This window comes from Haemaphysalis longicornis, unplaced genomic scaffold (genome assembly GCF_048455015.1).
Source record: "Haemaphysalis longicornis isolate Haplotype H1 unplaced genomic scaffold, Haemaphysalis longicornis Haplotype H1 scaffold_3, whole genome shotgun sequence".
NCBI classification, from domain to species: Eukaryota; Metazoa; Arthropoda; class Arachnida; order Ixodida; family Ixodidae; genus Haemaphysalis; species Haemaphysalis longicornis.
The window spans coordinates 211,988,623-212,060,711 of record NW_027526335.1 but is presented as its reverse complement, the minus strand read 5'-3'; the positions used below and the strand labels follow the sequence as shown (position 1 = coordinate 212,060,711).

The window sequence follows — 72,089 nt, the reverse complement described above, 5'->3', positions numbered from 1 at the left end:
TGATGCATGTACCACAAACAAAAAAAAATAATCAGTATACTGCGGACTCGTCTGGACACATTTAGTTCAGTCCTGTCAAGAGTTATATTATGACATAGCACAACCATTGCACGGTGACTTTGTTTGGCAATCTCTGACAGATCATTTTACTTAAGAGAACACAATATGCCAGTATGCATCTCCACTGTTGATACAAAAAGTAAAGATGCTTAAAATGTTGGAGGCTGTCTCTTAACACAGAGTTCACTGTCATGGTTTACTCTGACATTCTCATGATAATTGGAAAAATGGTCACAAAAGTTTCATTTACCCCACCATTGCCTGTATTCTAGCACTCAGTGCTTTGATGACTGCTTGCTTAAATTTGTAAAATGATATTGCGATTTTTTCTATCATGAAGGACACCTGCTTGTAAAAAATAATTATGATATGCCAACAGCAGCATCTTGAAAGGTGTATTGAATTTTTCCTCAATAAATCAGGGTGTCACAAGTTATGTTGAACTGTTTTCTTTTCCCCTGCATGCAGCAGCACCGTGCAAGAGTAACCAACACAGGGAAAAAATAATCGTGACAAAATCAACTATAGCATTTCTGTAGTAATGGTACACAGCCTTATTTAAAGTGCACAGAAACCAACGCAACTTCATTGCAAAAATAAAGAAGGGCACATTGATGTTTGTGATGCAATGCCAAAACTGCTTTCTCTACTCCAGCTTGTTAAAGTGCTCATAGTTGGCATCTATTCTTGTTGAGGCCCACAGTACTGGTTGTTCGTTCACGGCCTTCCACAACCAGCAGCTCTCCAGCTCCAGTGTGCCTGAAAATGTGTTCATTATGAGCTTAACGGCCAAAAAACAATAAGGGGTTGAAAATTCGGTCTCTATATTAGTTAACGAAGCGTATTGCGGTATATTTTACCTATTTAACCCTCAAGGGTAGAGGCATTACGTAGGGAAATGGAATTACAAAATATGCTAACGTAAGGATATATTGCAGGTGCTCAATTACAAAAATTGCACCTCATTGCACAGTCACTGAGTTGTACCTATGCTTGTAGAAACAAGTGATTATCGTGGATGGAAACAATACCTGCGGGAAGGCGATTTGATTCTCGGGATGTTTTAAGAAAAAAACTGAGCAAACTACTTCAAGTTGCATGATTAAGCACCAAATTTGTGGGCGTGGTCAATGTGACGTGATGCAGGCTTAGGCTGTTAGAGCAGTTCGTCACGCAGAATAGCATATTAATATAGCTCATGAAACAAAGCTAGGTGGGAAACGTATCCTCGGGACGCTAAAGATTGGAGGTCAGTACTCTCTTTCATTGACGTTGCACTTGCACCCCTGCTTTCATTAAAAAAAAATTAAAACGAGCTTGCCGTGATATTACCGCGAACCATGTATGGGTTCGTTTATTTATTGTTTGTTTTTATCGCCCGGCCACGCCTGGCTCTGTTATCTGTGTCCGCGAAGCGCGTCTTCCATTCTTTATTTTTATGCCGCACGGGCTATCTCATTCAGATAAGCAGACTGTTTCGCCATAACTGCACTATCCCAGAATAATCTTCTCTGATCTACAATGTTCCGTATTTCAATGGACGGTTCGAGAAACACTTGCGCCGAAAGATAAAAGCGTGCAGAGCAGACGCCGCGACATTCGATTCGACGACACTCGCCTGCACAAGTCACTCTGTTCACCGCTGCTTCGCCGCCTCTGTATTCTTTTGAGTTGTTAGGGGAGCACAAGTTCGCTACAATAAACTTGTTTTTCCTTCAAGACAACTGCGTCATCCTTGGCTTCGTGATAATATAAGTACGCAATCTGATCGTGCGCAAAACGCGCACACATGCGTTTTGAAAAACGGGTTAAATTCACCGCACAAGCGAGAGTGGCCACACAATGACATGGCGTTAGAAAATCGATCAAAATATCGTACTCACGTCACAGCCCTCTTATATATAACTGCCGGGCAACAGCGTACCGTTTACGTCGCTTTTCGTCCCAAGAGAACGCCCTTGTGGGACGAAATTTTTGCACAGCAGCTGTACTGAGCGTTCAAATATGCCTTCTTTAAAAACAGCTGTGCCGCGCGCAGCGCTCCCTGGCGCCTCATAACGGAACAAAGTAAAAACATAAATGCGTGTAAACCTGTTAAACTAGCATTAGCAGCAACGGCAGTGCCCGTGAAAACACACAAACAGGAAAGGCTTTGTTATATTTAAACAATTTTATTAATTTCGATCTATAGCAGCATTTCAAAGTTATGAGATTGTCCCCGAAGGCGTTGACACGCACTTCCGGACATGACGTACTGCCCGCGATCTACCGAGGCATGCTCCGAGGGCGGAGCGTTGGCGATTTTTACGTCATTTTGACGTCACGAGCATCCGAGGCGCATCGGATCAGCAGAATACGGCCCCTCGATCCGAGGACTTTGCGGCCGCAGCGCGACGCTCTACCGACTAAGCCACGGACGCGACGCTGATATCAGTGTTAGCAACGCGCCTTATATTTTTAACGCATTCAAACTACGTCGTCAGCGGCGTGCGTTGGCGACTCAGCGGCGTTATAGCGGCTTGATAACTGCGTGGTGTACACGTGATACTACAAACCCGCTAGTTCTGCATTCTCTCATGTGACTGCGCCTCCTCTCCCTTCACTCCGGTCGGCGCTTCACAGCTGCGGTGCGCTGCGGTGCGGTGCGCTCCTCCTCTCGAACATACACGTTAATTCACCAAGATTTCCGCAGAGGGACAAACGAGGCGTGTTAAGCCGAACGTGATCACGAAGGGGTGTTAATGTAACTAACCGGCAAAATGCCACCAAACTTCAACAAACTCCCCCTCATAGCATCACCCCGTGCTTCGCACTTCCTCATACTCCCCTTCGGGGAAATGCGGGGGAATTTTTTGGTTCTCGTGCTATTACTGGAGGCATCTACGCATCACGTCAAAAGGAGACGTCCGTTCGGTAGGCTGCCGTTTGTTGAAACACCTTGGCCGGCCTGGCTGTTTGCAGTAGCCGTGCTGGCCGCGCCGCGGGGCCACAGTCACTTGCTGCTCCGAGATCGGGCGCGCGTTCGTTTGGGAGCGGCGAGTCTTGGTCAGATTGGGGGAAGCGTCCGCATCGGCGTACTTCGAGCCAGGGTATGAGGGCGACCACCTGAATGCAGCATTAGATTACGGTGCCCTGTGGCGTGCATTTTTTCGGGGTACTTATGGTTCTGCGTGGAGATCTCCGATTCCTATTGCAGCCGTTTGGTTCATCAGAAAAAAACGGATGTCTTACGTTCGTACGTCACAGTTTGTTTACATTAGGTTTTCTAGGATAGTATGGTGGGCTATATGGTCAAAGGCTCCTTTCAGGTCTACCGCGAGGATTGCCCTGACGCCGTGTGCGGAGGCTTGCTCGATGACTTCCTTTTTCAAACCTAGCCGAAAAAAACCATTGGCCGACCAATTGGCCAGTTGGAAACCCAATGGGTCCAAATGGTCACCTAATGGGTCCAAATGGAAGGCCAATGGGGCCAACTTGACCTATTGGAGTGATTCCCATTGGGCCCACGCTCCAATAGGTTGGCCAATTGGCAAACCTATTGCAAACCAATTGGGTGGCTGCTTCCTGTTGGCCCAATTGGACCCATTGGCTTGACCTATTGGAGTGAATCCCATTGGGCCCATGCTCCAATAGGTTGGCCAATTGGAAAACCAATTGGGTGGCTGCTTCCTGTTGGTCCAATTGGACCCATTGGCTGCAAAAAGATGACCCAATGGGAAAGTTCAGTCAGGTTGTATCTAATTAATTTAACTCATTTTATCTGATATGTATATGTTAGTTTACCGGCCCAGAGAAGTTCTGCGGTGGTAGCAGTCTGTAACTGCTTTCACTACATAAATTGTATGGGCAAATTAAAGCTAGAGCTGCAATTGGGCAATACCAATTAAAAGACCAAAGAAATGCACTGTGACTCATCTGGAAAATCAATATCGGTGACTGCACTGCACACATGTGCTCCCTGATCAAAACCCATTAAATATCAGTTCTAGTATTGCGATCCCATTGGAACCATATCTTGTATTGAGCCATTCAGTGGTGAGCTTCTTGAATTGAAGACACTCAACTATCAAAACTAAAGCTTATTTCCTAGGATATTTTGTGATAACCTCTCGGTTACTGTCAGGGATGTGTGCAAGAAATTTATAAAAGCAAAAAAGCTTATTAATAATCAGTTTATTCATTTTTACATCAATTATTTACATATGATTACAATACACAACTATTTACAAATGCATGATTATTTACAAATGTTCCCAATGAACCACACACAACATTGCAATTAGTGCACAAATATGTTTGAACTACTCCTGCAACAAAATTCAGAAAGAAGGAAAAGCTCTAGGGCAGTGTACATACACTTTAAATGATACAACCTCATGTAAACCATATCACTATAGACCCAGGGTACACTTTCTACATAGCCAATGCAAAACAAACAGGATAAGTTGGTGTAAGAATTGCACATACCCACAATGGAACAGAGTATATAAACCATCTATAGATTCCTTGATTAAAACACAATTTAAAATTACATATGAAAAAAGAAACCATTTCACAAGCTCTCTACAATGACCACAGCAAATATAAGTGGTGGAAGAGAACCACAACATTTTGTAGTGAACTAATGACCTGTGTAATGCAATGTGCATTGTATGAAATTACAGCAACATAGTGAAAAAAACAAATGTTTTCTACATAGTATGAAATTACAGCAACACACTGTGGGGGTTCACTAAATGACTAGAAAGGAAACATATCAGCCCAACGGACTATGGAAAGAAGAATGCTAGGAGTCACGCTGAGGGACAAGGAAACTGCTGTGTGGATAAAAGGGACATTAAAGGGTAAACGCAAGTTTGCCTGCTTCGATAAATTACCGTGCAGAGAATCTAAAAATACCATTCTCACAACCGGCAGATGTTAAATAAGGCTGAAAATGCCAAAAACGTGAAAACAGGCGACGAAGCCCCGCACACTTTTGGGTACTACGGTTCGTGACGTCACAAAAGTTGAGAACGGCGAGAGCTTGCTGGAGGAGCATCTATAAAAGTGTTTTTCTACGAATAAACTGTTGTGAAGTTTTTGAGCACGTGAAATAAACGCACCTTAAATGAGCTCAACGTATCTAAAAAATGCATACTACAGCTTTTATATGCTGCTCTTTGCAACGCAACAGATACGTCACGAAAACGTGAAAGGAAAGCGGGGGAGGGAAAATGCCAGATTTGTTGGCTTATTTCTCAGCAAGTAACACATCGTTGCTCATCGAACAAAAGCCAAGAGAGCTACGTAACGTATGATCTTTCAGTAAAAACAAAACTTCATTTAGCCTTTAGTGTCCCTTCAAACACACTTATGTGGAAGACGTTCTAGCTGAAATTAAGTAAGGAAAATGGACATGGGCAGGTCATGTCATGCGCATGGACAACCCGTTTGACAGAGTAGTGGCTCCCGATATATTGTAAATGCAAGAGAGGCCTGCCAAGGATTCGATGGAGGGATGCACTACGGAAATTCCACAAAAAATGGATTCGGCCAGCACTTCAGAGATGTGGCTGAAGACTTTTGGGAGAGGGTTTCATCCTGAAGTGGACACAACCACACGCATGATAACAGCAGAAGACCCCTCGATTGCCTACTGCTTTAGTTCAATGACACCTTAGCACACTACTTTTATAGAAGGATGGCAGCATGTAAATCAAAATTATGAGTCGCACCACTACCCACTGCGGTGGCTCAGTGGCTATGGCGTTGCGCTGCTGAGCACAAGGTCACAAGATCGATTCCCGGCCGCGGCGGCCACTTTTCTGATGAAGGCGAAGAGCAAAAACACTCTCGTGCTCCAAGATTTCTGCGCACGTTAAAGATCCCCAGGTGGTTAAAATTAATCCGGAGCCCTCCACTACGGTGTGCCTCTTAGCCCATGTGTAGCTTTGGCATGTTCAACACCAAAATTTTAATTGAACTGTGCCAGTTAAAGGGTGTAAGAACTAGGAATTGGACACACGAACTTGCTGTTCAATTCCATGAAAATGCCAAGAGTGTGAACAGAAGACAACAGCACTACCTCCATGTAATTACAAATGTAAACTACTTGCAGCACGTGCTTCATTTCAACAGAAGGAAACCTCAGCTTTCTACATTTCAGTCGATGTACAAGCAAAAAACCGGAGCCATTGTTTAGGACAATATTTTCGACAACAGCAAATGTGCCATCGACAAGCTGCACAACAGAGCTGTTGTTTCTCTTGCCCTGGGCATAGACTCTCTTGGTGATTATGCTACCATTAAAGCAGATACGGTTGAATTCAGTACAACTTCCCGACACAAGCTCCACATTTCTGACAATACAGTCAGGAGCCATGAACGGGCTGCCCCTGCCCAAGAAATGCACCCCCTCAGAAGTGGAAATGACCTTTTTGGTTAACGTCTTAGTTAGTGATGCACAGTACTCGAGGGCATTTTGGTTCGTGCTAAGCTCAGCACACTGTTCCACAACAGTGTCTATTTGCAGCATCCGGCCTATCTGACTAGCAATGCCATTGGAAGCTTTCACGGCTGCCTTCAGGGTGCCATTACCCGCCTCGAAAGGAAATGCTGAGTGCGCCCACAGTGGACCCCAATGGCGCACGCTTTTGCCGAGATGGAGCAGCTGGTGCATGTTGTACGTCATGCACTCAGGTCCATACAGCACTTCAGCATTGCCATTGAAGTCCAAAAGGAGGCCCTCTGCAACAGCAAGGTCAGTGAATGACACCCTGGGCTCCAGCATAATATGCAGAGCCTCCACCAGACAGGCCCAGTGCTGCAAATACTGCCGATCCAAAATGCCATCCAGTACTGGCAAGCTGTAAAAAAGCAGCCAATTTTCACACTCTTTTGCTTTCCAAAAGCGCTTCTCCTTGGTGGGTCTTGGGGCTCTCCTTACATCTTTTGGTGGTGAAACAGCCATTAACCTGCTATCAATGGCCTGCTGGCTACGCCCGACATAGAACGTCTTTCCGGCTGATTCAAGCCACAACTCTAAAAACTGGCGCACCACTCCCAACAGCACACATTGCATATAGTCCGGAACAAAGCTCCACACTATATGAAATTGTGGCATGTTGATCAGTGGAGAGACGGTAATTACACCATTAAACGGCTTAGGCTTATCTTGCATGGCTGCCTTCTCCATGTCTTCTACCATCTGCTTCTCGCTCCTCTCAACAGCATTTTGTTCAACGGGGTACTTTACCACCTTACCCCCTAGTGTGTCACCTGGGTGCAAGCACCAGTTACACCCATAATACGCGTTAAACTGTTTCATGCCCTGCATGGGTGCTTTTGCATCTGAGTCTACGGCACAGCAAATGCAAAATCCCCTGAAAAGTTTCTCTTTCCCCTTGTGGTGAAGCAGAAATCCCTCGTCTGGCAGAGAATGCATCGTCTCGACAAGTGGTGCTTGAAAGATTCCCATATGGGGCTTTTCCTTACCGAACCAAAGACCAGCCAAAACAAGCTTCCTCATTCTTTCGGGTACGGGAAGTTCACTCACGACAAGCTGGATTGGCCAAATAGATGTGCACCCGCCGCGGTGGCTCAGTGGCTAAGGCGTTGCGCTGCTGAGCACGAGGTTGCGGGTTCGATTCCCGGCCGCGGCGGCCGCTTTTCTGATGGAGGCGAAAAACAAAAACGCCCGTGTGTACGAGATTTCGGCGCACGATAAAGATCCCCAGGTGGTCAAAATTAATCCGGAGCCCTCCACTACGGCGCGCCTCATCGCCTGCGTTGCGTCGGCGCGTTAAACCCCACAATCAATCAATCAAATCAATAGATGTGCGACTCGATCTGAAAACGGGGGTGCCATCTGTGTTCCACGAAAAGCTTATCCTGTGGGCGGCTTTTCTTGTTGCAGTCACGAAGTCTCGGTACATGCTCCCATCCTTCATGTCGCTCAAAGTGCCATTGAACTCGAGGGCTCTGTCAAATCCATAAACTCACAGCCCTTGAGGAGGTTCTGAAGTTGTGAGGGAATATCAAAAAGCACAAAAAAAGGTGCATCGCAAAGTGGAGACGATCCACACACCGTCTTACATTCAGGACACTGCAGTGATACTCCTGGTCCACCCTCACCAACGTAAATCATGCACTCAGGGCAAAAGAAATGAAATGTCATCTGGGTCCCTTGGGAACCTAACAACTTATTAACAAAATATTTAGAACGGGGAAGAACAGGACTATCGAAAAATGCGTTGATCATGTCCACAAGGCTTGCTAGGCCTGTGAATGACAAATTCATCCGCAGAGCGTACTTCAGAACCATGAGTAGGATGTCTCCTTTCAAAACCACCAGCTTCCGAGACAGGACCTCTTTAAACAGACCAGCAATCTCAGGGTGATGTGTTGTACCACTGCCCGGCTGGTTGGGATCAGGCTCCTGCACAAAGACAACCGTGATGAGGCATTATTTTCAAGGCTATGATGACAAACAACAAACTGTACGACCATGTAAGAAAAAAAAATCCCAAGTGTAAATACCAGTTTATTGGTGTACAGACAGGTGGAAATAGTTGAACGGGGCATACAAAAAGATGGCAGAATTGCTGCTGCCAGAAATGTGGCTATTTATGACACCATATTGACTGCACCAGCTCCTAATACTTCCACCCTTCAACTAAGCTTGTACACCGGAGAGTGATACTCCAGCCAGTGTGCAACTGTAGCTAATTAAGATTTAATATTCACAGCATGGAAGGTTGATTGATTGTGGGGTTTAACGCGCCGACGCAACGAAGGTGATGAGGCATGCCGTAGTGGAGGGCTCATCACCTGGGGATCTTTAACGTGCAACGAAATGTCGCACACACGAGCATTTTTGCTTTTCGCCTCCATCATAAAAGTGGCTACCGCAGCTGGGTTTCGATCCCATGAACTTGTGCTTAGCAGAGCAATGCCATAGCCACTGAGCCACCACGACGGGTTCACAGCATAGAAGGGCTTACCGAGGTGTCACTTCTCTCATCATCACTGGAGCTGCTGCAGGCACTGCATGAGAAGCTGTAGTCCGAGTACTCGTAATCCCCTTCAAAGTCCTGTGACAAATATAAGAACGCACGTGTGTGAAGCCCAAAAACCCTTCAGATATGGCGCAAAAAAAAGGGCATAAAAATTCTCCTACGGCAATACACATTCTACATTGTTTTTATACAAAACTGATTTTACAAACGAATCTTCTAAAAATAGGTTTATTTTAAGGGCTATTCATGAAGAAGGCTTTTCGAACTTTAAAGCATTATTTATACTACTTGAGGTAGCCGCTATAATTTATGCACAGCTGCCTCTCATACGTACACGTCGACCTCAGTACCCCGCTTGCAGAATAGGAAAAAAATTAAAAATCACCCAAACTGAGTACGTACATTCGGTTCTGCATCCGACGTACCACCGGCCACGGTCGGCAAGTCTGCTGATGCAGGCGGCTCGCAGTTGGGTTCGCATGAACTCTCGGCGTCCTACGAACGGCAAGAACCATCACACACCATACCATTTTGCTGCACTTTTTAGTTCAGGTAGTTAAATCATTAAATGCATATAAAGCTTACGCTTGTCTCAATGTCCGCCGCAAGATTGTCTGCTAGGGCAGCGTCCGAGCCCACGTTTCGTTGGTCCGAGTCGTCCGAGTCGCATTTGTATTGTTCCTGCACATGTATACAAGCGAATTAAGTCATGCAGCAAAAACTACACGGCCATTCATGAATGAAACTGTGAAAGGAAATGAACACGACTTACCACGTCGCTCGCATCCTCACGGTGTTCGCGGCCTGCCACGGCACCATCCGAGCCCACGTTTAGTTGGTCCGTGTCGTCCGAGTCGCGTTCGTATTGTTCCTGCACATGTATACGTGCGAATTAAGTCAATGTAGCTGAAACTACACGGCCATTCACGAATGAAACTGTGCAAGAAAATGAACAGGACTTACCACGTCGCTCGCATCCTCACGGTGTTCGCGGCCTGCCAGGGCACCGTCCGAGCCCACGTTTAGTTGATCCGTGTCGTCCGAGTCGCATTCGTATTGTTCCTGCACATGTATACGTGCGAATTAAGTCAATGTAGCTGAAACTACACGGCCATTCACGAATGAAACTGTGCAAGAAAATGAACAGGACTTACCACGTCGCTCGCATCCTCACGGCGTTCGCGGCGGGCCTGTGAATCAAGAGTCGACCTCGGAATTTTGAATTCCGCGCCAGGTTGAGGTAATTTTTGTACGTGCCTCGCTTTCTGCGCTTTTTTGGGCTACCCATTTCTGAGCACGAACAGCTTCGCCAACCGAAGGTTTTAATGCCACGCTTGACTCAACTCATAAGCCGAACTTTTTCTTTCCACGTCCGGCTGGGCACAGGGCTGGGCTAGCCTAGCGGTAGCGGCGTGATCCCATGCGTGATCCTGGCGTTGCTTGCGTTGCCTTTCCTTGGAGGCGCTGCTAGTAAGTAGACGCAGTAGACGTGTATTCACTTCAACCCACGAAAAAAGGACGCATATTTAATAAAAGCTACTTATTAAATACTTCTATATATAAATATATAAAGCATTTTTGTTTTGCTTTACACACGTTTAAAACAAATATGTGGTGTACTACCGTCACGCCGTTGATGCCTTGTCGGCCTTAACTCATGGTCGGATGCTTGATTGTGAGGCCGTGAGGCCGTCTTTGTCGTTGTGTGCAGCTTCACGTGCAGAAATGATAACCCACGCGTACGTCCGATATGTGGACGATCGGACGTGTGCCGTAGTCAGTATTACTGACATAAAAGATTTTGCCCCCAAAGATACAGAAGATTTTCCAATGACTCCGCTCCTGGTGAGCTGGACAGATGAAAACGGCGCGACAGACTTCTACCGTGCAAGAGTGCTGCTTTTAGCAGGTAAGTCTTGCACATAGACCTGCCTGCTGAAGTATAATGACATTATTTCGATGGAACAAGCTGGTGACGTATAAGTTCATTCCGTGCCTGCATGCATGCTCGGCTGGCACCCAGTTACGCGCGCAAGTAGCCGACTAGCAGCACGTGCACGTCGCTGTGCGTGTTTTACATTATTTATCACGCGAAAAATTCTGCCCCGCCAGCTGTACAGCATATCTTGGCCCCTGCCCATGCTTAGGAAAAAAAAAAATTGCACCGCATCACGGATCAACACTAGGCTGTCGCGCGAACGCTGTGCAGTCGATCGCGCGCTTGTTTAATAGAAATTAAGTCTCTAGGAATTAGGCATAAGAATAAAATTTTTTTTTGCGATGTGTTTGTGTTTTTCCCAGATGACCGCCGCGAACGCTAACGTGCAAAATTTACTGGTACCCTCACTTGTAAAACAAATTTATGGGTGTGGCTATTTCGCTTGTTGTCCATCTGCATCGAGTGGAATGGTTCATGATTTGTGTTAATGCTTGTCAATGTATACCGAAACATTTCGGCACCTGCCCCGTTCCAACATCTCTTATCAGAACACTTGCTGAAACCTATAATGGTTTGTGTGTATGCACAATTTTCTTTGCTGTAGATTGACCTTATGTGCATGCATTCACTAATACATGCACCTGCATCTGCCACTTTTAGAGTCTGAGGAACACCTAAAAAAAAAACTGCAAGGAGAGAAGCGCCTCCGCGTAAAAAGAAGTTATGCATATGATGAGGACACAGATGACGAGGATGTTGTGGAGGAGGTAAGTAGCTTCAAAATAGCAATATCATAACTGTTTGACTAACACCTGTGCATTTGCTTTGTAGCCGCCAAAAGGCAAGCGGGAGACCTGGAAGGCGGAAATCCTGAACATCATTAAAAGGAAAAAAAGCGCCCTGGCCAACGATGCGGACGAGCCTGTACGGAAGAAACTACGGGCCGCAGAAGACACTATTGCAGAGCTAGAAAGAAAGCTGGAAAAAAAAGAAGAAGAGATTGCCGAACTTGCAGCTTTGAACAAGGGCCTGCAACGGGCTGTGATTGCCAGGTTTGGGAGCCGCAGGAGTGCAGGTATCACCTTTTTTTTTGTACTTCACAAGAAAACGCTGGCCAAGTTTACATGTGGAAGTTGGAATATGTGCTAGTATGATTGCTCATATGGAAAGCCTCTATATGGATAGTTTATATGAGAAATTTCCCCTGAAATTATGTTGTGGCTGACATGAAAATTCATTTTTCTGCATTGGCTAACAGGAAAATTTATTTGTAGCAACTGCATACAGAAAAAAATAATTTTTGGTTCTTGAGGGCTTCATTTTCTTTTTATTTCTATTTTATACCCCTGTTACACGGGCACTTTCAATCGCGATTGAAGTGAATTGCGATCTAATTTTCCAGCGCGCTTGACGCATCGGCGCTGCTACTTGGCACGTCTGAATCCTGAGTGAGAAGTTGCTTCAGTTGCTCTCGCGTACGCCAAAGGCCGCCAAAAATGTATTTCGTGGCTGCCGCCTGGTAACTTTACGCAGTCGTAGGTTTGCGTAACTATATAAATCTGATCGCGCATTTACTTGGGTAAAGTTATTTGATACAATTTGTGGCGTTAAAGTTGTCACCTTCTGTGCCATTGCTCAGTGGGGACGAGAGTATCACCAGTTTCCTCTGATCGCGCTCGAGAATCTCAATCGTGCTTTGGGAACAGGGATTGAGTTCGAGCCGGATCGAAATCTATTGCCATTGAAACTGCCGTGTAGCAGCACCCGATCCGGATTGAGCCCGGTCGGATCGACTCAATTGCGATTCAAAGTGCCCGTGTGACAGGGGTATCATTTTTTTTTTCAGATGGAAGGCTAGAAGAGAAAGAGCGCCCCCCTCGGTCCCCCACTGAGCCCTGCCAGCCTGCCAGCGCAGCTACAGGGCCATTTCCACCTGCCCTTGTCCGTCCCTCTACCTCCACCTGCCCTGTCCTCAACCTGCCCTCTCCTCTGCCTGCCCGTCCCTCTACCTCGGCTTGCACTTCCCTCCGCATGCCTTCCCCTCCCCCTGCCCACCCGTCCACCTCAGCCTGCCCTCCATTCAACCCTCCTTCCACCTCCAGCTGCCCTTCCCTCCCTCGGCCTTTGCCTCCCTCTGCCCTTCCGTCACAAGCTCCTCCACAGCCTGCTGTTCTATCAAGGAGCAGTGGGAATTTGCAACATGACCCTGGTGTGCCCATGGAAGACCTGGTGAGTTGGAGATTGAGGGATTAGAATTTCAGAGTTGGTATTGGTTATCGCTAAACTTTTTAATTGCGTGTTGTCATCACAATTTGAGTGGTTTGATTGATTGATGAATTTGGTTTGTGACAGGACTATAGGTTGCTGGTGTGGGAAGAGGCGGATAGGGGAGGGGATGGGCAACCGGTTACTAAATCACACATGCCAGACTGATGGCAACACTGAACTGGGCTAGTGTGACTGGGTGCTGAGGGTGCACAAGTGTGCCCCTACGCACAGCTTCAATATCAGAATGTGGAAAAACACTATTTTGTAGCTTAGCAGATCAAGAGTTTGGCAGTGCAGAAAGGGATACTGCATGTTGGCTTTGCAAACTGGAGTGTCAAAATTCGCATAGCTTATACGGGGAGGTGCAGTGGTGTTTCCCTAGGCTCCTATGTGCACTGGCATTCAGGTCACCCTAGTATCATCCTTCTGTTTTAGGGCCCTCAATGCTTTGCAGGGTTTAAACTGAGGCTGTACATATGTCCGAAGGCCTGGTGTTTAAATGACCTCCTCACTCCACATAAGTGCTTTTTTTAATTTTTAAAAAATTTTTTTTGCAGCACTGCAATATGCAGCATTCCACCAAAGTTTTTCAATTGGTGTGAAAAAAAATTATTAAATTTCACATCTCCCGACCCCCCTTCCCCTTGTTCTAAAAATGTCCACGCTTCGAATATTTCTGGGGAGCCATGTAAGCCACACAACTAACAAGTTTAGTTCCAGGAAACAAGGTGGAGGGATGGGGAACGAAATGTATGGGGCTCAACTTGCAAAGGGTTGGAGCTGGCAAAAGCATCTTAAGAGGATTTTATGTAATGCTGTAGGTATAGAACAGGTGAAATAAAGATGAGCTTATATTAGTAAAAATTTGGGAAGCACAGTCACCTTTGTGAATCGCGGTTGTCTTGTGTAGTGTCAACCACCATAAATTTTTTCATGATCAGTGTAGCTTGCGAGGCCTTCATTTGAACGCATGCTGTGCACGTGTTGTGTGTGTTCAGCGGCAAGTTTTTTGCATTTGTTTGTGAATTTAACTTGTCTTGATTTTCGTGCAGACTGACATGTTCTTGTGGTTTGTTATACTCCTTTTACGTTGACATAGGGCAGGGTGTCAAAATTCGGCGGGAAGTGTGGACCCGAATCGAAAGGCAGCCAAAAGACTCCCTCTACGTGAAGGAGCTTCTGGTGGCGATCTGGGAGCCATCAACTTTGTTAAACCGGTCTCTTTTTGGTAAGGGGCTGTTTGTGGTGTTCATTTTGTCACCTTGATCTGAACATTATCACTTCACTTTTTTAGGCAAACACAGCCCTCGCTTCCCAGGTCGCCCCAGGAAAGACGCACTCACTCCAAAAAAGGTGGAAGTGTTGCGCGGTAAGTGCACTGACAAGAATTATAACTTCTCTGACAGCTTGTGAAATGCTACACTGCTTGCTCCCGATAGTATAGTCATCCCGCATGGTACAAGCTTCATTTGTAGCCAGGCCTTCATCCAGCAGTAAACCTAAATAGGCAGATTATGGTGATTTTCACAGGGCCTAAGTTTCTCAGAAAAAGCCGGTTTGCTCTTTCTTGCACAGGTTACCAAATGTTTGAGGTTTAACTTTGTAGGACCATTGAACTTAACTTTGCTATAATTTTCAATGCTTGCAGCTATTACACTTCATAAAGCTTTTGTTAAAGGTCAGCTAAACGAACATTTTGCCTTTTTTACGTGCAGTAGATACCACTACGTCAACTGGCATATGAGTGGTAGGCCTGTGAGATGACTTAATTGGTGCGAATTAAAATAGTTTAAAATAGCTCCAAAGTTTTTAAAAATAAAAGTACGAAAATTAAATAACCTCAAAGACCGGACCAACCTCGGTATTCAGCAGGAAAGATAACCTTCTTAGTGACTTCTCCTAAACTAAAGTGTGCCAAAAATGTGAAAGGCAGAGAGGATATGGGAAAAAAGAAAGTCCTAAAGAGAGGAAAGCGTAAACTGCTGTCAGCCTTTAACGAGCGTTGCTGTTGGATCGGTTTTTATAAAAAAAGAAAGCCACTTAACGGTATTTCGTGTTACAGTGATCGTGTAAAAACGTGACAGTGTTACAGTTGCAAGTTGCAGAAAAGAGTAACTAGTGACCGATAACGCATTACTATTAACTGGTTGCCACCGCAGTGGCTCAGTGGCTATGGCATTGCAGTACTGAGCACAAGGTGGCTGGTTCGATTCCTGGCCGCGGCGGCCGCTTTTCTGATGGAGGCAGAAAGCAAAAACGCCTGTGTGTTCGAGTTTTAGGTGCGCGTTAAAGATCCCCAGGCGGTCGAAATTAATCAGGAGCCCTCCACTACGGCGCGCCTCATCGCCTGCATTGCTGCAGCGCGTTCAACCCCACAAAGGATGAAGTGCCCAAGACTGCTTCTAAGTCGCTTCAGTCTTGCCATTATGGCCACTGTTCTCAGTTTCAGCTTCAAAATTGATGATATTTGTGGGCGGCTTGTGGTATGCGTGCACATAATTCAGCTTTCATATTTTGTATCTTTGAGTTTTTTATAGGCACAGTATAGATGAAAATGGTTTCAGAGGTCAAAGTTTTTCTGCAGTTGACTGTCAATTCTAATTTACAGCCAAACAAGAGACTTGTGTCTGTTTGGGTGAACTTTTGTGCGCAAATGAATATGCATTGCAAGTTGCAACAAAAGGTATATGCTATACTCAAATTTTACAACCATACTAGCAGTGTGCACTGTGAAATGCTGCATTACTGCAGTCACATTTTGCGAAGAATATGTTTAAAAGGAAACATCCTTGTTTGCTATCTAATTGTGACTTACTTTATCTCTGTAAAATGCAGACTGCTATATGGAGCGCCTCAAGAGAAAGGGAACTCTCCCGGGGAGTGAGTTCGACCTGGCGGTGAAAAACGTCAACGGATACATCATTCAGAAGCTTGCCGACAACGAGAAGATGGCAAAAAGGTATGCTGAATGGGCTATCGAGATTAATTTTGTGGAAAAATGCATGATGAGCACAAAAGAGAGACCACAATGAAAAGTGGGACATTGCTAGTTTTTATGGAACCTTCACAAGCTTTGTGGACTGCCATTTCTCTTGAGCTGTATTTTTAAAGAGACACTAAAGGGTAAAAACAAGTTGACTTGCATCAATAGATTACAGTGCTGAGAATCTAAACACGCCATTCTCGCAACCGGCAGGTGTTGAATAAGGCAGAAAATGCCAGAAACAGGAAAACAGGCGACAATGCCTCAACATTTTCGGGTACTATGGCTTGTGATGTCACATAAGTTGAGAACGGCAAGAGCTCATTGGAGAAGCATCTGTAAATGTGCTTTTCTTCGAATAAACTTTTCTGAAGTTGTTGAGCTCGTGAAATAAGCGCCACTCAAAACCTTAAATGAGCTCAACGTATCTAAAAAATGCATACTACAGCTTTTATATGCTGCTCCTTGTTACGCAACAACTACATCACAAAAAAATGAAAGGGAAGCGGGGGAGAGAAATGCCAGATTTGTTTGCTTATTTCTCAGTGACTAATGCATTGTTGCTCGTCGAACAAAAGCCAAGAGAGCTGAACGTCTGAGCTTTCAGTAAAAACAAAGATTTATTCATCCTTTACTGTCTCTTTAGGGAGGCCCTGTGGAAAATTTTTGTCAAAGTAGGAAAGTCGCGCCACATCTGTAGAAAACATCGCGATTGACTGCAATACAATTTTTATGTATGGCAAGTGCCAACAGTCAAGAAATGAGAAATGGTTTGGCACAGTGAGCATTTAAATGCACTTTGGGTAGCCTGTTTACCCCTTGCTTAGCATACCTAGCAATAATCTCTAAAGCAGCAGGAAACGGTTTTTGCTGGTTGTTTGACAACTTCTAACAAACTTTTTTTTACTATTCTTACATCGCACAGGGAAGCTGGCAGCAGGGGAGCACTGCCACGTGACCATGAAGATGGTGACGGGACAGGACTGCCGACTCATTGCGAGGATGATTAGGCCGGGCAATTGGCTTATTCATCGGAGGAGTACTAGTCTAGAAAATAAAATGTTCATTGTGCAGTAAGTTTGCTGTCATTTTTCAGGGTTCAACGAAAAAGGCACTGCACACGCACAGACCTAGCCAAAGGGTTGGAATGCTACATTTGGTTGGCAGCCAAGTGGAGGTAACGAAGGGCTATTTGAAGCCATGAAAAGGAAGGACCCATTGGGGGCCCATTGGGTGACCCATTAGGGGACCCATTGGGTGACCTATTGGGATCCAATAGGTCGGCCAATGGGTCAGCCAATTGGTCGGCCAATGGGTCGGCCAATTGGTCGGCCAATGGGTTGTCCAATTGGTCGGCCAATGGGTGCCTAAAACATCATTGGCCGGCGAATTGGGAGACCAAATGGCTGACCAATTGGTTGGCCAATAGGTTGGCCAATGGTTTTATTGCATCACAATATCCTTTGTATTCAGTTTCGTACGGACGCCAAACATCGTTCCAGGAAGCAGTTCGCGATCTTCGAAGTATGGCTTTTCGCGGTTCACAATAATGTGCACGAGGCGCTCCCTCAGGCTCGACGTGAGCGATATAGGTCTCTAAGTTTCTAGTGTTGGGGCTTTATTCAGCTTCGGGACGAGCACAATGTGGGCGTGTTTCCAATCTTCAGGAGGGGTGCCGGATTCCAAGTGCTTGTTGTAAAATTTTGTTAGGGCGTAGAGTAGCCGCACAGATTTGTTAGGAGCCTGTTCGAAACCTGATCTCTCCCCAGATCTGTATTGCGCGAGAGAGAGGTGAGTGCTTGCTTGGCTTGAACCACCGTTATAGGGTGATCCAGCGATTTGTTCGGTCGCCTGCGTATTCAGGTTGTGTTATACTTTAGGTCTTAGAACCTAGGTACCTCTTTGGAAGCGCATCTAGGATTTCGTCATCAGCGCCTGGGTGTTGATGCATGAGGTGCTGAATAGTTCGCTGGCACGTCTAATTGCTCCTGTTATGACGGGGAGGTGGCGGAGCAATGACCATGTTTTGGCAGTACTCAATGTGCCTTGCGGACCATTGCACAGCGGCTACCCAATTGGTGCGTTAGCTCTGGCGCATAATTTCAGCCTCCTCAGCGCCTTGCGCTATCCTTAGTTTCAGTGGCTCCCCGCACCACGATAGTCCGGCTGCAGACGACGACGCTTTCAATGTGGCATATCCCCCGTGCTGAGCCCAAGGTCGCTGGTTTTATTGTCGGCTGCGGCTGCCGCTTTTCTGACGGATGCGAAAAACAAAAACGCCCTTGTGTACGAGATTTAGGCGCATGTTAAACGTCCCCAGGTGGTAAAAATTAATCCGGAGCCCTCCACTACGGCGCTCCCCAGCGCCTGCGTTGCGTCGGCGGGTTAAACCCTACAATCAAATCCTTTTGCACTTCAAACGTGAACGTCAGCCCCAGCCCGTTCTTTTTTTTTTTTTTTTGAAAACCGCCTGAGCACTTGGACACATTCAAACATTGCAGCTTCCTTTCCTTTGGCACTTACCCGCCGCGGTGGCTCAGTGGCCAAGGCGATGCGCTACTGAGCACAAGGTCGCGGGTTCGATACCCAGCTTCAGCGGTCGCTTTTCTGATGGGTGTAAAAAGCAAAATCGTCCGTTCGTACGAGATTTCGCCGCACGTTACAGATCTCCAGGTGGTCAAAACTAATCCGTAGGCCTACACTACGGCGCGCCTCATCGCCTGCGTTGCGTGGGCGAGTTAAACCCTACAATGAATCAAATCCATTGGCACTTCAATCGTGACAGTCACTCCCAGCCCCTTTTTTAAACAGCCCGAGCACTTGGACCCTTCCAAAAATTGTAGCTTCCTTCCTTTTGACCCTTCAAACGTGAGAGTCAGTCCCAGTCCGTTTTTTAAAAATATCCCGAGCACTAGCACTGCATTTCACGTTTTAAGTGCCAAAGGAAAGGAAGCTGCAATTTTTGGATGCAGTGCTCGGGCGGTTAAAAAAAAAAATGGGCTGGGACTGACTTTCACGTTTGAAGTCCAAAAGGATTTGATTGTAGGGTTTAATGTGCCGACGCAACGCTGGCTATTAGGGGCGCCGTAGTGGAGGGCTTTGGATTAATTTTCACCACCAGGGAATCTTTAACGTGTGCCAAAATCTCGTACACAAAGGCGTTTTTGTTTTTCGCATCAATCAGAAAAACGGCCGCCGCAGCCGACAATCGAACCTGCTACTTTGTACTCAGCAGTGCAACGCCTTAAGGCCGTACTACATGGAGCGATTTCGCCTGCGAATTCGCTGATGCGGCGCCGCTCGTGCGGCAAAACCACCTTTTTTCGTTGCTGCGGCAAAGTGCCAAACATTTGAAGCGGTCGAGCGAACGCCGCTCGTGCGGCGTAGAGGGGCCGGACCTGCGGCCAATAGGAGCACAGCTCGGCACCACTTGCACGCTTGGAAACCAGATAGCGTTGCTTGTATGAGCGCAACAAGAGCGCGGGCACACCAAAACAAATGCACGTGCGTCCACGACACGATGTTGACGATGTCCCGCGCAGTGTTCAACGAGTGTTTAATCGCCGAGGTGGAACGGAGGCCGCGTCTATGGAACACGCGGCTGCAAGATTACCGGAATGCTGCGCTGCGAGACAGCCTGTGGATGGAAGTGGCCGCCAGTTTGCAAGGATTGGAGCCAGGCGGTAAGTGCGCTTGCATGCACGTTTTGCATGCACGTTTCCAGCACTAACTATTGCGTTGCGCATAGGGTTCAGTTTAAACTTTAGAAAGGTCACGCCCTGAATAAAGCAAAAGGCGGAATTCACGAGAATTTACATGTGCCAAGAAAGCGGTCGCCGTCACGTCAGCTTTTGGCGGCAACGTTTTATTGGCGTCTGTTTCCTCGCTATGTCCCGTAATAAAGCGATGACATTCAATGCAATCGGTGTCTGTGCTATACGCAATACATAGCAGAGAAATTGCCCGCTGTTCGTGTACTTTTAAGCTTAAGCAGAAGTACTAGAAAACAAGCGCGAAGCAGCCGATGCGGCAGTCTCGTGCGACCTCGGCAGCAACATGTTTTCGTGGTTAACGGCGCATTGCCCTTTTTGGACATGAACCATTCTCTATTTGTAATTTTAACGCGATTTTTTTGCGGTAACGTTGCGCCGTCGCATGTTTGTGTTCACTGCTAAATAATTTGCGGCTTCTGTTCTCAATCACCTGTTTTTTTTCTTTTACTAGAGTGACACCAGACAAGGTGTTCCAACGTTGGCGCAATTTGCGCGACACCTATAGGAAGAAGCGACGGGAGAAAAAAGCTGCAGGCAAGAGCGGCTCTCAAAGCGACCCCCAAAAGACGAAAAAACAATGGCCATATTTTACTTTGTTGGACTTTCTGAAGGACACAATGGAAGAACGCTTGTACGTATATTTTTCAGATTATAATGTGAAATCGGTGAGCAATGTCCCTGTAGGGGCTCCAGAATAGCTGGTAAATGACGTGTAGTAGTAAATGAAGTGGTGCATCTGACCGGAGGAGTGAAAAAAAAGTTACAGGCCGATCCAACTGTTCAAAATTAGCATTGTGCCAGAAAGAAATATACGTAGTTTGCAGATGCTGTTTTATTAAAGTATATACTAGAGAGGTCATAAAGACAAAATGCAAGTTTGGTTCATTCGAAGGATTTCCTCTTTAGAATGACGCTGATACCACTTTTATCACCAACTTTACTCAAGTAGGCTGTGTAATGAGGCAAGTAGAGAATAGCCATACGATTCACTAGTAAATTTTCTGCCCCTAGATTATGCTGTATTTTGGGCACCTCGTTGCAATAATATAACACAAATTAAACAGATTGTAAGCTTGCGGAACGAGCTACTAATACTTAATTTTAGTGCACATTTTTTATAGCAGTAGGGTTGGTGCGGTAAGCAATAGCAATGACAAGCACGTAAACGTAGAAATTGCACGCACAATACCGGGTGCATCTGCACAGTCGTCGGGCACATGGGCTTGTCTGATATAACACTAGCCAACTGACATAAGTGACATCGCCAGTTACGGGATGCTGTTTCGGCGCATACTCTAACGTTCACAAACGACTGCTGTCAACTGTACTAACAGTAAGCCAGGTGCAATATAGGTAAAAAACAGAGCTAGTGCGATCAGCCATTCATGAGCAGTATCGTCAAGCCATCTATGAAGGCAATTGGTAAACAATTCATTCACTCAGTCACCTTTATTTGTACGTGCTTGCCAACAGCCTGTGCCTTAGCCATTGGTGCACAAAAAAGAGAAAAAAGGAAAAATTAAAGTTAAAATCAAAAAGATAGAAAATGCAAGTTCTAATACATACGCCACCATAACATAGCAAGAACCAATTAAATGCAGACAGATGATTCTAAAAAATATCAGCATCATTAGACCTCACATTATACAAATTATACCTTGCACGAGAACTAACATTTTCACCTGCAAACACCATTCATTCTTGAAATGACTTATAAAGTACGTGCACTTGAAGTGTTGACATCAAAATGTTGCAGTCAATCACATGAAGTAAGCAGTCGTGCATCTTCAACTTTCACAATCTGGGTTGCATTCAAGTTGTTCCATACAACAGACCCTTGAATAACTAAGGATACAAACAGAAGTATAAAGCATGATAGATTATAAAGAGGGCACGTGATGTGGGACAACGCTCCTACCTGACTGTAAGCCTTATTAACAAATTAACAACCAAGTCAACATGTGCATGAAAGCGTAGCGCAGAATCAACGAAAATATCTGACACTATGGCTGAGTCATCTCGTGTGACTTTTCAAAATAGCTTTATGTCACCTGCAGGCAGAAGAGAGTGACTATTACTAACAAAAAGGGAAAGGTGATTAATAAAAACATTAAGCAAAAGTTGCCCCACGGTAAATCATTGTGGGACACCTTTCTTGGACCTGAAGAGTTTAGGCAGTATCCCACCTACCAGTACAAAGTTTAGTCGACTATGTAGATAGTCATGAATGAACACACAAACTGGCTGCAAACATCATGCCATAGCACTTTTTGATCCACTAAGTCTAAAGCTTACAAGGCTTACAAAAGACAGCCATAATCAACATACTAATTTTCATGTTAGGTACGCTCCCTGACGTCACGACACACAATTTAGCAGGAGCATTAAGAACACTAGAACACCACAACTGCAACACCAAATCTTTCAACAAACTTGTATTTTGCCTTCATGGCCCCTGCAAGGGGAGAGTAACACACATTCTTGCACGCAGGACTGCCAGCAACCTCAGTGACAGTGAAGAGGAGGACCAGCCAATGCACAGCCCCGAGGAGCACACCAGCACTGACACTGCCAGCCCGTCTGAAATAATGGCAAGCACTGCGCTGTTTCACCCTGCCGGTCCGCCTGAAAGCACTTTGGTCTTTGGCACTGCCAGCCTGGCTGAAGACTTGACGAGCACTCCACAGTGCAGCACTTCCAGCTCGCCAGTCCTTAGCACTGTCTCTCGGCGCTTGGAAGAGGATGCGGCCTCCAGCTCGGCACCTGAAGTAGCACTTGAAAGGCCTCCCATGAAAAGGCCTCTGGACACCCCTGCCCGGTCAAAGACAACTAAAAGAAGGGCAATAGAAAAAATAGATGCAGAATTAGAGGACATAGACCGGCGGATGAATTCCCACAGGCCTATGAGTGCAGCAGTGCACTTTGGATTGACACTGGAGCCATACATTGCAGCAACACCACCCGAAATGCTACACCATCTGCAAATAGAGCTCCTCCACATTGCGTCAAGCTATAGTCGGGGGATCTACCCCAACAGCTTAATGCTGACAACGTTCCCTCGAGTGGACATGCATGATGAATAATGTTGTACCCCACCACATTAAGCTGACAATATTGCCACGAAGCCAAGGACGACGCAGTTGTCTTGCAGGAGAAACAAGTTTATTGGAGCGAACTTGTGCTCCCCTAACAACTTAAAAGAATACAGAGGCGGCGAAGCAGTGGTCAACAAAGTGACTTGCGTCAGCGAGCGTCGCAGAATCGAATGCCCCGGCGTCCGCACTGCAGGCTTTTTATCTTTTGGCGCGCGTGGTTCTCGAAACGTCGATTCGCATCGAGAACATAGTAGACCCAAGAAGATTATTCTCGGCTGTTCACGTTAGATCGGAATGCTCTCCCTATCACAACAGATAACACATGCGGCACAGAAAGAAAGAAAGAATTGAACACGCGCTTTCCTTGGCGCAGAGATAACACAGACCGGCACAGCCGGGCGGTAAAAGCAAAACACAAATAAACAAACCCAATGTATGGTTCGCGGCATTACCCCCCCTCTAAGAGTGCATCGACCCGATGCTAACATAAGCGACAGTCCGAACAAATGAAAATAAAAGTTTGTCATCGTTCGTAGAAAGGTTTTAAGCGAACCACGTGGACGACTTCAGGCCGCGTGCGTCGTCGTGATGTGCCGGAGTCAACATCGGGGATCACTTCGTAGGTAAGTTGGCCAACACGTCGTAGAATCTGGTAGGGTCCGAAATACCGTCGCAGGAGCTTCTCACTGAGTCCGCGTCGTCGGATGGGAGTCCAAACCCACACACGATCCCCTGGTTGGTACTCGGCGTCTCGGCGTCGGAGGTTGTAGCGGCCGGCATCCACCAGCTGCTGGTCCCTTATACGAACTCGAGCGAGCTGGCGGGCCTCCTCCGCACGTTGAAGATATCCGTGGACGTCGGCGTTGAGGTCGTCGTCTTCTACGTGCGGAAGCATGGCGTCGAGCATCGTAGTCGGCCTTCTACCGTAGACAAGCTCGAACGGCGTCAGCTGCGTCGTCTCCTGGATAGCCGTGTTGTACGCAAACGTGACATACGGGAGAACTTCGTCCCAAGTCTTATGTTCAACGTCAACGTACATTGACAGCATATCTGCGATTGTCTTGTTCAGACGTTCTGTTAGTCCGTTCGTTTGGGGGTGGTACGCGGTCGTTCTTCGGTGATCCGTGTTGCTGTAGCGTAATACTCCTTGCATCAGCTCTGCAGTAAATGCCGTTCCGCGGTCTGTGATTAGGACTTCCGGGGCTCCATGTCGTAGCACAACTTGGCTTATAAAGAACTTCGCCACTTCTTGTGCAGTCCCCCTCGGAAGAGCGGCGGTCTCTGCGTAGCGCGTCATGTAGTCTGTCGCTACGACAATCCACTTGTTGTGTGATCGTGACGTAGGGAACGGGCCTAAAAGGTCCATTCCAATCTGTTGAAATGGTCTCGATGGGACGGCGATCGGTTGCAGAAGTCCGGCGGGTCTTGTCGGCGGCGTTTTTCGTCGCTGGCAGTCACGGCAGCTCCGGACGTAGTGGGTGACGTCAGAGGTAAGGCCGGGCCAGTAGTACCTCGCCTTGATTTTTCCAATAGTGCGGGCTGTGCCCAGATGTCCGGAAGACGGGTCGTCGTGGCACGCTTCCAAAATTTCGTCACGAAGGTCCGCGGGGATGACGAGGAGGTAATTCGCTCTTGTTCCGGGGCAGAAATTCTTCTTCACAAGGACGGAGTTTCTCAGGCTGAATGCTGGTAAGCTGCGTTTGAAGGTCCTAGGAACGGCAACGTTGCATCCCTCGAGGTACTCGATTATGACGCGTAAGTCGGGGTCGGCACGCTGCTGGGCGGCTGGGTCGCTCTCCGTCACGATCCCGAAGAACGCGCTGTCTTCATCAGAGTCTTGTGGTGGGTCGACGGGGGCGCGGGACAGGCAGTCGGCGTCGGAGTGTTTCCTGCCGGATTTATAAACGACGGTAACGTCGAACTCCTGCAGGCGCAAGCTCCACCGCCCAAGACGGCCAGAGGGGTCCTTCAAATTGGCGAGCCAACACAGCGCATGGTGGTCTGTTACAACCTTGAATGGCCTTCCATACACGTATGGGCGAAATTTTGAAATCGCCCATATAATAGCCAGGCACTCTTTCTCAGAGGCAGAATAGTTTTTCTCCTCCTTCGACAGACCACGGCTGGCATAGGCGATTACCCTTTCGCAGCCGCTTTGCTTTTGGACAAGGACGGCACCCAAGCCGATATCACTGGCGTCCGTGTGCATTTCCGTTTCGGCATTTTCGTCGAAATGAGCGAGCACGGGCGGGCTTTGCAGGCGTATTTGCAGCTCGCAGAATGCTTTTTCTTGGTCGTTTTCCCAGCTGAAAGGGGTGCTATCTTTCGTCAAGCGCGTGAGTGGCTCTGCAATGCGTGCGAAGTTTGCCACGAAGCGCCGGTAGTATGCGCACAGCCCGAGAAATCTTCGCACGCCCTTCTTGTCTTTCGGCCTTGGGAAGTTCGCAATCGCTGAAGTTTTTGCCGGGTCAGGTAGGACTCCCGCGGCGTTGACGACGTGGCCCAAGAACTTGAGTTCCCCGTATGCGAAACGGCACTTTTCAGGCTTTAGCGTCAACCCCGACGTACGAATGGCCTCGAGTACAGACTCCAACCTTGCAAGGTGTTCGTCGAAAGTCCGGGCGAATACCACTACGTCGTCGAGGTATACGAGGCAGGTGTGCCACTTAAGGCCAGCTAGCACAGTGTCCATGACTCTTTGAAACGTCGCTGGTGCTGTGCACAGCCCAAACGGCATCACCTTGAACTCGTATAGGCCGTCTGGGGTTATAAATGCAGTCTTCTCTCGGTCTCTCTCGTCCACTTCGATTTGCCAGTAGCCGGTCTTCAGGTCCATCGATGAGAAGTACTTCGCGTGGCAGAGGTGGTCGAGGGCGTCGTCGATTCGGGGAAGGGGGTACACGTCCTTTTTCGTGATTTTGTTCAGTCGCCGGTAGTCAACGCAAAACCTTAATGTGCCGTCTTTTTTCTTTACGAGTACGACGGGCGCAGCCCAGGGGCTTTTCGATGGCTGTATAATGTCATCGCTCAGCATGTCGTCGACTTGAGTCCGGATGGCTTCCCGTTCGTGTGAAGAGACGCGGTACGGTGACTGTCTGGTAGGTCGGGCTCCATCTTCGGTTATTATTCGGTGCTTCGCTAGAGGGGTCTGACGTAGTTTTGCGCTCGACGAAAAACATTCGCTGTAGCGACGCAGCAAGGCCAATAATTTTTTCCGTTGTTCTTGCGGTAGCGCCGGATTCACGTCGAATGGCTGCGGGAGCTTGAAGGTTTCTACGGGTGTGCGTTCAAAGTCGGCGACTGCGATCACATCACTTGCTTCTTGCGTTTCTTCGAGGAACGCAATTGCAGCTCCCTTGTTTAAATGCTGGTACTCTTCGGTGAAATTAGTGACCAAAACGTGAGATTGGCGTTGCTTAAAGTGCGCAATGCCTCTTGCGACGGAGACGCCGCGGTCGAGAAGCAACCTTCGATCACTCTCTACGATAGCGTCGATGTCAGAAGCAGCATCCTCACAGTAGACGGCGATCATCAAGCTTGCGCGGGGTGGCAGGGTGATGTGATCGTCGGCGATCCTGACAGCAGCACGGTGATCGGGGTTCGGTTGCGGCGTCGTGGAGTGATCGGAGGAAAATGTTATCGACTTGGTCTGCAGATCAATTATTGCGCCGTTGTCCGTCAAAAAGTCAATTCCGAGAATCACGTCGCGGGAGCAGTTAGGCAGAACGACGAACGCCGCAGGGTACGTTGTGCCGTCTATGGTGACGCGCGATGTGCACTTTCCACTTGGCGTCACGAGGTGGCCTCCTGCTGTGCGTATGTGCGGACCGTCCCACCTGGTCATAACATTCTTCAGTTTAGACGCAAATGGTCCGCTCATTACCGAATAGTCGGCTCCCGTGTCTACGAGGGCGACTACGTCAAAGCCGTCGATGGACACCTTGACGTCGGATGCCGCCTTCCTCGAGTTCCGGTTGCGTCGGGGCGTCGCATCTCGGCTTGTGCGTGTTGACGGTCGGGCACTGTGCGTCGTCGTTGTCATCGTCTTCTCAGCGGACGTCTCGTCGTGTACGGGAGTCTCGTCAGGTCTGGGTCGGGTCGTCGGGATGAGGGCATGTTGTGAGTCACTGTCTTCCGCGAGTCGTTGCGTCGTTGGAGGGTTTTCATTTTTCCGCGATCGTGCAACTTTACCTCCAGAAGTTGCTGCTTTTAGTTTCCCCCGCGTGGGCTGGGGGACCTTCCACGTGAGAACTCAGCATTGCTACGGCAGTTCGGCGACTGGTATGGGTAGGGCGACGGCGAACGGTTGAAACGGGCTGGTCGACGGCTGGTGTTGGACAGGTACTCTTCGATCTCCGATGGGTGCTGACCAGTTCGGGGGCGGGGTGCGTCGACGGAGAACCCTCGCAAACCGAGCCTCCTGTAGGGGCAGCGACGGTAGACGTGGTCGGCCTCTCCGCAGTGGTAGCACAGCGGACGATTGTCGGACGTTCGCCACACGTCGGTCTTCCTTGGGGCAGGGGGTTGCGCCGCAGGTGGTCGGGCCGGCGAGAGGGGACGACGGTACGAAGCCTCGGGACGATAGGGTGCAGGTGGGCGAGGGCGATGTACAGCAGCCGCGTAGGTCATGGCTTGCGGCTCGCGAGGTGCTACTGGCGTCGTTGAAGTTCCCAGCGCTTGCTGCACTTCTTCTCTAATGACGTCGGTAAGAGAAGCGACTTGTGGTTGCGGCGTCGTCGGGAGCAGTTTCCGCAGCTCCTCCCTCACTATTTCGCGGATAGCCTCGCGTAGGCTATCAGCCGGAACCCGCATGTTGTCGATGTAGTTCGCACTGGCCGCGCCAACAAAGTTCCGGTCATACTGCTTAGCACGCATTTCGAGAGCCTTCTCAATCGTGCTGGCTTCGGTCACGAATTCAGCGATGGTTTTGGGCGGGTTGCGGACAAGTCCAGCAAACAGCTCCTCCTTCACACCGCGCATCAATTAGCGTAACTTCTTTTCTTCCGTCATTTCAGGGTCCGCGCGGCGAAATAATTGCTTCATCTCCTCAACGAAGATCACGACCCCTTCGTTGGGGTGTTGTGTCCGAGTTTCAAGCAAAAGCGCAGCTCGCTCTTTTCTCACAACAGTAGTGAATGTCTTCAGGAACTCCCTTTTGAAGTGAGTCCAGTCGGTCAAAGAACTCTCATGGTTCTCGAACCAAGTTCGAGCAGCATCTTCTAAGTAAAAGAAGACATGCCGGAAAGTTTCTTCGTCGTCCCACCTGTTGAAGATGCGGACGCGCTCCAGCTTCTCCAACCATTCTTCGGGGTCTTCAGCGGGGGCTCCCCGGAACGATGGCGGTTCCCGGGGCTGCTGCAGGACGATTGGCGATGTTGTTTCTTGCACCATGGTGTTGGTTGCAGCGTTCTTTTTCTTGGGCCCTTCTGGCATCAAACCGAACTCGGGTGGTAAATTTTGCAGGCGGGGGCTGGCTCTTGTTGGACTGGCTTGGCGGCTTCTCGAGGTTGTAGTGGGCATGAAGGGTGCGTACCCAGCACCTCCACCAGATGTCACGAAGCCAAGGACGACGCAGTTGTCTTGCAGGAGAAACAAGTTTATTGGAGCGAACTTGTGCTCCCCTAACAACTTAAAAGAATACAGAGGCGGCGAAGCAGTGGTCAACAAAGTGACTTGCGTCAGCGAGCGTCGCAGAATCGAATGCCCCGGCGTCCGCACTGCAGGCTTTTTATCTTTTGGCGCGCGTGGTTCTCGAAACGTCGATTCGCATCGAGAACATAGTAGACCCAAGAAGATTATTCTCGGCTGTTCACGTTAGATCGGAATGCTCTCCCTATCACAACAGATAACACATGCGGCACAGAAAGAAAGAAAGAATTGAACACGCGCTTTCCTTGGCGCAGAGATAACACAGACCGGCACAGCCGGGCGGTAAAAGCAAAACACAAATAAACAAACCCAATGTATGGTTCGCGGCAATATTGCCGACAATGGGCATGCACAATGTATTATTAAATGTTCATTAAATGTTTTGCTGTGGCAACCGGCTTTTCTGCTCACCTCAGGGCCTAAGTCCAGCACGTTGCCTCTGCCATGGCACTGCGCCCTCATTGGCAAAGTAGGCACGGTACTTGTCGCGCACGTCGGCCGCGGCTTTTGCATGGTTCCGGCTGCAGCGGTGCTCAAGGTCCAGGTAGACATTTGGCTGCACCCTTTGGCGCCAGTGGCCTTCAACGATGTTGCCAGACCTGTCAACACTGTCCGCGTAGTTCTGTGGAATGTACAGAACATCGTTCCGCAGGAAGTTGTGGAGTACACATGCCGCCAGAGTCACTGCCATCACGTTTTCTGGGAGCAGGTCTATCGTGCGGCGAAACACCCTCCACCTTGCAGCCAAGATGCCAAAGGCATTTTCCACGCAGCGCCTGCAGTGGAATAGAAGTACTCAAGTTAGAAATTGTAGACCATGCCGCAATACTGCTGTGCCGTCTAATGGTACTGTTCAAGCAATGACCAGCGAACACGACAAAAACACTGTGCGCCTCGGGTAAAGTAAGTGCTTATTCAAATTTCATTGTATGTCCATGTGCGGAAGATGGGTATAAATTTTCTTTAACATGGAGCCAACAGAGCCGTATGGTAGCAGGCAGTCTTGGGCAGTAACTAGTTACTAGTAACCCGTTACCGGTAACTAGTTACTTTTTTCAGTAATTTGTAACTGTAACTAGTTACTTTTAAGTTAGAGGAACTTGTAACTGTAACACTGTTACTTTTTTGTGGAGTAACTGTAAGGATAAATATCGTTACAGTTACTTTATTTCTATAAAAATTATCCAACAGCAACACTCATTAATGACCGATGTACAGTTTGCGCGTTTCACTTTTTCGGCCTTTCTTCCGCAGAAAGTTCGTCTACTTCATCTATGCCAGCTCACTCCCTTTGCATGTGTGAAAAAGATCTGGTCTAGAAATGTTTAGGCGTGCACGTGTGCGTGGTGTCCCACGAGGTCCACTAAGGGCTCGAAGTTTCTAAGTCTAAGCTGCAGTATTTTAGCCATCAGCGCGACATCGCTCTCACCCATACGCTGCGACACGCGCCTAAGCGCACGTGGATGCATGTTGACGGGCCAGAACCTATAGTCCGACGCGCGGCTGCACCATTTTCGCCACATCTGGGGCGCACTAAAAGTGTTTCACACAAAGGCGAACAGGAAAACAAACGCCGCACAACGCTCTGAAACCTTTGCACTTTCGCGGAAGCCTGGAAAACTCCGGTCAGGGCGTCTCTTTCTCATTAGCAACGTGCAGCTAATGAGAAAGAGACACAGCTTGAAGGTGCCCCCATCACTTTGGTGCCCGTACGCACCCACATCCACTCCGACAAATCGCAGTGAGCTGTCCACAATGGCCATCAGCACAACTGAATATGTGCCCTGTGTTGCGGATTTCGAATACCCCGCCAACATGAACAGTCATGATGATGAGAGAGACGCCGGCAACGAAATGGCACGTACACGCGCCACCGATGCGTGCTGGCACGTGGGCTCGTGATTGAGTTCGGAACGCTGCGCTTGAACGACCATGCACGGCATTGCGTCGCTCTCTCCACGGCGCCAATAAACGCTGAAGAACGGCTTCCCGACTCGTAACACTGGTGCCGAAACCCGGGAAGCAAGCCAGCATCGCGGCGAGCCTTCTTTTTACGAGCTGGGTGAGCCTTTTCTTCAGCTACGACCGGCATGGAACGTATCAAGAACAAGCGCGCGTCACGGCGGGCTATGAACACGAAGATCATCAGCGAGGTGGACCAGCTGCTACAGTCTCAGCAGTTGGACCTTTCCGCCCTTCGTGTCATTCACGGACGTCTCCGAGCAAGCAATTCAGCATTGTCTGCGCTCAACGCCGAACTCGAAGCCCACCTGACCGACGACCAGGCAGCCGAAGACTACGCTTCGGTCATGGAGTATGACGACGCAGCGACCAGCGCACTGGCTTTACTCGAGCATCACATGGAGATGTTGAGGTCATCTTCGACGCTCCAGACTGCTTCTTCATTTGATGACGCCAGCGGAGACCGCCGGGCTGCGACGTCTACCGGACAGCCCATACCACCGACTCGTGAGTTTGGAGCACGTCTCCCGAAGCTAGAGCTGATGTGCTTTGACGGAGCTATAACGCGGTGGCAACCTTTTTGGGACATGTTTCGCCATTCCGTTCACGAGAATCCCAGGCTGTCCAATATTGACCGCTTTCATTACTTGCTTTCGCTTCTTGACGGAGCTGCTGCTGAAGCCGTTGCGGGCCTGCAAGTGACAGAGTCCTGTTATCAAGATGCTCTTAATATCTTGAAGAATCGGTTTGGCAATTCCAAATTGATCGAGCTGAAGCATTTTGAAAATCTGCGGAAGCTCAGGCCTGTCGATTCAGCCAGCAACGTGCCCGCATTGAGGAAGCTGTACGACCACGTGCAAAGGAACCGGCGAGGACTGGAAAGCTTGGGCGTTGGCATTTCTTCTTACGCGGCAATGCTGAATGAAGTGCTTTTAAAGGTGATACCTGGCGACATTATTGTCGATTACTTCAAACAGCAGAGCCTTGCAGCCAGCGCCGCTTCCACGAGCAGTCAGAGTTCTTCTGCCCAGGACGTAGAACATCTGCTGTCTTTCCTGCGAGGGGAAGTAGAGTGCAGGGAAAGAAGCTTCCAGATCAGCAAGCCTCAACGAAGTGAGGAGGCTGACCGAGGGCCCAAGAAGCAGCTGTCTATTCCTACCGCTGCCGTCCTGCACAACAAGGCACAGACTTCGTCTTGCTTCTTCTGCTCCGCCAAAGATCACAGCACGGAAGAATGTCCGAGCGACATCCCTTTGGCCGGCAAGCGAACTCGCCTAGCAAGTGACGGCCGATGCTTCAGATGTACTGCCAAGGGACATCTCGTACGGAGGTGCCGAAGAAAGGTCCGGTGTGGGGCATGTAGGCGACGACATGCTACCACGATGTGCACTGCTCACCGCGCTCGAAAACCATCCGAATCGGCTGCAGAAACGCGACATGCAGCGATGCACGTCAACACGCGCAAACCAGCCATCTCGCGACTCTCCAGCGACGTCCTACTACAGACGTTCCGGGCGTGGATTATGGCATCGTCGCATTGCTGCTACGTCCGTGGAATTTTTGACAATGGCAGCCAGCGGACTTTCATCCGATAAGACGTCGCCTCTGAGCTCAAGTTAGCTGCAATTGGAGAAGTCGATCTGGCCATCAGTGCTTTCGGCCGATCTGGAGGTACCAAGAAGAAGTTTAAAGTTGTCAGAGCGACCCTCCGCAGTCAACATGACAGCACGTCTGCTGAGGTCGACGCCATCGTCGTGCCTTTCATTTGTGAAGACGTGGCTGAAGCACCGAAGGGCAACACGCTTCTGCAACACCTGGTCTCCGAGGGGAAGCCACTGGCTGACACCATTGCTTTCCCAGGAATAGAGTTCAAGCAAGGAGTAAGCCTTCTCGTTGGATCCGACCAGATCTGGAAGTTCATTCCAAAAAACAAGCCAGGTACAGAGGGAAGAAGCGAATCCTGCTTTAGTCGCTGTGAATACAGGCATGGGATGGACCTTACAAGGAGCGTTATCCCTGGAAGATAGCGACAAATGCAAAGGCAGTAGCCTTGTGTGCGTTCTCCGCACGGACGCGCACGAGAATGAAGACTTCACTTCTTCCCTTTGGCGGTTTCGGGAGGTAGACATAGTTGGCCTTATGAACACGCCGAATTTGCGTCCCAGTGAACTATTCGTACGTAGATCCATCGACTCAACTGTGTTTCAAAAAGAACGCTATGAGGCACAAGTCCCACAGAAGTCCACAGCGGTCTCCATGGACGACGATGGCAAGATTGCCCTTTCGAGACTTCACGGAGTACCTCGGAAACTTTCTTCAAAAAAAGAGGACATAAGACCTTTCGAAAAGGCTGTGAGGCAATACCAGAGGGATGACCACCCGGAAAAAGTTGTAAAGGAAACGTGTGGCTCAGATCATGCCTGCTACATGCCTCACCGTGAGGTTCTCCGAGAGGAGTCAGGATCCCTTCGATTTCGTGACGTTTATACTGCATCCTTACATGCTTTCGGAGCCTCTTCCTGGAAGAACGACCTTAAACAGGGACTGAATCTCAGCGTGACCCCGGAAGAAGAAAGGCGCGTGGTACAACTGCCAGAAGATCTGCGTTGTACCCACCTAATTAACAGTGCTCGTAAGCGACTTCCTCATCGTGGAGTCAGCAATATTGTTGCTGAAAGACGCAAGGCTGCCCAGGTAGTTCAAGACACCGACAATGTGCGAAGAAGATCCTCCGACGCTGCAAAACCTGCCCCTGTGTTAAGGTGCAACCTGCGGCGACACTCGTTTCCCCGTTACAGAGGGACGGCGTCAGCAATATGTTTGTAACACTTTAGAAACTTGGACAATCGGTAAAGTGTAATAGAAAACAGCGGTAACACTAGGACCGGGCAAGTGCAGCTAGTGTGCGTTAGAGAAAGTGCTTAACTATAGTGCAAATATTGTGGCTGCCTTTGTATCTATGCGAGTGAGCATTTGGTGGGCGCGGAGGATGTTGCGGATTTCGAATACCCCGCCAACATGAACAGTCATGATGATGAGAGAGACGCCGGCAACGAAGTGGCACGTACACGCGCCACCGATGCGTGCTGGCACGTGGGCTCGTGATTGAGTTCGGAACGCTGCGCTTGAACGACCATGCACGGCATTGCGTCGCTCTCTCCACGGCGCCAATAAACGCTGAAGAACGGCTTCCCGACTCGTAACACCCTGTAATGATGCATAAAATGGAAACTTTCAAAAACTGAAGATGCTGCACAAATGTAAATTACACCTTATAAAGTGTACTAAACAGTATTGCCTACCTTGTAGTTGTAATAGAGGCTTCCGGAGTGGGAAGGAGCCTCGATCTAGATGTGTTTTCCGTCCACAGCTCCCAAGCAGTTGGAAAAGTTCCACAAATGTTCAAACTGCTCCGCAACCTGACGCCGGGCCTCACTGTTCTTGGGGAACTGTGAAAATAGCAGTTTTCAAACTAAGTTTTCATGCACTCACGTGTGGCAGTTAAGAAAAAGTGCACATGTGGCAAATGTTCAACCTGGAAAATGGGCAGAGTAGCTTTAGATGAGTTTCACAACGTAGCCTGGCAGTCTTTGGCCTTCTGCCCAAAGCACGCATACATTAAATTTGAGCACATTTGTTATTTTAACGTGCAGCGGCATAGTCACTGCATAAAGACTTAAAATTCATGAGAGAGAGAGGGAGATTTTTATTTCTCCAGCAGAGGCTGATGTGTGGGCCTGACTCCGTGGAAGGCATCCCTAGTCTGGGATGCCTTGACTTAGTTAACGGCAATAGGTTTGCTGCGTATACAACGAACCAAAGCGGCCTTTGTAATGCTACTAGCACAGCTGGACCTCAGCTGGTCAACGAACAAGTATTCTCCTAATTGCTGAATGTGCTACCTTATGCATGACATAATTAAATAAAATGGTAAGCTTACCTTCATGCACCTTGGCTGCAGCTCTTCAAACAACACTCGGGTTGTGGCATGCACGATGTTCGGCACAGTGGACACCCCTATCTTAAAGTTCAGTGCAATATCTTGCATCGCGTCTCCTGTTGCAAGGTACCTCGAAAACCGAACAATAAATTTTCCCACAATTTGATTTTGTTTGCTATTGAAGGATAGCAAGATCAAGTAATCTAAGTTACAGAGGGCACTTATTGTGGCACGCAGCCCATGCAAGCTCGTTAAGCAGCCGTGCCTGAGGTCAGTATTTGTGGCACATAACTACTCAGCACAAGAGAGAGCAGGACAAAATAACATAGGGATGGAACAGTGCAAGCGCCACACACAGGGATAAAATAAATCAGGAAACGAGAAAGACATAGCATTTCAAGATTTACCATTGTTACGTAGTGACTAAGCCTCTTATCATACTCTCAAAACGTGTCCATTCAAACGAGCCTTTTTCCGCAACAGGCTGGCTGGAGCTTTACTAACGCATTTGCTACTAGTATTGGCAAAGCAAGCAGCCTCTGAAACTTCCCGGCATGTCTGTTCCTTAGACGTACTCAGTATTTTTATTTCCTCAGCGATGTGTAAACGTTTTTCTCCAAGTACATTTTTTTAAGTTACTCCTTGTATACGAGGTATTCACTGAAGCTCCGCTCCGAGATGGCGCCACCCGTCTCACCGCACATCCTCCATGTCGTTGGTCGCCGACTCTCCTGTCGGTCGGTGGGTCGCCCCGTGGTACAGCCCTCTGCTGCCGCATTGCCAGCGACAGCTCGATTGCGACGTGCGGTATCGATATTGTTTTGCATTCAGAATTAGGGATTGTGATTACTGATAATTTCAGGTGTTATTACATCAGATTGGTGTTGCACGTGGGTGTTATATCGTTTTGTGCTGTGATTACGCCACTGCTTGCGGCGTCGTGAAGCTGCACAACCATGGTGAACTGCTGTGCTCGGATGCAGCAACCATTCTAAAAAGAAGCCGGGGGATGAAACAGCTGCCTCGGTAGGATTTTTTGCCTTACCCCGGGTTGTGAAGAACCAATGCAAGCGGACGGAAGAAGTCACTGCTCGAAGGAGGGCAGAAAGGGTTGCGGCGTATCAATCACAAGGACGTGAACCTGAGCGCAACACATTACAAAGTGTGCGGGAACACTTCGTTACAGGCAAGTGCATTGTGTTTCCCGCACACTTTGTAATGTGTTGCGCTCGGGTTCACGTCCTTGCGATTGATATGCCGCAACCATTCTGCCCTCCTTCGAGCGATGACTCCTTCCGTCCGCTTGCATTGGTTCTTCACAACCCGGGGTAAGGCACAAATTCCAACCGAGGCAGCTGTCTCATCCCCCGGCTTCTTTTTAGAATGGTTGCTGCATCCGAACACAGCAGTTCACCATGGTTGTATGGCAACACGACGCCGCAAGCAGTGGCGTAATCATGGCACAAAACGATATTGCCGCGAACCATGCATTGTGTTCAGATGTCACGAAGCCACAGACAACGCAGTTGTCTTCGTGGAAAACACGTTTATTGGAGCGAACTTGTGCTCCCCTAACAACGCAAAGAATACAGAGGTGGCGAAGCAGCAGTCAACAAAGTGACGTACGCATGCGAGCTAGGGTGAGTCGAATACCCCGGCGTCTGCTCTGCAGGCTTTTTATGTCTCGGCGCGCGTGGTTCTCGAACCGTCGATTCACATCTAGAACATTGTAGATCCAAGATTATTCTGGGCTGTTCACGTTAGATCGGAATGCTGTCCCTATCAGAACAGATAACACATGCGGCACAGAAAGAAAGAATGGAACACGTGCTTCCCTTGGCACAGAGATAACACAGACCGGCGCAGCCGGCCGGTAAAAGCAAAACACAAATAAACACAATGCATGGTTCGCGGCATTCTCTGGCCATCTCGGTAGGTGGAGCTTGCGCCTGCAAGAATTCGACGTTACAGTAGTCTATAAATCCGGGAGGAAACACTCCGATGCCGACTACCTGTCCCACGCCCCCGTGGACCCGCCACCACAAGACTCTGATGAAGACAGCGCGTTCTTCAGAATCGTAACGGAGAGCGACCTAGCCGCCCAGCAGCGTGCCGACCCCGAGTTACGCGTCATAATCGACTACCTCAAGGGATGCAACGTCGCCGTTCCTAGGACCTTCAAACGCAACTTATCAGCATTCAGCCTGAGAAACTCTATCCTCGTGAAGAAAAATTTCAGCCCCGGAACCAGAACGAATTACTTTCTTGTCGTACCCGCAGACCTTCGTGACGAAATTTTGGAAGCGTGCCACGACGACCCGTCTTCCGGGCAGCTCGGCACAGCCCGCAGTATCGGAAAAATCAAGGCGAGGTACTACTGGCCCCGCCTTACCTCTGACGTCACCCACTACGTCCGGAGCTGCCGTGACTGCCAGCGACGAAAGACACCACCGACGAGACCCGCCGGACCTCTGCAGCCGATCGCCGTCCCATCAAGGCCCTTCCAACAGATTGGAATGGACCTTTTGGGCCCGTTCCCTACGTCACGATCCGAGAACAAGTGGATTGTCGTAGCAACAGACTACATGACGTGCTACGCGGTGACCGCCGCTCTTCCAAGGGGGACGGCACAAGAAGTCGCAAAGTTTTTCATAAGACGAGTTGTGCTGCAACATGGAGCCCCTAAAGTCCTCATGACGAACTGCGGGACGGCCTTTACTGCGGAGCTCATGCAAGGAACCTTACGCTACAGCAACTAGGATCACCGAAGAACGACGGCGTACCACCCCCAAACGAACGGACTAACGGAACGTTTGAACAAGACGATTGTGGATATGCTGTCCATGTACGTCGACGTTGAACTTACGACCTGGGACGAAGTGCTCCCGTATTTGCGTACAACACGGCTATCCAAGAAACCACGCAGATGACACCGTTCGAGCTCGTCTTTGGAAGACAGCCGACTACAATGCTTGACGGCATGCTGCCGCAAGTAGAAGACGACGACCTGAACGCCGACATCCAAGGATGCCTTCAGCGTGCGGAGGAGGCCCGCCAGCTCACTCGAGTTCGTATAACGGACCAGCAGCTGGTGGATGCCGGCTGCTACAACCTCCACCGCCGAGCCGCCGAGTACCACCTAGGGGATCGTGTGTGGGGTTGGACTCCCGTCTGATGACGCGGACTGAGTGAGAAACTTCTGCTACGGTGTTTCGGACCCTGCAACATTCTACGATGTGTTGGCCAACTTTACTACGAACTGATCCCCGATGGTGACTCCGGCACATCACGACGACACACGCGGCCCGAAGTCGTACCACGTGGTTAGCTCAAAACTTTCTACGGACGATGACGAACATTTTTATTTGTTCAGACTGTCGCTTATGTTAGCATCGGGTCGATGCACTCTTAGAGGGGGGGTAATGCCGCGAACCATGCATTGTGTTTATTTGTTTTGCTTTTACCGCCCGGCTGCGCCGGTCTGTGTTATATCCGTGCCAAGGGAAGCGCGTGTTCCATTCTTTCTCTCTGTGCCGCATGTGTAATCTGTTCTGATAGGGAGAGCAGTCCGATCTAACATGAACAGCCCAAAATAATCTTCTTGAATCTGCAATGTTCTAGATGTTAATCGACGGTTCAAGAACCACGCACGCCGAAAGATAAAAAGCCTGCACAGCTGACGCCGGGGTATTCGACTCGCTGTAGCTCGCATGCGTAAGTCACTTTGTTGACTGCTACTTCGCCGCCTCTGTATTCTTTGAATTGTTAGGGGCGCACAAGTTCGCTCCAATAAACGTGTTTTTTTCGAAGACAACTGCATCGTCTGTGGCTTTGTGACAATATAACACCCATGTGCGACACCAACCTGATATAATAACATCTGGAATCATCAGTAATCCCAATCACAGTCTGAATGCAAAACAATATTGATGCCGCACGTCGCAATCGAGCTGTAGCCGGCAATGCGGAAGCAGGAGGGCTGTACGGGGCGACCACCCGACCGACAGGAGAGTTGGCGACCAACGACATGGCGGATGAGCGGTGAGACAGGTGGCGCCATCGCGGAGCGGAGCTTCAATGAATACCTCGTAGCAATTTTTGTCATCGTGCCGTGGTTTTCTAATTTCAAATAGTTGTTATCGGCTCACTGTTATGCAGTGGCGCGTAAAGTCTCATGCGCGTAAAATTCTGTGCAGGTATGCGCTTTCTCTGTCGTGTTTTCTTTTGTTCTTTGACGAATGTTATCAATGTGTGTCGAGTTATTTTTTCTGTTCTATTAGTATGTACCCAGTTAACTATTGCGTCCTTGTGAATGTAGACATGTAATCCCACCCTGCCCAAGGCCTGGCTCGCAGGCTGGCAGTATTCAATAAATAAATATACATGTTTCGCTAAAATGTGGGATGAACAAACTGCGGTGGAAGTGATCAGCTAAGTAACCCCATAGCTTGTGCCTGTACTGCTGCTGTGTAGTGCTCCCAGAAAGGACTGTTGGCAATGCTTTTTATTTCTTTTCTTTTTTTGTCAAACACAACCTGAATGACTACATTTGTTATGTTCATTCGCAGCAGTTTAGAAATTTTATCAACACGAAACAAATCCCCATGCTCACAATGCTTTTAAGTGAAATGGATTTTGCTGTTGCATGAGGCTTGCTAAACTCATGAAGGCAAGTTCACTCAAAGGTTACCGGTAACATTTGGTAGTATGTTCACGGCTTCCGCTTCTGATTGGCTAAGCACGTCACCCGGAAATTACTTTGCGGCGATACCAAGAGATCGCCGCACAGTACTGTTGTTCTGGGCCGTTGGGCAGGATATGTGTATGTTATGAGGTAATATTAATCCGCGAATTTTAGGCCAGGCAGCTTTCATTTCAGAGGCAGAGAATTTGGTGCGAAATTACCTCAGTGTGACTGCGAGCCGCAGCCGCGACGGCAGTGGTGCTCGCACGCAGAACTGCTTGGTCAGCCGGTGCTCCGTGAGGGCGTGCAGCCTCTCGAACGTACGCGGAGCCATCCGGTAATACTTTTGGAATGACTCCGCGTCATTGTGCAGCATGAACAGAGTCTGCAGGGAATGAAGATTGCGTAAATTATCTTGTATCGTTTACCCTGCTCAAACAACTTACCGCCGTGTAGTACTCCGACTCAGTGCGGTGGTTCTCCAAGAGGGGTCTCACCCACCATCGTCGCATCAACAGCCTTTTCTTCTGCAAAAGAAGGTACTTCTTCCTCTCCAGGAGCCAAAGCTCCTCGTCCGTGCAACTGCCGGACATCACGGCAGGAGAGAAGTACAGACGAACTAAAAAATGAACTGTCCGAAGATTACCCAGGTGGTGTGCTAGGCACGCACGATGCGCCGATGCGCACGATTGAGAAAAGAAGCTTGCGCAACAAACTCAGGGTTGCTTGCTGCGTTGTCTTCTCTGCTGTGTGCGCGTATATTAATAAAGAATTGGCGATTCTTATATAACAACGCAAATAAACTTTTATTTACCGCAAACCAGGCAGAAACAACTTGCCAAGAAAGTAAAATAAAACCACCCTTGTTAAAATCACAACCTTTGCTGGTGGCAAACTTAATTCAGTCTGCAAACAAGGCGCATCTGAAATGCGAAAATCGCGGCGTTCGCAGGCCCCATGTAGACGACAATTCCAGGCACTGCGAACTTCGCAAGTGCGAATGTTCGTTCCAGCGAATTCGCAGGCGAAATTCGCTCCATGTAGAACGGCCTTCAGCCACTGATCCAACGCGGCGGAAAGTGCCAAAAGAAAGGAAACTGCAATTTTTGGATGTGTGCCTATCTTTCGAAAAAGGCCACATATGCTGGAGGTATTCCCCGAGAACAGCAACGCCGCTTCTTGACTATCGCTCAGGACACTCCCAGCTGGTTAAAGGGACACTGAAGCGATTTGTAAACATTGCGGGATTACTAGCGCAAATTGTTGTCCGGAGTCCATAGGCCATGTTTCGACCACTCTGAGCGCGTTTACGCGAATGTATTTAGTAGAAAAATCAATTCGAAAATGCTGTCCTCCTCTCTTTACGCTCACCCATTTTCTTTGGCGTTTTCGTGCGACGTCAGGAGGACCTGAGCTGGCAGTTGGCTGCGTTACTGCATTGCCCGCCGACCTTCCGACAGAGTCAGTGGGCCAAGCGTTTAGTCCGCCGACGGGTCGTCGGAATTCGCTCGCTCAATCGAAACTAATCCACAACACGTTTGTGAATGGAAGAATGTGCCTTTCTTTACTTTGTTAGATTGTACAGTGTATCAAGCTCCGTGTCCCGGTCGCTTCACACAAGCGCTGCACAAGTGCACATGCGACGCTTCGCTGACTGGTACGCTAGTAGGAAAATCTAACGCCACTTGAAGGAGGGAGAAGTGTCACCGAAGTCAATATAGGTACAAAGGAAATAAAATAAACTCAAACTTTTACCGTACAGCGCAAAACTAGGGAGCAGGAAGCACTTTTTTTGCGCTGGGTGAACAAGCACAGCGGTCAGCAGCACGACCATATATCTGCGAACGCTTTTCCGTTTAAGAAATGCAATTGCTAGACGTGAGGTATTGTGGAAACATGGGGGACGCTTACTGCACGAGCGCTAACAACAAATAGTCACCTAAGGTACCTGAAATGCTAAAACTGAATAAAAGTGTAAACTGGCTATATATTATATACCTTATATATCCAATCTCGACAGCGCTGGCCAGTGACGGAGTAGTCTGGAGCGCTAGGAATGTTATTTTACAAGCCGTAAGTTTATTTTTTCGTTTGCGGATGATGTTTTCTAAACTGCGCTGACTATTTTTGGGCCGTAGCGTTCACTGCTCCACGAGCACTGACGCGCTCGCGAGTTTTTGTTGGCGCGCTGGTGTCACAAGCATAGACTACTTGCGGGGAGTGGGCACAGGCAGAATCAGCAGACCCTTGTCCTGGTGCGAACACGCTTTGTACAATACAGGCATGTGTGAGGCCAGCTGCGAATATGCGGGAAAAGCGCATGAAATTCGAGCGTCTGCGGTGACTCGGAGGTCGTTCATCCACTGAGTAGGCCTCGACTAAGGATTGCTACGATTCCAAGCCATCCTGTGAGACTTACCTTAGCCATTTTACAGTCGACAACATGGCAGAAGCGCGGTGTGACGATTACTGAGATATCGATAAGGCCCATCGAACGATGCCGTCGGATGTCAAGCATGTTGCTTTACAGAACCGAAACCGAAACTTGTTTGAATGCTAATCTTGGACATCGTTCAATCAAGGTGCATCTCCTCGTGTCGTCCCAGCCTTTAGTTGGTGCGGCCCCCACAGACCACGCATGGTAGTTTGTCTTCTTTCCTGCTTTATAAAATATTTACCGACTTATTAACCGGATAAATGATGAAAAGTGTGATAATTTGAGCCAGTCTACGCAATGGAAGTAAAACCGGGAGCATGACAATTCACTTCAGTGTCCCTTTAAGAACAGCATGGCGTTGGCATGCTTACGGTCAGCACTTGACAAGTCGTGCGCGCACTTGACGGGCTACTTTTGAGTGACAAGTTGAAAGACTGAAGAAGGCGGGGTTCCGGATGGCGCTATTGCAGCCACGTGCTTAAACATCAGACGCGCCATCAAGCAAACCAATGACACGGTTGTTTCGAAACCGACCCCACAAGAAAGAAAACGAGTGGAAAATATTCTGCATGCTCATTGGCTCTCTTATGGGATGAAGAGAGTAAGTTCCCGATACGGAATGACCGTTGCATTTTCTGCAGAGAAAAAAGTAGGCCAGATATGCTGTGCCGTTGGCAGACGCATCGATACGCCGGGGCGGCACGAAAAAGGCTGCCACGTGAAACACCGGAAGCAGTTCGTTGCTTGCACCCAATCAGTGGTGTATCGCTTGCCGCTAGCTTGTGGCAAGGCCTACATCGAGCAAAGAGGGCCTACATCGAGGGCCTACATCGAGAAGGCTTAGATCAACAAAGCCTGAACATACGGTTGCGGGAACATCACAGTTCTCTGTTGGGCAGGCCTTACACGCATCTGTCTTCGCACTGTAAAGAGTGTGAGGTACACGGCTGTAAACCCATTTTCGAAAAAACGACCGCGTTGCTTAGGCACAGGGGCAGGACACAACGGAAGATTATGGAAGCTTGGAATATTAGCCGGAAGGGGTCGATGTGCAGGAGTCATCCTTCAGTCAGTCTGCAAGACTGAAATTTGGCGTTTCTGTGACGACACGTGTGTTGATAGCACATTATAGGCTGCATTTTTTGTGTTTGGGGTAATTTTCATTGATAATCTCCCGACAAGCCTTATTCAGTTGGGTTATGTCGGTTGGTTGCCCTATATATTCCTGTTTCTTACTAAATGTTGCCAGTTGCTCGTAGCGCGTCGTCCTGTATATTTATTTTCTTGGTAAACGTCTTTCCGCGCCTGTTTTGAAGATGAATAAACACCAACGCGGCGAACTTTCCGTTCTGTGAATCAATCTAGGAGATCCCATGGTCATAGACCATAGAGCTTCTGAAAGCTAGTGAGAAGCTCTGTGTCGCAGACGCGGAGGAAGCTGCCATATTTGGTAGGTCCATTTTAGTCGACCCGTATTTATTTATTTATTTATTTATTTTTATTTATTTAGTACATACTGCAGGCCCAGTTTGGGCCCAAGCAGGAGGGGCAATACAGCACATACAATACACGCAAATACACAGCACAAAAATGTAGCCGCACATTATGGCAAACAAAATATCAAACACAGAAACAAAAAAAAAACAAATCACTACAAAAATCAAGCAACTGCTAGTTAAAGAAAAAGAACTATACATGGAAACAAGAATACGTAAAAAACCGTTCACTACACAAATCAAGGAACCGCTAGTTTAAAACAAAATCACTAAATTAGATCTATGCTATGGGTAGACTGTAGTGATGACAAAGGCAAGCTGTTCCAATCCGTTATCGTACGGGGAAAGAAGGAGTTTTTAAAAAGATTAGTTCTGGCATTATAAGGTGTTAACGATTTTTCATGTCGATGTATTGTTAGTCGTGTCACCAAAGGTTGTAGGAATGGCTCAGGATCCAGTGAAAGCTGCCCGTTATACAGCTTAAAGAGAAACTTAAGTCTGAAATTTTTTCTCCGCTTTTCAAGGGATTGAATGCCAAGTTCAGTCATTAAATTTGTGGGCGAGCCGCTGTTATGATATTTAGAAGTTACAAAACGTATTGCTTTCCGCTGGATCCTTTCTAATGCTTGAATATTTAGTTTAGTATGAGGGTCCGAAACTGTGCATGCATATTCAAGTTTGGGTCTGATAATGGAAGTATATGCTAGAAGTTTGGTATCTGACGGAGCATCCTTCAACTTGTGCCAGAGAAGGCAAAGCTTACGAAAAGCTGATGCACATACGTTCGACACATGGTTATTCCAAGAGAGAGTATTTGACAGTGTGACCCCAAGATATTCATATTCATTTACTTCAATTAAAGGACGGGATGGAAGAGTATACGTGAAGGACAGGCTCTTGCGTTTGTTGGTTATCTTCATGAACACAGTTTTGTCGGCGTTTAGCTTCATATCCCACTTATCACACCATGACTGAATATTATGAAGGTTAAAATTAAGTTGCTCTTGGTCTTCTTTGCAAGTAATTTCACTAAACAACACGCAATCATCGGCAAACATTTTAATTTGAACTTTGTCTGTTACTACGGCAGCAATATCATTGATGTAAACTAGAAATAACAAAGGCCCCAACACACTTCCCTGCGGAACACCAGAAGTTACTGGTAGACGAGTAGAAGTTATCGAATCAATGCTAACAAACTGAGTGCGGTTAGTTAAATATGAAGAAACCCAGTTTATCAAAAATTCAGGAATACCAATTGATTCTAGCTTGTGAATTAGTTTGCCATGATTAACAAGATCAAATGCTTTGCTGAAGTCTAAAAAAATGGCGTCCACCTGGCCTGCTTTATCAAGAACACTTGCGAAGCTGTGGATGACTGTAGTTAGTTGCGTCACGGTAGAGAGGCCTTTCCGGAAACCATGCTGGGAGGGGTGAAGTGAACCGTTGGTGTTCAGGAAATTGCTAATGTAAGTAGCTATAATATGCTCAAGTAATTTACAGCAAGACGACGTTATCGAGACGGGACGATAGTTAGGCACTAGTGCAACATCACCTTTTTTGAACAGAGGCACAACACGTGCCGTAAGCCAGTCTGGAGGTAGTGTAGCCGAAGCAACGGATGCACGGAAAATAATACCAAGATACTGGGAAATCATTTCAGCATAACGGTGCAAAAAAGTATTTGGTATACCGTCAGGCCCAGCCGAGGACTTATATTTAAGTTAAGAAGCGTGGAAAGAACGCCATGCGGAGATATAAAATCAGATTCCGGGGACGAAGACAGTGACGTGATGGGACGGATTACAGAATTCGGTACATTGGAAAAGACTATGAAAATATTCATTGAAATGATCAGCTATTTCTTGTTTATCAGTCAAAACCACGTCACCACGCTTTATTTGGTTGATCACTTTCTTTTTCTCCCTTAGGAAACCCCAAAGTTTTTGTGGGGCATTACGAATAAAATTAGGCAAGGTTATTTGGAAATAACGACGTTTTGACTGTTTCAGGGTTTCGTTTAGGGCAGTTTGGGCCACCTGTACCGACTCACGGGGGGCGCGTCTTCTCCTCATTTGTTTAACCTTCCTTTTAAGGTGTATGACGTCACGCGTAACCCAGGGTGTTAATTTGACAGTTTTTTTACTTTGTTCGGAATAAAGTTACGAAGGCAATAAGCACATATTTCCTTGAACCGGTTCCATAATTCTGTGGCGTTAGTACTATTGAAATCGCTAAGGCATAAGTCGAGGTAATCGAGCACGCTTTCGTCCCTTGCACGCGAGAAATCCTTTACACACACTTTTTTAGAAACGGAAGAAGGGCGCATAGCACCCAGATAACAAGAAAAAAACACCATTTTGTGGTCAGACAAACCAGGATCAACAGATGCAGCATAATGTTCAATAGAGCGACTAATAAAAACTAGATCAAGCACGGAAGACGACGTAACATCAACTCGGGTTGGATCAGTGACAATCTGTAGCATGTCATGACCAAACATAATGTCGAATAAATGCTGGGCAAGTGAACCACACGCAGGATGGGGAATATTCCAGTTAACACTAGGGAGATTAAAATCACCAGCTATAATGATCTTACTGTTCCTGTTAAACGTGTTAATATGATCATGAAGGCCACTCAAAAATTTAGCAGGAGAGTCCGGTGCGCGATACACTCCACAAAGTGACAAAGACCGCTCCCAGCAGGAAAGCTTCAAAACGATGCTTTCGTGATCGTCGATCTGACGGACAAGCCCCGCTGATATATTACTTTTAACCAAAACCGCGACGCCACCGCCTCTCGTGGGTCTATCCCGACGAAACACTTGGTAAGATGGTGGAAATACGTCATGGTCATCGATTTCAGCACGCAGCCAAGATTCTGTTATGAGACCACGTGGGGTTTGTAGCCCAGAATAATTGACTCTAGCTTATCTGCTTTATTTGCGATACTGCGAGCATTGATGTTTAACATGCCGAAACCTTTATCAAGAGTTGGCGCAAGTCAGTCATTCTTAGTACAGTTCGTTTGTGGTAACGAACCGTTAGATTGTTTCTAGTTTTTATAGCTACTCTGTGTGGCTGACTGAACGCGTTCGTTTTTTGTATCATCCCACGTGTAGACAATATCGTCAACGCGAAGCTTGTCGTTTGTGAGGGAAACTTTTTTCCCTTGCAGTTTTTCAGTTTTCGCACTCTCCCACAACAGCTTTCGTTTTCGTACTGTGGTTTGGGAGTAATCATGCTGAACTGAAATGTTTGTGCCTTTGAGTTTGTGGGCATTTTTTATAACATTTTGTTTTTCATTGTAGTCTTGAAAGAACATAATGACCGGCCTTTGCTTACCGGGTTTACCAAGCTTATGTATACTGCCAATCGAATTGCAGGTAACGCCCAATTTGCTTTGAAAGGTTTCCGCCAAGACAGTTTGCTTTAATGTGGCTTCAGTTTCGTGAGGATTTTCTTTGATTCCAAAAATTAAGAGGTTAGGTCGCCTACTTCTATCTTCTAATTTTTAGCCTCAAGGTTTTGTACTGCAAGTTCCAAAGTGTCGACTTGAGCAACCCTCTGTTTTATGTTTGCGAACTGCGCACTCATTTCCTCCAAAAGCTTTCCTACGTTAGCTTGGTCATTTCTTAAATGACCTACTTCAGCAGTCAACGTATTCTGACCAGCTAATAATTGATCCAATAACTCCTCAACAGTGGGGCCGGGGTTTGATTCCACATCGCCGCACACAAGCAGTTTCAAGACACAAAAAACATCATATGCAATAGTAAAGCACTGGTGGGGACCACAATAGCACGATAGTCACTTTTGAGTGTGCTATCAAAATGACTGACCTGCAAAACGCAGAAGAAGGGCTTTTAAGGCCACATGCCGAGGTTCGGTCCGCCGAGCCCACTGAAGTGAACTGATGTGGACGGTCTTTTATACACGGGTAGGTTGACGCCCCTTGCGTAGAAGACGGTTGCGCATACGGAAAGTCACGTAATGACGAGGGCCAGTGAAGAGGTTGTTGCGGTGCGTCGATATCTGCATCACACGTGTTACTTGACCGGTGATCTTGCTGTTGGGTCCATCCGGCAGGACTGAGTAGAATCTGCAAAACGCAGAAGGAGGGCCTGTAAGGCCACATGCCGAGGTTCGGTCCGCCGTGCCCACTACTCACCCCGCTGTACTCACCCCGCTGCTTACGGTTGTCGTTCCATCATACGTTCTAAAATAAACATTGAACTTGGACTTAAACGTACATTTTTTTTCGCGCTATCTTTAATTTGTGATCGGACTTTAAACTACGTTGAATGAAACATTTGCTCATTTCTAGCCTGAAATATTTGGCTACGTTTGAAGTGCAATTGAAACTGAGATTTTTTTTTTGGTTGGAAGCCTCGCTATCAAAAGCAACTTTAACTATGAGATCTTTTCGCATGCTTTATAATAATTGTTTAATGAGAGCTTTCCCATGTTTAGTTTTTGAAATCGCAGTGAAAACCCGATGTGACGATTTTCCCAGGAACCGCGAATTACGAATTCGTTCAATCTGGAACTTCGTCAAATGTGTATTGTAAAATAGCAAGCAGTTGACTTCATAAATTAGATGTTTATTGGGAGGCGCAACCCAGCAGCCACGGTGACATCGCAATTGCGGCGGTCGCCGCGCTCGGCTGGCGATAATTAAACGATGCGCTGATATTCCGCGGTGCAAATAATCAACCAGCCACTGCTACCCCTAAGCTAGTCGCCGCCCAGAAGAAGTGCGAAACAGCGTTTTTTTTCTGTTCTAACTCTTCCTTGCTTACCGGAACACGTTCTTGGATCACGTATCCTTTAACCACCTAAACAAGGCCGCCTCCAACTTGTGAGGGGTGGTCTTGAGGTTTTTTTTCTTCGACGCAATTCAAGATCAAGTGACATAGATGGTGGCGTCCTTTCGCTTCAAAATAGGGGTACGTGTGCTGGCCGGGATGCCGTGGTCAGCGGCTATGGCCATGGGACTGGTAATTTTATCTCGTAGAGCTCCGTTTCTGGTTTTGTTTCGTAAGCGCGGTGCAATAATCGTTGTTACGTTCTGACAAAACACATTCCAAATTGCTCCTTTTTGGTATGCGTTTTTCTCCAAATGCTTCGTAAACTGGGGAATGGCAATGAATTTATTTCGTTCGTTCGAGTTCAGAAAAGCTTTGAGCCGTACTGACACCTGCGGAGGGAATCCGAATTACATCATTAGATAGCAAAATTCGTAACATCGGATTTCGTTAGATAGAGCTCCTGTATACGTAATGTAGATTGGACCAGCTAGTGCCACTAGGGATAGGGTATTTAGTCACTAAATACGCTACGCTTCCGACTCCAAGTTGGGTTGGTTCCAGTGGCAAACAAGACTGTTTCTCAACTGGGACCACTGTAGAGAACTGGTTTCCTGCTGAGACCAATTGCTCCAATTTGCATGGCAACTGGTCCCAGTTGAAACCATCTGAAATCAATATAAGAGCTTTAGGGTTCCTGCTAGTTGGTGGTTCATGAGATATATTTGTGTGTGTTTCCTTTTATTAAAATTAGTGGGAATTCAGCGCTTGTTTGTAGTCACTGCTCGTTTCGTTCCTGGCCTTTTTCGTGCTGCGTAGCTCAAGAAATCAGTAGAAACCGCTTGTTTTCTAGTTGCGACCAGTTGCGAACCAGTTGGATATTTCCACAACACAATGTTCTGGCTCGGCAGCCAGTGGAGCCACCGGTCGGAGTTTCGGGAGGCCACTGTGTGCAGATTGGCTGCAAGGGAGCGCCCTGGGTAGCCGCTGCTGTTGGAGGGCTGGTATGCCGGATGCAGCCGCAGCCGGGAAGGCCAGGAAGCTTTGAGGTTGACCGCGCGGGGTGGCGCTGCGGCAGGGGGCGCCAGGCAGGGTGTCGAACCGGAACTTTTTCGGGTTCGGTTCGGGTTCGGGTTCAACCTTTCGGGTTCCGTTAAGGTTCGGTTCCAGAGCACCATTCCGTTCCGGTTCGAACCGGTTCAAACCGGTTCGGACGGGTTCAAACGGGTTCGAAGAAAAAAAAGCCGGCGTGTTTTTTTCTGTTAATTTTTTGTGCTCGTTTTTCGTTTCCTTATCAAGTCGGCATAAAAAAAAAGTGATAATGAAGGTTTCTTAGTGCAAATATTTTGTCTTGGCCAAACTAACGCGACCCTGCAACACATCTTTTTACTGTTTTCTAAATCTTGAGTGCTTGCAGAAAGTAGTCAGCCAACACATCCTGTACATAGATTAGGGGTCTCAAAGTGCCTCAGCCAAAAATTACTGCTCTCTCCTCATCAGATAACGTAGAAACTTGCTTAAAATATTTTTCTCTCCTTCCCGGTCTTGGCGCTTTTCGACCGCTGAATGACGTCATTACAGCGGTGTAGCGGCTATTTGTCGGCTTTCCTTAAGTTGCAGAATAGAACGTATTTGACAGCCACTTTAGAAAGAAAGCCACAAAAGCGAAGCAGAAACGGAAGGTGTATCCGCAGCGACGAGCAAATCACGCGCTGTTGCTCTGTGCTGGAAATAGCTATACTTTTCGCTGTGCTTCCAGATGCGAAGAAGAGTGAAAGTGTTTATCGGAAGTCTTGATTTATTTATTTATTTATTTATTTATTTATTTATTTATTTATTTATTTATTTATTTATTTATTTATTTATTGTTGTGTTTAACACGCAGACGATGAGGCGCGCCATAGTGGAGGGCTCCGGATTAATTTCGACCACCTGGGGATCTTTAACGTGATCCGAAATCTCGTACACACGGACGTTTTCGCTTTTTGATTCCATCAGAAAAGCGGCCGCCGCGGCCGGGAATCTAACCCGTGGCTGTGTGCTTAGCAGCACCTTAGAAACTGAGCCAGGGCAGCGAGTTTATCTGAAGTGTTGAAGATCTCCTTTAACTGCACAAGCTACTGAAAATTTTTTCTTTGGTAGTGTGACCAGTATGTGGCGCCCCCCCCCCCTTCCCCAATCTTCGTTATACCTCTGTCAAACGTGCCTATTTAAGTGCACTTACACGGAGTGCACTCGGCTAAAATGTCATTCAGGAGCAGCTAAACGGGAAACGCTAATGACACTTTACAAGGAACGCACTTTGAGCTGAGTGATGTCCCCAAACACACTTTACCGGGGCCAGCTCGCCGAGTGAGTAATCTCGTGAACAGAATTAACCTAAAACCGCGAGTGTTTATATGATAATAAGTAACGTTAAAAGGTAATCATAGATATATTGCTTATTTACTTTTACAAAAATTGAAGCAGCGACGAAAAATAAGAAAATAACCTCACTCTCAACAACGTGCCAGCGCCGCCTGGTGGGTGTTTTGCTCCATGGCAGCCGTTCTCTGCGGCGTTCTCGTAGGTGGTTTCTTGTGGCCCTGTGATTGTGTTCCTGCTTCAGCCTCTTTCTGTTGTATTCAACGCTTTCAGATAATTTCCTCCAAACAGTTAATGCTGCTGTCATTCACTGCGCAGTGAGTAACAGTGAAGATATCAGCGCCGGTGTTCAGTCACCGTCCCGACTCAGTTTTTTGTGGTCTTGTGCGAGGCGCCGATGGCGATTTTAAACAATGCAAACACAACGAAATGTTTACATTATTCCTCACGTGATAAAGAGGGGGACTTTCAAGTAATTTTGCGTAATATTTACGCCGGATATTGTCACTGACATCACGGCCAAGGGCACTTTATTTCGTCGTTTAGCAGCGCGCAGCCAAAGTGTCACTTGGGAAGCCCGAGTGCACTCGGTGGAAGTGCATTTAAATAGGCACGTTTGACAGGGGTATAAGTTTGGTGGCCCTATCAGGCTCAGTGGGAAACATTGTGCGCGGCTTGCGAATAAACACCGACGAGCAAAGCCGCTCGCGGTCAGTCCCGTCACCACCAGCACGCTGCGGGTCGTCACTCGGGTGGAGGGTACTACGACCCTCCCACGTTCACGAATGCCGGCCAAATCATGACAGGTAAGTCAACGATTACAACAATAACTTAAGCGAAATAAAAGGTTCGTTGTGCCAGAGAATTGTTTTAAGTGCGAATGCACTTTATAAGCGACCCCAAACCATCCACCGCCGGCGGCGGCGGCGGCGTCCGCAGTGCTCCTCTATATGTAAAAAAGAAAGCATCCGGCGCCAGGTTTCGATCCGAGGACTTTGCGGGCCGCAGCCCGACGCTCTACCGAATAAGCCACGGACGCGACGCTGATATCGGTGTCAGTAACGCGCCTTATATCTTTAACGCATTCAAACTACGTCGTCAGCGGCGTGCGTTGGCGACTCAGCGGCGTTATAGCGGCTTGATAACTGCGTGGTGTACACGTGATACTACAAACCCGATGGAAGAGATGGAAGAGAAGGCGGCGAGGCGGTGGGCTGCGGGGGCCGAGCGCAAGCGCCGCAAGCGGGCCGACAACCGTGCATTCGCACTTTCACATTCTCCCCCTCGGGGAAATGCGGGAAAATTTTTTTCTCCGAACTTACTTGCGCCTGTTCCCGTTGAGTACAGTTATGGCTAATTGTACCATAATACTGCTGTTGTAAAAAAAGTTCACTTTTATCTTCTTTGCATTACTCTGCCAAATTGTATGTCTACTGTACATGAGTGTCCATTGCAACCGCTGTTTGAACTGTATAAGGGACACAGGCCCCGTCAAGCCCAAGTTGGCTTTTTGCCTGTGCCCTTAGTATATCAGCATATCCAATGTTGAAATAAACACTGACTCTGACTCTGACTTAAGGCTGCCTATTTGTATGAATATTCAAATTATTACTCTTTAATGCCGGAAGTTTACTTTTATTAATTTAAGTTCATTCATTTTTATGATTTAATTTTATTTTATTCTTGGCTCATACCACTGCAGTTTTATACACCACAGTTGTTTTCTTGAGGAATGGAATGGATGTCTTTATTATAGGAGGAGGCCAATAGGCCCTGTTGGGGGACATGGGAAAAAGTGTAGGGGAAGATGGTTCATATAAAGTCTTCACTGCACTGTGAGGGTTCACTTAGCACATATGCACAGTTGAAGTTGTTGCGAGGACACTTTAATACGACCATGATCGGGGTGTGCAATTGGAGCCGTTCAGGAGCCACAAAGGGTGTTTTTGGGGGACCACCTAGAGAGTGGGTGAACGATCCGCCATCATACTACTTTATAGAGACCTGTTTTGATACCGAATTCTGTAATTTTCTGTAAAATTTTGGGGTTGTTTCTGACGTGTTGGACATGTTCTTCAGAAGTCGTCGGGAGTACTTGCGTTGTAAGGAACTGGTCGCGATCAGTCGAGTAAGTTGAACACGCCCAGATGAGGTGGAAAAGGTTCGGTGTATTGTTGCTTCCACAGTTGGGGCACCGAGGACTAGCAAGCTGCCTATGCGTTGTCCATTTGGAGATGACGTCCGGAGTGTAGGCCGAGTCAGCGTAGACTTTATTAGCGAAAATTGCTCCTGTTCTCGGCAAGGACTGCAGAGGAGCAAGAAAACCAGGTGGGGAGGCGTCGGAAAGCCGTTGCCGGCTGAGGTTCTTGATTCTACGGTATTTTTGCTGCCAGTCCAATTCACATGCCTCTTGTGGCTCAGGTCTTTCTTGGATGAACGCGGGAACCATGGGAGGATTGCGTAAATATGGCAGACGATTACAGGAGTCGCTATTGCGAAATTTGAGTGCAGCGCGAACTGCCGTCTTCTCGGACACAGCGCATAGCTGCTGTGTCTTAGGAAGTGATCGCGTCCTCAACAAATGCACGACGGCATTGCGGTATACTCTGTCGTTATCTCGTAAGGCGTTGCTGCCGTGGAGCATGTCTCGCGCGGTCTGGAAATTTCGGCCTCGCCCTCGCACTTTCGCCGTACTTTAATCCTTCGATTTCCTGCTCGCTCTATCTTCGGTGGCGTCTTCGTTCTCTCGGTTACAACGAGACCGACGCTGCGAAACTACGCAAAACAACAGGAGCGGGCGCTTAAGGGCTGCGCTCTAACGCATGGCTCTTCATAGCCACCGCTGTGCCGCCCTGTGATCCACTCCCTTCGCCGACCAGTGACGGGCCGCACATAGTCTCCAAATAATGCGTCCTCGCCACAGCCTTCTGGAAGGCAGTCATGTACCCTCCTGGCTAGCGGGCAGCGCCCCGGTGCCTCCGGCGTCTCCCCCATGAGTGCATCTTAACCAGAATCTTCTGGCAATGGGCAGCCTCCCTGCAGGCTGCCTTTTGCCTCGTCCTACTAAGAAGACGACCCGTCCGTCCACAATTGTTTTTTGGTACCCTTGAGGGTCGCCGTGGTGGGGCATTTCGCATCTGTACCCCCCTCCCCGGGCGGCTCGTGACGGGCCGCACCAACAACGCGGAGAGGCGAGCGGCACGGGCAAAGGCGCTGCTACGCAAGTATCGCGACGAGGACGGGGCGGTGTACGTGGACGCCGCCTGGAGCAGGAGCCGTCCGAACATCTTCGCGGCGGTGGCGGTGACCGCCGCCACGGGGGAGCTGAAGACCGCGTGCAGCGTGTGCGTCCGGGGAGCGAGCCAGGCGGAGGAGGTGGCAATCGCCCTGGCCCTGAGCGCACCGGGTGTGCACACGATCCTGAGCGACAGCAAGACTGCAATCCGCAACTTCGCCAGAGGAGCGGTGTGTGAGGCTGCAGCGAGGATCCTGAGAGAGGACTGGGGGACGACGCCGGTCACGCTCAAGTGGTTCCCGGCCCACGCGGGCCGAGACCTGACACCAGACGCACCGAACCGCAACGAGGAGGCGGACGCCGCGGCCCGTGGTCACGCCACGTGCCGGCACGCGGCGGCCCTCGCTTCCGAAGAGGCGGCGACAGTAACGGCAGAAGAGGATCCCCTGACGGACTACGGCGGAATCCTCAAGTGGCACCGCGAACAGCGACGCGGCTTCCCGCCCCCACACCGGGACTTAACCAGGTAGGAGGCAGTGAGGCTGCGCCAACTACAAACAGAGACGGTGTTGACCCCGGCGCTCGCGCCCCACGTGTGTCCGGAATTCTTCGAGAGTGAGGTGTGCAGCATGTGTGCGCGGGCGACGGCTACCTTGGCCCACATCATGTGGGGCTGTGGCAGTGTTGAGGACGGTGCGTACCCGCCGCGTGTGAGAGTGTGTGGGCTCTGCGGAGCCGAAGGACCAGAGATGGGCCGTCCAGCAGCTCGAGGCAGCTCTGGCCCTGCAGAGGCGAAAGGGAACGCCTAGAGGGAGCCCGAGTAGTCCGAGCGGGGCCGGGACACGGTAGCCTCGGGATCTAGGCCCGACACACGCCTATAGGACTGTAGACGTAGTGTAAGACGGGGGAGCACCGCGCCCTGCGTGGCCGGATTTGCTCCCTCCCATGCCGGACGCTTTGAATAAAGTCTTTTCTCTCTCTCTCGTCCCCAAATCATGCATCCTCACCTGAATGGTCTGCCTGGCAGGCAGGCAGGTATACTTTACTGGCAAGCGGGTGGTCTCTTTGACGGGCAGGAGAGCCTAGGTTCCCGCCATCTTTTTTTGGATCCATCAAATTTTACGCAGACACCTCTATTTTCGCCCAATGAGGCAAAAACATTGCATTGTAAATAAACCGGTTGGCCTGCTACGCTTTTCATCTACCCAAGTTCCAACGGCGCTTTAGCTTATAACACTGAATCATTAGCAGTGCTAGAAGTAGAAAACCGTCCTGCGTCGGCGTCAATTTCCGACTGCCAAGCGTGGCAGGTAACATTTAGAGCAATTTCATTCTTCTCATCTTTCATCTGCTGACAGAGCTGTTAGAAAGAAAGAACGACTATAAAGACTCATTGGACGGCGTGTAAAGGAAGGCGTTGGATAGGGAACCACCGGAGAGAGGAACTTGCTAATGGCCCTTCAGCGACCGGTGATAGCGATTGGGCTCCAGGAAAGATGATAACCAAGTGAAGTCACAAGCAGTAGTAATGATCACTTGTAGAGAGAGAGAGAGAGAAAATGAAGTTTATTTAAATCGAGGCAAAGTTTCACACAGGCGTCCTCATTCGAGGGGGCCGAATCGACAGCCGTTTCAATCAAGAGCAACTGATCTTCCAGGCCGGAGCTGGCCATGGCGGTCTCCCAAATCTCTATGGAAACGTGGCGGTTGGGTGGATCTACGGTACACTTGTCGCAGCCGCCTACTATGTGTATGAGGTTCCCAGACTCCCCACAGAATCGACGAAATGGAGAGAGTTGTGCCCCGCCAAAGAGGTAAAGTCTGGTGGTGTGTGGGAAGGTGTATGCCCGCAGGGCGCGGAGTAATCTTTCCTGGTTAATCATCAGCGATTTGTGCTGGGAGGAATGCGTCCTACGCGAGAGCCTGCAGTGCTGCGTAATTTCCTGGTGTGTGACTACAGGATGCATGCACTCGGGCCCGGCGTCATCAGCGCTCGCTAAGCGGGTCAAATCTCGAGCAACGAGGTTGGTGATCTTGTTTACCGCGGATGCCAGTATGAGGTGGTGCCCATACAATCGTGCCTGGTCTCGTTAGTGGTCTCTGATTGATCATTGGAAGTGTTGTAACATGCAATCGACCGTTGGCGAAGTTGGGCCACGCCTGCTAAGAGTCTGTTATGAGAGTTGTGGCGCCGCTTTGGCTAAGAGCACGTGCCGCTTCCTCAGCTTGAAGGGGGCTGTGTTCGGGGGTTGAGATGCTACACCTGTGCGAGGCTGCACAAAGAAAGATAAGGTATTGAAGAATGCTGTCGGGTGTCTCTTGCATCAAACCAGTTGATCGTTCCTCCCTTTTTTTCTTTCAGTTTAGTTTCTTTCCAACTGTCTCCCCTTATATATAGACTCGTTTTTAAAACCCTTTGATGAATATAAAATATGCATTACGCAATCAGGTATTAACTTTAGTGCGAGATGTCAATTGTAATATAGAAACAACATAACAGCGCAATACGGGCATAAAGAAAGACCTTTTATAGCATTCAGGTGGTCGTCACATAATTTTGCGGCTACTTTGTGCGTGAGAAAATTTCCTGATTGGTCGAGAAGGAGAACGCTGCAAAATAACCAAAGGCCAAGGACCCCAAAGATATCATCTTTGGTCCGACCGTCTTATCCGCCTTAACTGACCCGCTAATTCCTGTAATCCCAAATAATCAATACACTAGTCCCACTATAATTCACGTTAGCTCTTTCACTCACCTAATTAATTCACCCCAGTCTACCCGCTAACCCGCATTACTTGACTTTAATCCATCCGCCTCTTAAGTTTAAGGTTGAGCAGATTCAAGATAACATGAAAATGCTATCAAATATACCTTAAAAGTGGAAATTAGGATCCCCCATTTTTTATATCTCATGTTCTCTTAGAGCAGTAACCAAAGAACACAACGGCACTGTATACAAGAAAAAGTGACGTTAATTGTTAGAACTGCGATTGTTTGTGTCTCAGTGCTGTTGTTATATAACTGCCCATGCAAACTAAAATAAGTGGAAGATATGGATTTATTGTTGATGGTGTCCCTGAAGGCCTTCACAAACGGACAGGGATGCATGCGAATCAACAACACATTGAAAATTTTACACCATTTTAAACACCATGCAGATAGAAACCATGAAGAATATTCTAAGATATGTTGCCTCAGAATATGCGTTCTAACTTAAGTTATGCTAAATGTAAAAGATAGTTGGGAGAGATGGGCAGTACCTAACGCAAACTGACACGGACTTTACATAAAATTGAGGGCAATAAATAGAAGGGAACACGATGGGCCTTGGGAACTGCAGATATTGCAAAATATTTCATGGTGCTGTCTGGCGTGTGGCAAATATCTTCACACGCAAGGTAGGGTACCGAAATGTAAAACTAGAAATCACATTTTTGAGGCCTCGGAACCGGTTCGGAGCGGTTCCTTCGATTCGTTCCGGTTCGGGTTCAGTTCCAAAATGGCGGAAAGAATACGGTTCCGGTTCAGTTCCGGTTCCGGGCGAAAATTCGGGTTCGGTTCCGGTTTTCGGTTCGGTTCCGATTCCGGTTCCGGTTCGACACCCTGGCGCCAGGGCCACCCTGGGTCCTCCCCGAGTCCTTGCCAGTACTCAGGGAGGTCGGCCGCCAGACGCAGCCCGGCCAGCTCCGGCCGTGTGGAGGAGGCGGAGAAGCGCACCTCAACTTGCTGTCGCAAGGCGGAAGTAATGCAGTCGAGTAGAGGGCACCGCACCTTGTTAAGTAGGAACGGCCTGTACACGTAATCTGTACTGTCGGTGTCATAATCAGGAGTTGCGCGTTCCCTACTGGACAACTGTGCGCTTCAACCATTGAGTCGGTCCTGCCACACACTCCACCACTCCTGTAACCAGCCGAGTCCGCCCTAAGCAGATCCGCACTACAAACTGAAGGTCTCTCACCCCCACCTTCCACGGCATAATCATATACTGCCTTCACACCAGTACCCATTGAGATTACTCGTGAGCGGCTAATTACATGGAGAGGAAGCGGATCGAAACCTGTCCATCAAGGCAGGTCTGTAGCGTTGTGGGGATCCAAGCCCTGTTAGTTGGGCGGGCAGTAATCTCTAGGTCTCGAAATAGCACGCACTATTTCGTGGTGTAATGCCTTTTAAATGATAGCAATTCTTGCTTAAACACTGTTTTTTTGTTTCTTCACGTCAGAATCGTACCACCGTGAGCGGAACGGCACACTGCTGACAACTTTGCCTCTTATGCGTGTCTCAGCGCTACACGAAGAATAAACATTTGAAACAGGCAAGCTATCAACTGATGACCGGCATGGGCCGTCGTTACTTCTGCCAGTTTGTGACCATTCAAGTTGAGCGACAGCTCGCCGCCGTCATGTTGCCGCAGGAAAATGACCGTAGCCGAAGCCGTGCCTGAAGGCTATGGCGGACTACCCGCCCACCAAACTCGCTACTCCACCAAATTCGGCCTCGCTATCCCAGAGACCTGTTTTTTAGTGTCGGCTGCTCCTTCCCATAAGCGTTTGGGCTGTGTCGGACTATGCCGGAGGAATAGGAAAACAGGCATGACGTGGGTGCCCATTCCTTGCCGTCCCGCGCACTGATGTTCTGAAATTAGTGTCACTCCCTATAGACAACGGAAAATTAAGTATTGGACCGAAACCACTGGGAAGATTGTTGACAAAATTTGATCGTTGGGGTCATCAATTTGCTTGTTGGGGTTGTCTTACATTTTTGTATGGAAATTATATCTTCACCAGAAAATGGAGAGGGGGGGGGGCGATGAAGTACCGGCAATTCTCAGTTTTCAAGACATTTTCCTAAGAGAAGACGGCCAATGACCATTCTTGGGGTATGCGTCACGGAAAAGAGAAAGAAGAGGCGAAGGAGAACAAGGCTATCGTTCGGAGCATCCGAAAGGGGGTTCTGCCGCCGGGATGTATGCTCTGCCCTCCTGCGCTACATTGAAAATTCAAAACGATTCTGTTTATGATTGTGATTGGTCACCCCCGCTTTGATTTTTCAGGATTTTGTTTTCTCAAAACTTTTTCCAACCGGTCTAAATTATCTTTCCTAAGCGTCTCGTGATCAGGTAAGAATTCCATTCATTTTAACCATCCTCTGTTTATTGGCCGATCCTCTGATTGCGTATGTGCCATCCCTAAAGGCGCAACAACAACAACAACAAAAGGCTACACGTCAGCCTGCCTGGTGTTACTCGGTGTTTCGGGATCAGCCCACTGCCTGGTGGTTTGCAGTTGCTTTTCTCATTTCGCTTCTTTCTTTTTGGGTCTAGATCGCGTGTTGTAGCTCGTGGATGTCTATTGATTCTCGCGGCCGCGGTGTGCCCCTTGAGCAGCTTTCCTTCGCCTGTGGGATGTACCTTTGGAGGCCCTAAAGCGCAGCGGGGTGAGCAGCATCCCCGTGGCTCCGGGGCCAGTAGGCGGCGGAGCCATCCGGCTGAAGAATCCTGAGTTAACACAGGCGGCTCTTCGAGCACCTACTGAAAGGTTTGGGATGACCATTGAAGTTCCACCTTTCGGGAGAGGCGGCATCCTGTGCAATCCTCAGACGAGTCCTGTGTAGCTGACATGCTAACGTGCATAGCTTTTGCGTCACTCTAGGTGAGTGCGTTCATTCCCCCTCATTTGGCTTGCGTGAAGGGCATCATTCGTTTCGTCGATGTGCAGATATCTCCTCAGGAAATTCTAAAACAGTTTCCGTATGCTGGAGTGACTGGCGCTAACCGGTGCAGCAGCGCCGTAGAAACCCACAGAATACCTCCAGAGTCGGTGACTGCTACGTTTAAAGGAATCTCATGTGCTTCTGAGATCTAGGTGTGGCCACTTATTTACCGAGTTGAGCCTCTCACTCCTAGACCCCTTCAATGTCACAGTTGCTGGCGTTTCGGACGTACGTCTAAGACCTGTAAATCGTCTCCCGCTGCCGATCTTGCGGTGAAAGTCATTCTGTAACGTGTTCTGCGCAGGATGTCTGATGTTGCCTTTGTGGGTCTGGACACCCAGCAGATTACTCCAACTGCCCAATCGGCTATTAATCGATCAGATTTGGGGGAAATCCCCAAGGTGGAGTAAGTTTCTGTAAAGGAAAGTTTGACATCCACCTAAATGCAGCCATACGGCTACAAAGGAAAGCTATACAGCTTTCTCAGAAACTTCGCAGTTGAAGAAAAATTCGTCCTGGTCCAGGATTCGAACCCGGGACAACTGCTTAACCGGAGCGGTCGCTCTACCAACTGAGGTAACCAGGAGGCTAGTCGTTAGTAGCGCGAAAGCGAATTGATCAACAACTCGAAGTGAAGGACAGGTGTTAATAGATCAGATTTAGGGGAAATCCCCAAGGTGGAGTAAGTTTCTGTAAAGGAAAGTTAGACATCCACCTAAATGCAGCCATACGGCTACAAAGGCAAGCATACAGCTTTTTCAGAAACTTCGCAGTTGAAGAAAAATTCGTCCTGGTCCGCCACTTTACGTGCCCAATCAGCGCACAGGAAGTACAAATTCTTGAAACAAGCGCCGCTGCTAACGTAGGGAGGTAGTTTTTGTAGAAAGGAAAATGCTCATGGATATGCTAGAGAGAGAGAGAGAGAGAGAAAAGACTTTATAGAAAACATCCGGCGTGCGGGAGGTCCCCGGCCACGCAGGGCGCGGATACTCCCTATCTATAGACTATGGTAATGGTCCATTAGTCTTAGGCCTAGACCTCGAAGATTCGTGCCCCAGAGTGGCGCGGAATAAGGCCTAATCGATGACCGATCCATCCATCCCAACTGCTATTGTCACCGGAGTGGAAAAAGCAGTAGCTAAGATCCAGCAACCTTCCTTAGCTGATCCCGCATTTTCGAATTGCTATTGCAGCGGCTGTTGAGAAAGGCGTGGCATCAGTGGTTACTCAGTCAAGTGCTAATATCACTGAGTGTGTCGCTGGTGCGCCAACGGCTCAGCTTGCCCCATGGAGGAAGAAAAAAGTTAGGAGACGGCGCCACCGGAGAAACGTGAAGCCTATACATAAAAAGTAAAATCAAAGTCGGCCCAGGGACGTCACTGCACCACGTGACCCCACCACGTCGCCGCGGGCCGGAGTGTGAGAGTGCGCGGTAGGATTTACGGGCCGCCGCGCCGCGCGCTCTCCAATTTCGTCTGCTCAAAACTACTCAGCCGTCCGTGGTGGCGAAGCCCGTTGTAAATTGGTTTTTTTTTTTTTTTCCACGGCTTTGGTGTGTTACGTGCAGAACGTTTCGGTACAGTCTTTCCGGAACACGATCGTTAAGCGAAGGCACAGCGGTTACTGAGAAATGAAGTTTGTCGGGGAATAAACAGAGGAAGAGGATTTTTTTTTTAGCGGAACCAATGTCGGGTGCTGAGTATTTTCTCATTCTCTAGCGCTGTTGGGGCGCGCGCTTGGAGGCGTGGCTTTTTGCGTAATAAAACTGATGTGTTTGGTGTTTGGACTGGATGCTAGAGGTGGGAGTCAGTCGTCAGAACGAGAGTGAACGAAGGCAGATGACGGTAGACCGATCAGATATGCTTAGCTAATCGTAGTTGAGTATTTTCACGTTTTCTGTGTTCCGCCTGCGTTATCGGAGTTGTGTTTGGCCTTTCGGAGGCATGAAGTGTTGTGTTAAAGGATGCAGCAGCCGCAGTGACACAATCGGTTCAGGACTGTCCTTTCATCGGTGAGTGCGCTTTCACTTACAAGCAACACCGCGCGAACGCTTCGCGCTGTCATAACGAAGCTCGCCTCGTGAAGTGCCTAACGAGCAGTAACTACATGCTCCTTCCGCAGATTTCCAAAAAACCACAGCCTCAAACAGCAATGGAAACAAGCGATAAATCGTTCAGAGGGCTGGTCTCCGACTAAATATAGCGTGGTGTGCAGCCTGCATTTTGGCCCCGGAGACTTCCGCGGCGTCTCAGGTTTGCGCAGGCTTGTGAAAGATGCCGTACCATCGCTGGCTCTCATCGAAGTTTGCTCGGTACGTATAGCTTTTTCGTTGCACGTGGTTTCCTAATGTGTTAAAGCATGGACTGCTGCCTAAAAAAAATTCGCTATTGATTGATTGTAGGGTTTAACGCGCCGACGCAACGCAGGCGATGAGGCGCGCCGTAGTGGAGGGCTCCGGATTAATTTTGACCACCTGGGGATCTTTAACGTGCGCCGCAATCTCGTACACACGGGCGTTTTTGCTTTTCGCCTCCATCAGAAAAGCGGCCGCCGCGGCCGGGAATCGAACCCGCGACCTCGTGCTCAGCAGCGCAACGCCTTAGCCACTGAGCCACCGCGGCGGGTAAAAAAAAAAAAAAAAAAATTCGCTATCCTTTCTTTTAAATTTTCCTGTGCACAAGCACCTCGCAAGGTCCCACGGTGCCCCTCACGGCGGCCGCATGTGACGTCCACCCCTTGCACGTGATACGCCCGCGCCCACTCACCGAAAATATTGATATGATTGCCTGTCGCGCATATTAATCTTTTTTGTACGTTTGTTACTGTAGCGCGTAAACCTTGCGTGCAGAGCACAGGCGCGTTCACCCTTCTGGAAAAGATACGCCTCTGTTGCATTTCTTTAGTCCATATGCGCGCTGCCGCGGGCTGTATCTTCGGCGCTTTAAAGGCCCAGGCAATACTGCGGATGTGGTTACCCTGCTATATATATAGCGATAATGATCAGCAACCGCCAACGCTCTCTATTTCAACACCGCGTGTGACTTTGGGAGGGATTTCTTTGGGAAGGGGGGGGGGAGGCGGAGGGAGAATCTGCAAGTTATAATATAGTAGCTTAATTAGTAATCAAATACAGTAATATATAGTACCTTTCATTGAGCTCATACATGCACATAATATTTCAGCCACAGGAGCAAGGAAGTGGTACTGCTGGCCCTACTGTCGCTGCGGTTGTGTTTCCTGGTGGTGGTGCTGAACGACCATGGCTTTCAGTGCCAGAAGACGTCCTGGTAGAGGTGGTCCCGTCAGCCATACCGGAGACAGCTTACAGTCAGTTGCCAGGAGAGAGTGCTGCCCACGAGAATGAACCTCCACTGGTAAACCCAGAAGCCCACAGAAGGACCTGCCACCGCCAGCTACCTTTCTCCCGGATAGAAAGTGGCCCCAAGACTCCCGTGAGTATTGATACAGTCAGTGCCGGATTAGGAAACTTTGGGGCCCGGGGCTACTGTGTCTTTGGGGCCCTAACTATGAGGATGGGACGATGATGCTAATGATTCTGATTTATTATGCTTAAAATTTCGAAGCCCATGTTATGCTCTCTGATCAATGATAAATTATGCATAATTTCACTGCTTCCGGAAACTAATTTCTTGGTTTGATGTCAAGTATTATATAACTTATCTAAAGCAAATCTTCCTACTTTTACCTGCCAACGGTTCTTTCGTGGCCTGCGGGACAAGAAACTTCAAACGCGGCTAAGGATGGGGAGGGAGCTTTCCATTCACGGAGCACAGTGTAGATGACGAGGCGATAGGGAGCTATTACCGAGCGTTCCTAGCATGCAGGTGACCGCTCGCACCGGCGGGCGCGTCGGCGGGACGGCTTCGTCGTCTGCTTAAACGGTTGCTTTGGGCCTGTTTTGGCGCTGCTTCGCGTCTATTGCGCGCTTTCTCCGCATGCCTTGATTAACCTTTTTGACAGCACCTGCTGGGTAACTCGGACCCGACGGAACTAGGTGAGCGTACGGCAAAGATACCGTAAGGATTGGTTTGCAGGGCGGCAAAACAAAATGTAGATACCACATGCAGGCATCTGGCCGCTAGAGAAACCTTTTGCGCACTGCTTGCAACGAATGGGACTCCGTTTTCTAAATTGGTGAATACCAATTTGATTGTGGTTTAAACGGTATTACAAAATTCGAAAGGAGCAAGTGGATCTGATAAAAAGCGATTATAAAAGATCGTTCAGCTTTCTCGCAATTCTCAAACTTACTAAACTAACTAGTTGAAATCGGTATAAATGGGAATCACTAAGCTCATATGCCAAATTGTTTCTGTGTCTGCGCTTGTGTCACGCGGTGGTGTAGAGCGGCGGCGTGCGCCGCTTTAGCCCGGCCGTGGCCGACGCTGCTGCTGCGATCGGGAAACGCCGCCCCCGCGAATTCAAGGTAACTGCTGGCAGAATCTCTGGTTTCACTCTTTGTAGAGCCACGTGCGTGAATTCAAGTGACGTCGCATGGGCAATTGTAGTGAGTCTCTTTTAAAGCTTTGCTTTCCAACCACCTTCACAGCGTGGATTGGAGCCAATTTTTTATAATGCGTAAAGGATAGTATCGTTTGATTGCCGGTCCATCACAAATTCACAAATAATCGAAGTGCCGCGTCGGCCTGCACACACCATAGTACAGAAGAGTGTTTTCTTAAAGGAGCACTTTTAGATGCGGAGCATCTTATAATCTGGGCATGTCTCGCGTTGGCGTCCGCACTCACAGTGTCACACTGCGCATGCGCAACTCTCCTCCTTCCCTCTCTCCCACAGCTGCGCGATACTCCCGCCACTTCTTCTCTCGTACCACCTGCGTGTACTTAGCTTTCTCTTCTCCCAAGTTCTCGCTTCTGCTTTCGCGGCGCATGCTCGGCGCTTGCGCATCTCTCCTCCTCTCGTCTCCTCTCCTTCAACCTTGAATGTAAATCTTTAGATGCGGAGCATGTCATGCTCTGGGCGGTGTCCCTCCCTCCCTTGTCTGCCGTCCGCACTCTGCTGCGCATGCGCGTCTCTTCAGCCCCGTCAGCGTTTAGGCTGACGTCAGCGCAGTCCACTATAAAAAGAAATAGTTAGGCGGCGCCTGGTTTCGATTCCGCGACTCTCCGGCCGCAATGGCAGGTACGTGGCGCTCTTCCCACTGCGCTACAAACCGAGACAGGAGCATGCGCTACGAACACTCCTGATGTCCTTCACTCATTCAAACTACGTCAAGGAGCTGATACAACGAAGGCACGCGAAGCTGAACGTCAACGGAAACGGCGAACTGAAAACTAATGGGAACTTCAGTCGACACCATGGCTGCTTCGCATACTACTCGGGGTTCCCCTACGGGAAGATGGTATAACTTTTTAAGGTTTTACTTTTAAACGCATAAAAATCAATAGGACGAAAAACTTCGCTAGATCTAACCAGCAAAGTTTTTCTCGGAAATGCGGCGTCGATCAGGAACCCAATCGCCCGGCTCTTGCTGATTTGGCAGGGGATTCAGCATGGAGATGGTGTTGAAATTTTCGAAGATTGTTGCCGGGGTGACGAACTCGATATGTTGTTGATATGAAGGGAAGTAAGTGATTTATATACAAATATATGTTAACAAAGCTGAATAGATGACCAATAAAAGAAAAACTTCAAAATTCCAGTTAGACTTCAGCTCCAAGTGCGTGAAGACCCCTCACTCACTCACTCACTCACTCACTACTCACCCACTCACTCAGTGTTCAGTCTGGAAGTTTGTTACAGGGAGAGTTAATTAATTATAAACTAACAGCAATGGAAACAATATTTTTTGCATCATCATTTTGAGATGACCACCCGCGATTGTGTCTTAAAAATTGCAACACTCCAGGTAGTGCAAACAAACTGAACCACTCAGGCGAGAAATATCGAGCCGATATCAGCCTTACGCAATTCAGATAATCCACTAGCATTATGGAACGGGTCGTCATCGCAATGAACTTCCTCGTCAAGCGCAATACACTGAAATTTCTGGCACAAACTGTGCACGCAGATATCTCAGCCAATGGGGTAGTGCTTAAGTGGTCAACATTCAACGTCCTTCAGGTTTAAACAGTTCAGAATGTTCCTCGGAAATTAGTTCATTTTCGCATGCCTGACCCTTTCTTATGCCGAAACGTGTGCGCATCAAAACGTCCGCGTACTTTGAGGTTCGGGTACCGAAAAGACTACGGAAGGGACCTGTGCTGGAAAAGGCCGTAGCGGAGCTCGGGGCCTCTTTTATGCGGCTTCTTGGGCCCCGCAAGCCTGCGTACCCACGACTTTTGGTCCAAGACGTCTCCTTGGAAACGTTGGGAAAACAAGGAGGAGGAGGACGAATAAATTCAAATGAACTCGAAGGTTGTCAACCATAAGCCCGGGCGGGGCTCCCCGCTCCTCACCGCCGTTAACGAGTTGAACCAACTAGCCCAACAACATGCTTTGCTGAGTTAGCTACGTTGTGAAGGAGAGCTTGAAGCTCGTATACCTTCAACTTTTGATGTGTGCAGCAAGCACACTCAAAAACGTTTTTTTTTTTCAAATGGTCGAGCGGGGGCCCCTGACAGCTGGGGCCCGGCGCTGCAGCCCCCGTAGCCCCCACCTTAATCCGGCCCTGGATACAGTACCCATGCCTGCATTTGGCTTAGGAATAAAAGCTGGATCTAATATTGCCTTGACCATTAGAGTTACGTCTGATGTAAATTTACCAAAATGTCACGCCCAAGAATCTGAACTATAGATTTCAGAACTTTAAACTAGATTTCTTGAAGTTACTGCTGCGGCGCGGTCAGCAGATCATGGTAATTTTTTTGTTGTTTTTTGCTTTGTTTTAACTACTTTTCCTTGTGTTGAGTGAAATTGCACAAGAAGCTGGCTCGTTCATAAGGAGTGCTGCCTCATGCACGTATATATCATGCATGCAGGTGCCCTGTCCCGAGCAAGAAGAGGGAGGCTTGATTGTCCCCGTGGCATCGTGCTCTTACACCGTAGACAGTGCAGCCACACCACCATCGAGGCGTGGTGCAAGAAAGGAGCCACCGGTAAGTGCCTCTATAAAATTGGAGGAATGATATGCTGATGGCCATGGGTTACTCCTGACACAAGGAAAACATAACCTGTTTGGGCCTTTAATTCACTATGATGAAATTTCAATGAAATTGCCCCTGAATGAACGCAAGTCAATTGTCTAACCATGCTTTTCAAAAGTATTTAATGCATTGTTTTTTTTTAGTTTATATGCAATCAGGCGTTAGAATCAGTACTGAATGAGTCCGCACATTGAAGAAGTAGTGATTAGTGGTCCTCAAGTGCAGTATTTCTGGCAGGCACAGCCAACGGAAGACACACCGGAAAAGGCGTTCCTGCGACAGGAGGTGCGGCGGTATGCAAGCATTCATGTCGCCAGTAAAAAAAAAATAAAGCTCTTGCAACAGTCTCAACGCCGCCTGAAACGCAAGGTGGCCAGCCTTGAAAACGTCATTAACGAACTCTCCGAAAATCGAATTCTTGTTGATGAAAATGTGCAAACGTTGAAAAGTCTTGGCGGCTGTACAGAAGACCTTCTGATGCGTCGATTGGCTAAGCAATCGGGCAAGACACTCCCAAAACAGTACTCTCCAGAGTTAAGGGCATTTGCCTTAACGCTGCATTTCTATTCGCCTAGGGCCTATAATTACGTTCGGTCTGTCTTTGACACGTGCTTGCCTCACCCCAGGACACTGGCAAAATGGTACGAAAGCATTGATGGGTCCACTGGGTTTTCTAAGGAAGCGCTGGCTGCACTAGAAATGAAGGTGCAGGACGACTGCAAGGCAGGCTACGCAACACTTTGCAGCCTTGTTGTCGACGAAATGGCAATCCGGCGCCACCTGGAATGGGATGGCACCAGATTTTACGGTCACGTCGACATGGGAACAGATGTGAACGACGATAGTTTCCCTATAGCAAAAGATGCATTTGTGATAATGCTAGTAGGAATAAATGGTAGGTGGAAGCTACCAATTGGATATTTTCTTGTCAATGGGCTTGACGGCGAGCAACGCTGTAGCCTAGTGCAGCAGGCTGCCTCCCTGGCGCATGACAAAGGCGCACATGTTGTCAGCCTGACGTGTGACGGAGCAGCGCCAAACCTCACTATGCTACGTAAACTTGGCTGCAAGCTAGAGCTGCCCGAAATGGACACGTCTTTTCCTCATCCTGTCACGAAAAAACCGGTATTTGCCCTTCTTGATGCTTGTCACATGTTAAAACTCATCAGGAATACTTTGTGTGACAAAAAAGTTCTGGTAAATGCAGAGGGTGGGACAATAATGTGGAAGCATATTGAAGAACTTCATGAAATCCAGTATAGGGAAGGCTTGCACTTGGCAAACAAAATCAGGCAGCAGCATATTGAGTGGAAGTCCCAGCCAATGAAGGTGTCACTGGCAGCCCAGTTATTCAGCGCATCGGTAGCAGATGCTCTTGCTGAATGTAGAGCTCTCGGGATGAGAAAGCTGCTGCATTCCCAAAGCACAGAAGAATTTGTAAGGCATGTGAACAATGTATTTGACATTTTAAATTCCCGCAACCTAAAACAACAGAGATGGAAAAAGCCTTTGTGTGCTCAAAACGTGGTAGCGATTAGGGAATACTTGCAGAAGGCGGAGCAATACTTTCGCTCCCTCCGAGAGCCTGTGAACAACAAATTGTTGATTGAAACGAACAGAAAGACTGGCTTCATTGGTTTTTTAATTTGCATGAAAACTGTAATTTGTCTTTATGACAATTTAATTCGGGACAACCAGCTGCTGGTGTACCTAGCAACATCAAAATTAAGTCAGGACCACCTCGAGTTATTCTTTGCGGCTATTCGTTCGTTTGGACGCTGTAATGATAACCCAACTGCAAGGCAGTTTGCAGCAGCATTCAAGCGCCTTATAGTTCAGAATGAAGTGAGGGATGTCGCAAGTGGAAACTGCCTTCCACTAGATCACATCAAAATTCTCCATGCAAGTTCTTCTGGCAGGCAATCTTCCACAGATGTAATTAACATCACGACTACTCGACGTGGTCTTGCAGACATTGAACAGTCAGGTGATAGCAGGCCCGGTTTTGACGAAGAACATGCATACTGCTCTGATCCTGGAAAAATTTCGGATGTAGTAGATGTTGTCATAGCCTACATTGCTGGATTTGTTGTTCGTCACTTGCGGGCCACCCTAAAATGCCACGAGTGCACTGCTGCACTAAGCACACCATCCTGTGGCAATAGGGCTTACTCTCTTATTCGAAGGAAATCGCACGGTGGGTTGATTTTTCCCGCGAAGGATGTCCTCACAATTTGCCAGAATACGGAAAAAGAACTTCGTAGAGCTTTGGTTTATTCCACATTGGCATCTCGCACGCTTTCAGCAAGGATCTCAGCTGCCACGATGGCAACCTTCATTGGCAAAGACCTCTTCAGGAGTCTTAATGAACACATGGTCGACAACACCCCGCTTGAGAACCACTCACAACATCTAGTGAGGGCAATTGTTGACAAATACATCGACATACGTATGCATCATGTCGCAAAGACAACAACGCAGCGTCTCCACCAAGAAAAGGTGCGGCAAAAGCACACTAAGCTGACGCAGTTTAAAGGTCAGTAGCAGTGCTGGCTGAGTGTAATAAATGAATGCCAAGACCTTAAGTAGGTCAGATTGCTTTTCCCAAATTGGTTGTGCATCCAGACCGGATGATACGTACGTTTTGAGTGTAGTATTTGTACATGTAGTGCCTTCACTTGCTATTGTGTTGCCTGGATTGTACAGCCTAACATTAATTTTTACCAGACATGTTTTTTTCTGAAAAGCAATGTTTATATTTTATATGCAGTATTTGTGCATGTGTATAGATATGTGGGCACATATGTACTTTTGCGAGTAAAAAAGTGGAACACCTGCTGCCCTTCTAAGTGTATTGTAAATAAATACCAACGTACATGTGCAATTTTCCATGTAACAATAGCTTGAATAAAGTTTGTTAGCATTGCTTTAACTACTCCTCATTTCATGCGGAGCAGCTTTCTGTATATATTTTGTGCATGTACATATATGTATTATATCCATTTATATATTTATATGTATCCATGGAATGTATCACTTTATACGTATTCTTTTTACTGAACTTGTAATATTTCCCTACATGTTGTCGCCCAGTATTGCCGCTTCCAAACGGCTATTTTCTGTTTGTTTGAAAAGTATATTCTATTCCCAAATAAAACTCACCACTTGAAACTTCAGTCCTCTTGATTCTTCAAAGATCTGACGGTAATCAATTGTCTAGAATAATTTGGTTCTGTGAAGGAAAGTAATATTTTCTTACCCTACATAACAAATATAGTTTAGGTAACATATAGCAAGTCGCGGTGCCAATACCAATGTGTTCCAAAACAAGCATTATGAAATATTCTCCTGGGCTATGTTCTTACCGGCCGCCAAAAGAAACGTATCCCTCAATAAGACCTGACATTATGCTGCGCCATAGCGTATGCATGCATGCATCGATGGCTTTTCAATCGTGATCGCACAGCCCCCTGCGACTCGAGCCTACGCGCAATAGTCATATAATTCATACTGGTGCTGGTACATTACGACGCTCGCCGATATGCGTATTAAACGGCGGGAGCCTACTGATTGTCCGTGCGCATACCCGGGCTGTCTCAAATACGCGTCATGGCATTCATATCGCCAGGTAATTTGGGAGCAACGATGTGTACAAAATGTAACGCGCTGCCTCTATCACAATAGAATATAGATAGTTCCAGCTGATGTTATTAAAATGTGGGTCATCGCGAGGAGAAATCTTTTTTGGGAAGACAGAGCGCAGCCAAATTTCTTGTTGCAGTCCTGTGAACATATCAGATAAATCACCTCGTTCAGCAACGAGTTCGCGCACGTGTCTTTCAAATTAAACTGGCGTTATTAACTGGAAAATGTTTATTTCTTACGTTCACGGCAGGACCAGTGCTTCCTATAAACGATCTCTATAGAGACGAGCGGGCGCGACTTTTTCCCGGCACAAAATCGACTACGGACTCTATACGCGTGTTTAACTTTCGGTCCGACGGCCCAAATCTAGAAACATATACATCGACAGCCAGCGCAAAAAAAAGAAAAAGAAAACTACTTTTCAAGGCGCGTACGATCCAACAGCGCGACCCCCGGAACGTAAATTAACCGCCGCCAACTGCAGCCGCGAAGCGCGGTAAGTGTGCATGTGCAAAGGTTCGTCGCTTCAGAGCTAGACCGAAATTTCACGAAGCCTTGTATAAACATTCCAGGCGCAGTTGGCGGCAAATTACGTTCCCGGGGTCGCGCTGTTGGATCGTACGTGCTCAAAAGGCAGTTTTCTGCGCTGGCTGCCGATGTATGTTTCTAGTTTTTGGCCGCCGGCTCGAACGAAACCTCCTTGTATACATAGCCACCGACACACTGCTTCAGCTGATCCCCCATGCTATAACGCTTCGGCCAGTGATCACTTTTCCTCTATTTTCCTTTTTGAACCAGGCAAAATATGTCGTAAATCGCAAACACGCGGCACGCACGCTCGCGGGCACGAGAGCGCCGAGCAGACGAATGCAGGAAGGTCGGATAAAAGCTACCGCCAACCAAACACGAGAGATGCGTCGGAGTCGGAGACCGCCGCCGCCGCCGCCGGCCCAGCCATGGACGAAGAAAAAAGAAAAAAGAAAAAAGGAGGTCACGTGCTGGGCCGACTGCGGCGGCTTGAGAAAGGGAAACGGCGGAGGGAGCGGCTTCAACGGAGGTGGGCTTGCGAAGGCTAGCTGCGTGACGTCGTGCCGTCTCCTAACTTTTTTCTTCCTCCATGGCTTGCCCGGTATTTGCAGCTAGCGCCCTCCTTGAGCACTGCCTAACAACGAGTGATGCCACAAGTCGCCTCTATCTCTGATAGACCGCTGCTCTCTAAGCAAAATGTTGCTCCGGAAGCTCCTAAAAATGCCTCGATTGCTTTCTTTGCTGTAATGAATTGCCCTGATCCTCCCCCTGCTATGAGGCCGCACCCTAGTCAGCTTATTGCTTGAATAATGACTAGCAGATTTTGGTTCCGTACTGTCACTCTTCATACTCGGACATGAACCTACAATCCTGGCCTGCACATCAGTATGGTAAACGTTCGGGATCTCCTAGTAACGGAGGCTTGGACTCCCAGCCGAAAACAGGAAGTAAGAAAAATAAATTTCTCTGAAAGGGACACTGAAGTGAATTTGTCAAGCTCCCGTTTTTGCTTGCACTGCGTAGACTGGCTCAAATTAGCACACTTTTCATCGTTTATCCGGTTGACAAATCGGTAATTATTTTACAAAGCGCGAAAGAAGAAAAACTACCATGCGCGGTTTGCGGCGGCCGCACCAACTAAGGCTGTGACGTTGGGAGGAGGGGCGCCGTGATTGGACGATGCCCAAGGTTAGCAATCACACAAGTTTCGGTTTCGGTTCTGTAAATCATAACCAATGGCTTTGTTGGATGGGCATTCTCAATATCCCAGTAATCATCGTACCGCGCTTCTGCCATGTTGTCGGCTGTAAAATACACAAGATAAGCCTCCCAGGACGGCTTGTAGTCGTAGCATTCACTAGCCGAGACCTACGCAGTGCATG

The 72,089-nt window shown here is 48.3% G+C and overlaps 1 protein-coding gene across 1 annotated transcript; it reads left to right on the top strand.

The window, feature by feature from the left end:
- Positions 1–19,778: 19,778 nt before the first annotated feature.
- Positions 19,779–59,308, top strand: LOC144175682 (uncharacterized). The gene is made up of 5 exons (XM_077704723.1): positions 19,779–19,932; positions 20,476–20,653; positions 22,514–22,840; positions 53,651–53,928; positions 59,082–59,308. The coding sequence occupies exons 1-5, from the start codon at positions 19,779–19,781 to the stop codon at positions 59,306–59,308; spliced, it is 1,164 nt and encodes a 387-aa protein (XP_077560849.1).
- The last annotated feature ends 12,781 nt before the right edge of the window (positions 59,309–72,089 follow it).

What these genes read in the sequence shown, in the direction of transcription:
- LOC144175682 (XM_077704723.1), top strand. Translation starts at nt 19,779, where the DNA reads ATGTCCCGCGCAGTGTTCAACGAGTGTTTAATCGCCGAGGTGGAACGG. An exon ending in GACACAATGGAAGAACGCTT is followed by an intron (nt 20,654 to 22,513) that starts GTACGTATATTT and finishes TCTTGCACGCAG; the next exon opens with GACTGCCAGCAACCTCAGTG. An exon ending in CTTCGCCAGAGGAGCGGTGT is followed by an intron (nt 53,929 to 59,081) that starts GTGAGGCTGCAG and finishes CCCCTTGAGCAG; the next exon opens with CTTTCCTTCGCCTGTGGGAT.